The sequence below is a fragment of the Pelobates fuscus genome, chromosome 1, assembly GCF_036172605.1.
Source record: "Pelobates fuscus isolate aPelFus1 chromosome 1, aPelFus1.pri, whole genome shotgun sequence".
Lineage (NCBI taxonomy): Eukaryota > Metazoa > Chordata > Amphibia > Anura > Pelobatidae > Pelobates > Pelobates fuscus.
Window position 1 is genome coordinate 476,759,202 of NC_086317.1, and position 72,089 is coordinate 476,831,290.

Genomic DNA, 72,089 nt, shown 5'->3' on the forward strand with positions numbered 1-72,089 from the left:
ATGCAGAGATGGGATCTGTTATCACTATTGTGTTTTCATGAATGAGAGTACTAAGCAGAGATGGGATCTGTTATCACTATTGTGTTTCCATGAATGAGAGTACCATGCAGAGATGGGATCTGTTATCACTATTGTGTTTTTATGAATGAGAGTACTAAGCAGAGATGGGATCTGTTATCACTCTTGTGTTTTCATGAATGAGAGTACTAAGCAGAGATGGGATCTGTTATCACTATTATATTTCCATGAATGAGAGTACTAAGCAGAGATGGGATCTGTTATCACTATTGTGTTTTCATGAATGAGAGTACCATGCAGAGATGGGATCTGTTATCACTATTGTGTTTTCATGAATGAGAGTACCATGCAGAGATGGGATCTGTTATCACTATTGTGTTTTCATGAATGAGAGTACTAAGCAGAGATGGGATCTGTTATCACTATTGTGTTTTCATGAATGAGAGTACTAAGCAGAGATGGGACCTGTTATCACTATTGTGTTTCCATGAATGAGAGTACTAAGCAGAGATGGGACCTGTTATCACTATTGTGTTTCCATGAATGAGAGTACCATGCAGAGTCTATTTAGGATCCTGCAAGACTGTTCATCTATTGTGCATCCCCTGAGATGATACCTGTTTCCATCAGCTGTCTGGCCTGAGGCCAATTCCTAACTGATGGCAAATGACTAAAGTTTGGCAAAGATTAGAAAAATATATTTTTGATTGTGTTTCAAAGAAATTCCATCACAGTCAAAGAGAGTGTTTCATGAAGATTCTTTCTCCCATCAATCCTGGGTTCATGCTGGGTTTGGGTTCCTTTCATGTTCTCCCAGATTTGCTCTCCAATGTCTGACATCTGGTATTCTTCTCAGCAAGAGCAGTACAGAGCACATTATCAGCCGCACTGCACAGACTCTGCTCAGGGGATTCAGCCCATTGTCAGAGTGCTTTAACATGATCCATCACTGGTTCACCCACCCCAATCCGGATTTCACATCTCCCAATGGTGTGAGATATGGTTCTATCACAGTATCACAGATGGTGCTCAGTATTTAGGTTGCAAGTAAAATGTTTGTGATTTCCATTTAGTGACACTTGGATTTTGCTGGTTCATGCTCTGTGCACCTTTCTGATGTTTACACGCAATGTGTGTGTGTAGTAGCAGGGGGTGGTAGGGGCTGACCACCCAGAGGGGGACAGTTAGTAGGGGGGCACACAGCACTTCACTCTCACCTTGCACATTTTGTAGAGTGGCGTCACTGAATTGTCTCATTTATAATCTCAACAACTAGTGCCTCGTCTGCATTCAACATTTGCAGTGCTGGGATAAGTAGTCTAACATATGGGTGTCCAACCTTTCGACTTCCTTGGGCCACATTGAGCAAAGAGGAATTGTCTTGGGCCACACATAGAATATATAATATAATTAATGCATTTAATAAAACTTCAGAAGGCCTTTTCTCAATTTTGATATTGCATTTGTTTAGTAGATAACTCCCTTATTTGTTATCCTTATGTCAGATTTCCATGTTTAAGGATAGGAAATTAGGGGAGCTATTTACTAAACACATACACACATATATTTACAGACCTATTCACACACACAATCACAGACATACACACACAGAGCCGTACACATAATCATAGACATACACACAATCACAGAAATGCACACACATACACATAATCACAAGCACACACATAATCATAATCATAGACATACACAAAAACAATTACAGACCCACACAGGTGCTCATACAATCACAGACACGCACACATACAATCACAGACCTATACACACACAATCCCAGACCTATACACATGAACACAGACAGACACAAACACAATCACAGACACACACATATACAATCACAGACCTATGCACACAATCCCAGACCTATACACACGAACACAGACAGACACAAACACAATCACAGACACACACATATACAATCACAGACCTATGCACACAATCCCAGACCTATACACATGAACACAGACATACACAATCACAGACACAGACACATACAATCACAGATACACAATCACATACATACATAATTACTGGCATACACACACAGAAATCACATTCATACACACACATTTAATACTTAGATCCACCCAATTTTGGTAATTCCCTTCACTTTTCAGAGTACATATGTAAAGCAATGGCTAATTTTGTTAATGTAGCCATTGTCAACATCACCATAGCAGCCACGGAAAAATGCTTTCTGCTATCTGACGATGGTAAGTGTACATGATTCATATCACTAGGCATTCTGTAATCAGAAAGAGAATAATGTTACAGGCAAGTAATTATTCTTATCAGCATCTGTACAGTAATTGAAAAGAAAGGAGATAAGTCATAATCTGTGTTCATGCCCCAGGGTTCCGGTGCATTCAAATCTTTTATCCAAAACAATTCTATGCATATTGGTACCAATGACACATGCAGAGGAAAATGGAAGGTCCTAAAGAATGAGTTCAGGGAATTAGGAAAAAAACTGAAGAAAAGGACCTGCAAGGTGGTATTTTTAGAGATATTATCTGTACCACGTGCTACAGTAGAAAGGCAGCAGGAGATTAGAGAGGCTAAAGTCATGGTCTAGGATGGAGAGCTCTGGCTTTGTAGAGCACTGGGCTGATTTTGAGCTTGGGGCAATCTTAATAGCCGTGATGGATTGCACCTAAACGTGAGAGGGCCTGCTGTGCTGGGGGACAGGATGGCTAGAAGGCTGGAGGAAATTTTAAATTAAAGTTGTCGTGGGGGCACAGAGATCTACAAAATGGAGATAGGACAGAAAGGAGATAAGATTTAGATTAGCACATGGTGGATGTAGACTTACACACAGGGCCGGATTTAGATGAAAAGAGGCCCTAGGCTATTCCACTTATGAGGCCCTTTCACCTCCCATTTTTAAGATTGTAAATTACACGAGAGACAATAAAATACATCATTACTGTGATATATATCAATATGTTAAATGAAACATGTTGTGATTGGTACTAACCTTTATAAAAAATGTGGCATGGATAATAAATTAAAAAAAAGTCGAGATGAGGAGAGGGGGGTGATTGTGAGAGGGAGGGGGGTGATGAGGAGAGGGGGGTGATTGTGAGAGGGAGGGGGGTGATGAGGAGAGGGGGGTGATTGTGAGAGGGAGGGGGGTGATGAGGAGAGGGGGGGTGATTGTGAGAGGGAGGGGGTGATGAGGAGAGGGGGGTGATTGTGAGAGGGAGGGGGGTGATGAGGAGAGGGGGGTGATTGTGAGAGGGAGGGGGGTGATGAGGAGAGGGGGGGTGATTGTGAGAGGGAGGGGGTGATGAGGAGAGGGGGGTGATTGTGAGAGGGGGGTGATTGTAAGAGGGAGGGGGTGATGAGGAGAGGGGGGTGATTGTGAGAGGGAGGGGGGTGATGAGGAGAGGGGGGTGATTGTGAGAGGGAGGGGGTGATGAGGAGAGGGGGGTGATTGTGAGAGGGAGGGGGGTGATGAGGAGAGGGGGGTGATTGTGAGAGGGAGGGGGTGATGATGAGAGGGGGGTGATTGTGAGAGGGAGGGGGGTGATGAGGAGAGGGGGTGATTGTGAGAGGGAGGGGGGTGATGAGGAGAGGGGGGGGTGACTAAAAAAATTACCTTAAATCCCTGGTGGTCCGGTGGGGGCTGCCTGGTGGTCCGGTGGGGTCCCCGGTAGTCCGGTGGCCCTCATTTCTGGTCTGCAGCTCCGCAGAGCTGCAGACCATGGATCTCGCAAGACCCAATCAGAGCGTTGCCGTGGTAACCCGCGGCAAAGCTCTGATTGGGCAGTGCACGCGAGATCCATGGTCTGCAGCTCTGCACATTGCGGAGCTGCAGACCGCCGGTCTCGGCGATCGCGGCAGGAGGGGCATTACAGTCTACCCCGGGCACCCCTCAGGAGGGGCATTGCAGTCTGCCCGGGGCAGACCTGCCCCCCCACCCCCCCTCCGCATCCCCCTTAGTACGCCACTGGTCATATCATATGCGTAGAATTTCTCCTTATTTTCGGTTCAGTGTTTTAGTGTTCACTGTTTTTAGAATAGTGTAATTTTAATTTTGCTAACAATTTGAATGTAGGCCCCTCTTGATCTTGAGGCCCTAGGCTGAAGCCTAGTTAGCCTATAGGAAAATCCGGCCCTGCTTACATATAGTACAAGTGGCTCAAACTAATCTTAAATATATGCTTACTAATGCAAGGAGCCTCTAACTCCTTTTAAATCCTGAAAATACAGACATTCAACCAAAACATTTAAACCTTACTCCCACCTTCTCTTACTTTCCACACTTCTACTCCTGGCAGCTGGCGATGTCTCTGCAAACACTGGTCCTGCCTCTACCCACCTACCTTGTGTCCACACTAGAAACCTATCCAATCTTATATCCATCCCAACTCTCCCTTTAAGCCCTTCTTCCATTCTGCCCTCTGGAATGCACGCTCTGTGTGCAACATAACTAAATCTACTTCCATCCATGACCTATTCATCTCATGCTCCCTTAACTTACTTGCTTTAACTGAAACTTGTCTCTCTCCTTCTGACACAGCTACCCCTGCCTCATTATCCTATGGTGGTCTACAGTTTACACACAACCCAAGACAGTCTGACAGTAAAGGTGGCGGTGTAGGGTTTCTCCTTTCACCTCACTGCTCCTTCAAAACTCTACCCACCCACCCTTCCCTCTCTATCCTCCTTCGAAATTCACTTGATTTGCTTATTCAAACCCTTCTTTGTTGTTATTTATTGTCCTCCTGCTTCCCATCTCCTCTTCCTTGACCACTGCACTGCCTGGCTACCCTACGTCCTCTCCTCTAACATACCATCCCTAATTCTCGGGAACTTCAATATTCCCATTAACCCACCCCTGACCTCAGCAGCCTCCAAACTACTTTCAATTACTTCATCCCCTGGGCTATCACAGTGGGTTAATTCTCCCACCAATGTAGCTGGCAATACCCTCAACCTCCATTTCCTCTCTCTGACCACCACCTCTTATCATTTGCTCTCGAGTACCCCCTCACCCAACAACGTAAGCCTAACCCCCCTCAACTCAGGAGGAACCTTAATTATATTGACCTCCAGCAACTGTCAGCTGATATTGATTCGCAACTCCTATTCATCCCCTCCCTCTCCTGTCCCTCACTGGCCATCTCCCCATATAACACTACCCTCGCCTCTGCCTTGAACGCTGCAGCCCAGCTCCAAACATGCTCCTCAAGGAGGACACGCCCCCAACCGTACTAAATCAACACGCAACCGTACTAAATCAACACGCATACTAAATCAACACGCTACCTGCAAAGATGCTTCCGTTGTGCTGAACATTCCTGGAGGAAGTCTCGCACCCACTCAGACTTTCTCCATTATAGATTCATATTGTGTTCATACAGCGCAGCCCCTGCCCTCGCCAAACAGTCATACTTTTCCTCTCTCATTAGTTCATGCTCCCGCAATCCCAGGCGTCTCTTTGACACCTTTAACTCTCTTCTTCGCCCTGCTGTGTCCAACCCCCAAATTAACCTTACAGCTGAGAGCTTTGCATGCTACTTTACCGACAAGATTGAACAGCTGAGGAAAGAATTCTCCCCACCCTGCCTTTCTCTTTCTCATCTACATGTAGAACATGCCTTCCCTACCCTTCAGACTTTCTTCCTGGCTACTGAACAAGAGGTGGCTGCGCTTCTCCTTTCCTCTCGCCCCACCACTTGTCCTTGCTAACCTTAACCATGCTACTGTAGTACCTATCCTGAAAAAACATGACTCGACCCATCAACCCCCTCTAACTATCGTTCCATATCCCTGCTCCCTTTTTCCTCAAAGCTTCTGGAAAGGCTTGTCTTTACCCATATGTCTCACTTCCTCAATTCCAACTCTCTCCTTTACTGTCTTCAATCTGGCTTCCACCCCCTCCATCCCCTCCGCTCTACTGAGACCACTGGCGTTCATATAGGGGTCACAGCTGCGACCGGGCACGTCACTCCAGGGGGCCGCCGTTCAAGGGGTCCATCGGGTGGCCGATGCTGTTAGGCCACCCGATAGAGATGGATTTTCAGTGGGTGCGGTCTGCACTGGATGCATTAACAACACGACTGGGCCCCCAGTGATTAGATCACTGCTGGGAGGAAGTGACTGCACCGGTCACTCCTCCCAGCAATCACACAAAGCCCGCGCGGGAGGAAGGAGTCAGAGTGGGAACTCTGATTCCCTGTCAGGGTACCTGTAGTCTCTACCTCTGAGAGGGGTAGAGACTTAGACGTTTCTCCTTCCAGAAGGTCTGTTTCTCCCGTTCTTCGCGGTTCCCTCGGTCGTTTACACGCCGGCCGCGAGGGAGCTACTTCCTTTTATGACGCGACGCTCAATAGCCGACGTCATGACGCTAATCCAGTCCGACCTGCCACTCAAGTCCGGAACACGAATCAGGACTCGTCGGAGGCGTGATTACTCTCTAGAGCCAGGGTATTTAATGGAGCTTTCCGCATTTGCTCATTGCCCTGTCGTGGTTCTAGCCAGTCTAGTCACACAGTGCTCTTGTATCCTGATTGTCTTTTGGTTCTGACCCGGCTTTGTTATTACTCTCCTGCTTCTCTGTTATCCTTTGACCTCGGCTTGTCTCTCGCTTACCTGTCTTCTCGTTCCCTCGACCTCGGCTTGTCTCTGACCATTCTATACGTAGTTCTTACGTTAAGTCCGGCCATTCTAAGGTCCGGTATACGTATCTCTCTACTCTTTGTACTCTGCGTGTTGGATCCTTGTCCCAATCCTGACATTACGACAGGGCCAATGGATCCTGCAGGTACAAACAGTCAGCTTGGTTCTTCTGATCCTAGGTTTGACGCCATGGAACACAGAATGGATCAGATGGCACTAGCGCTACATGCGTTGTTATCTCGTCCTAATAATCCACCAGAGGAGATGCGTAATACTTCTATTTCTCCTGTGGGTTCAGGTCTAGAGGTAGCTACTGTAGGGGCTTCTTCCCGAATTACCCCACCTGTACGTTATGCTGGATCTCCTGAGAGGTGTCGTGGTTTTTTAAACCAAATAAGTATCCACTTCAAATTACAACCCCGCTCCTATCCTACAGATAGAGCGAAAGTGGGATTTATTATCACCTTACTCGTTGAGAGAGCTCTGAGATGGGCTAATCCGTTGTGGGAGAATGATAATCCATTAGTATACAATTATAATGCCTTTGTAGCTGCTTTTAAAAGAACTTTTGACCCTCCTGGCAGAAAGGTCAATGCAGCCAGATTACTGTTGCGCCTTAGACAGGATAACCGAACACTTGTGGATTACGCACTAGAGTTCAGGTCTTTGGCGGCAGAGGTTAAGTGGAATGAACAGGCTTATATAGACGTGTTTCTAAACGGACTATCTGATGTAATACTTGACGAGGTAGCTACTAGAGAGCTTCCTGAGAATTTGGAGGATTTAATTTCGTTTATCTCTCGCATTGATGAACGTCTAAGAGAAAGGCAGAACACTCGAGATAGAACCTGTAGATCTTCTTTTAGACTAGCTCCATCTTTTCAAAGTCCTGAGGCCAAAACACCACTTTTTCCAGAACCTATGCAGATAGGCCATACTCGTCTCTCAGAGGAGGAGAGCTAGTACAGGAGAAGGGAGGGATTGTGTATGTACTGTGGAGTCAGAGGTCACTTACGTTTGAATTGTCCCAATCGCCCGGGAAACGCTCGCACCTAAGTTTCTCTAGAGGACAGGCCTTGGGTGTTTCTATTTTGTCCTCTACTCATAATTACAAAGATCACAGGCTTCTATTACCCGTTTCCTTAACTTGGGAGAAGGGAACTCTAGAGACTATGGCATTGATAGACTCTGGAGCTGCTGAAAGCTTTATCGACCAAGTTTTTGTCACCAAACACACTATCCCATCCCAGTTAAGGGACACACCCTTGGCCGTTGAGGCCATAGATGGTAGACCTTTAGTTGAGCCTGTGATTTTTCGTGAAACCATACCTCTTAATTTAACTACTGGTATCCTACACGAGGAGGAGACATCTCTATTACTCATTTCATCTCCTTCTGTTCCCATAGTCCTGGGATACTCCTGGCTTAAGAGACATAATCCTATTATTGATTGGGAATTAGGAGAGATAGTCTCATGGGGCCAGAATTGTCAGGAGAAGTGTTTAAAGAGAGTGTCACCGCTTTGCACAGTTAACACACCTACTAATTCTACCGACTCTACAGAAGTACAAATACCGTCCTTGTACCTGGACTTAAGGGCGGTATTTGACAAAAGAAAAGCCGATACTTTACCTCCACATAGGTCCTTTGACTGTAAGATTAATTTACTTCCTGGTACTATGCCTCCTAGGGGTCATGTATACCCTTTGTCTACGAAAGAGAATTTAGTTCTAGAGGAGTATATTCGTGAAAACCTAGACAAGGGATTCATTAGGAGGTCCTCCTCCCCTGCTGGGGCTGGATTTTTTTTTGTTAAAAAGAAGGATGGTGCTTTGAGACCTTGCATTGACTACCGAGGTTTGAATAAAATTACCATTAGAAACGCCTATCCGATTCCCTTGATCACTGAGCTCTTTGATCGATTAAAGGGTTCCAAGATCTTCACTAAGTTAGATCTTAGAGGGGCATATACCGTATATACTCGAGTATAAGCCGACCCGAATATAAGCCGAGGCCCCTAATTTTATCCCAAAAAACTGGGAAAACTTATTGACTCGAGTATAAGACTAGGGTGGGAAATGCAGCAGCTACTGGTAAATTTCTAAATAAAATTAGATCCTAAAAAAAATATATTAATTGAATATTTATTTACAGTGTGTGTATAATGAATGCAGTGTGTGCGTATGTGTGTGTGTATGAGTGCAGCGTGTGTGTATGAGTGCAGTGTGTGTGTGCATGAATGCAGTGTGTGTGTGTATGAATGCAGTGTGTAAATGCAGTGTGTGCAGGGCCGGTGCAAGGATATTTGTCGCCGTAGGCAAAAAAATCTTTGCCGCCCCCTCCCCCCCATATGTCCTGACTTCCCCTCCTCCTCCCTCAGTGGTCCTTACCTCCCCACCCCCCTGTTCCTTCACCCCCCCCCCCAGTGGTCCTGACTCACCCCTCCCCTAGTGGTCCTTACCCTCCCCTCCCCTAGTGGTCCTTACTTCCCCCTCCCCTCCCATAATGGTCCTTATCCCACCCCCTCCCTCTCATAGTGGTCCTTATCCCCCTTCTCCCTCCCATAGTGTTCCTTATCCCCCCCCCATGCCTCCCATAGTGGTCCATATACCCCCCCCTCCCTCCCATAGTGGTCCTTATACCCCCCCCTCCCATAGTGGTCCTTATACCCCCCTCCCTTCCATAGTGGTCCTTATCCCCCCCCTCCCTCCCATAGTGGTCCTTATACCCCCCTCCCTCCCATAGTGGTCCTTATCCCCCCCTCCCTCCCATAGTGGTCCTTATACCCCCCTCCCTCCAATAGTGGTCCTTATCCCCCCTCCCTTCCATAGTGGTCCTTATCCCCCCCCCCTCCCTCCCATAGTGGTCCTTATACCCCCCTCCCTCCCATAGTGGTCCTTATCCCCCCCCTCCCTCCCATAGTGGTCCTTATACCCCCCTCCCTGCAATAGTGGTCCTTATCCCCCCCTCCCTTCCATAGTGGTCCTTATCCCCCCCTCCCTCCCATAGTGGTCCTTATACCCCCCTCCCTCCCATAGTGGTCCTTATCCCCCCCTCCCTCCCATAGTGGTCCTTATACCCCCCTCCCTCCCATAGTGGTCCTTATCCCCCCCCTCCCTCCCATAGTGGTCCTTATACCCCCCCTCCCTCCCATAGCGGTCCTTATACCCCCCCTCCCATAGTGGTCCTTATACCCCCCTCCCTCCCATAGTGGTCCTTAACCCACCCCCTCCCTCCCATAGTGGTCCTTATACCCCCCCCCCATAGTGGTCCTTATACCCCTTTTTTTGTTATTATTAATTTTTTTTATTATTATTATTTTTTTATTATTATTTCTTATTTTATTTATATATTTTTTTTTCGTCCCCCCTCCCTGCTTGATATATGGCAGGGAGGGGGGCTCTCCTTCCCTGGTGGTCCAGTGGCAGTTCAGTGGGGGGGAGAGGGGGGCTGGCAGAGCTGTAACTTACCTGCAGCTCCTGTCAGCTCTCTCCTCCTCTGCGCTTTGTTATTACTCTCCTGCTTCTCTGTTATCCTTTGACCTCGGCTTGTCTCTCGCTTACCTGTCTTCTCGTTCCCTCGACCTCGGCTTGTCTCTGACCATTCTATACGTAGTTCTTACGTTAAGTCCGGCCATTTTAAGGTCCGGTATACGTATCTCTCTACTCTTTGTACTCTGCGTGTTGGATCCCTGTCCCGATCCTGACATTCCCACTTGCCTGAGCCACCACTGGACACCAGGGAAAGTCACTCTCCTGCACCTAAAAGGTAGGAAACAGGAGGGTGACTACAATATTTTGTATATATGTGTGTGTTTGTTTGTATGTATGTGTGTCTGTCTGTATGTATGTATGTGTCTCTGTGTGTGTGTGTGTTACATAGTTACATAGTTAGATAGCTGAAAAGAGACTTGCGTCCATCAAGTTCAGCCTTCCTCACATTTGTTTTTTGCTGTTGATCTGTCTGTCTGTGTGTATGTGTGTGTGTCTGTCTGTATGTGTGCCTGTCTGTCTGTATGTATGTGTCTTTCTATGTATGTGTGTCTTGTGTGTGTGTGTGTGTTTGTGTGTATGTATCTGTGTGTATATCTGTCTGTATGTATGTGCCTGTGTGTATGTATGTGTCTTTGTATGCGTGTGTGTGTGCCTGTGTGTACGTGTCTACGTGTATGTGTGTGTCTGTCTGTATGTGTCTGTGTTTGTGTGTCTGTCTGTATGTATGTGTCTGTGTGTCTGCCTGTATGTGTCTGTGTGTGTGTCTGTCTGTCTGTATGTGTGCCTGTCTGTTTGTATGTATGTATGTCTTGTGTGTGTGTGTGTGTGTGTGTGTGTGAGTGTGAGTGTGCCTGTGTGTATGTATGTGCCTGTGTGTATGTATGTGTGTGTCTTTGTATGTGTGTGTGTGTGTCAGTCTGTGTGTATGTGTGTCTGTGTATGTGTGTGTCTGTATGTCTGTATGTGTCTGTGTGTGTGTCTGTATGTATGTATGCATGTGTCTTGTGTGTATGTCGGTCTGTGTGTATGTATGCGTGTATGTGTCCGTCTGTATGTGTCTATGTGTGTGTGTCTCTATGTATGTATGTGTCTGTATGTATGTATGTGTGTGTGTGTATGTATGTGTCTCTGTATGTATGTGTCTGTATGTATGTGTGCCTGTATGAATGTGTGTCTGTATGAATGTGTGTGCGTCTGTTGGGGGAGATCAAAGGGGGGGAGGGGGCCATAGATCAGTTTCCCCACGGATTGTGTGTACGCCACTGACTGAGACTGCTCTTATCAAAGTTACTATTAAAGCGGCACTGTCATGCCGAATTCCGTTTTTTTTTTAACCCCCCTCCCGCCTCAACTACATCCAATCGACCCCCTAGTCATCCCCAAATGCCCCTATGCCCCCCACATTACCTATTTTTTATTCTTTATTTTCTGCCCCGATCTATATTCAGGGCGCCGCCATCTTTGTGTGGGTAGGTGAAGTCCCTGTGGGACACGTCATCTACCCACACTACACAGACTGTGAGATTCCCGCACATGCCCAGTGAAACATCTGGACATGCGAACGGGAATTTCACCTATTCATTCATTCATCAGACAGACGAATGAATGAATAGAAAAAATCAGACGAACAAACTAACACTGTGAATCAGTGTTCGTTTGTTTGTTCGGTTTATTACAAGGAGGGAGCTACCGGCGTGCAGCTCCCACCTTGCATTATGTAAAGACAGAAGCGGCAGGGAGCAGTGCTCCCCACCACTTCATTAGCCCCCCAGGTCCTCCCCTCACTCTATGGGGGTCAATATGACCCCCATAATAGCATAAGGGAGATTCAAATCTCCCCAATGCCCCTACTCGCTATACCGCGAGTAGGGGCATGTCCACTAAACAGTGAGCAGCCTGTGGCTGCTCACTGTAAAAAAAAAAAAAAAAAAAAGGGTAATAAGGGGGGGACGGGGTCCTACTGTCCTCCCCCGCCGGCCCCCACCCCTGGACGGCGGGTGGGGGCCATAATAGTAATAAGAGGGGGGGGGACACCTACTGTCCTCCACCCCCCGGCCCCCACCCCTGGGCGGCGGGTGGGGGCCATAATAGTAATAAGGGGGGGGGGACACCTACTGTCCTCCACCCCCCGGCCCCCACCCCTGGGCGGCGGGTGGGGGCCATAATAGTAATAAGGGGGGGGGGGGGACCTACTGTCCTCCACCCCCCGGCCCCCACCCCTGGGCGGCGGGTGGGGGCCATAATAGTAGTAGGGGGGGGGACCTACTGTCCTCCCCCGCCGGCCCCCACCCCTGGACGGCGGGTGGGGGCCATAATAGTAATAAGGGGGGGGGACACCTACTGTCCTCCACCCCCCGGCCCCCACCCCTGGGCGGCGGGTGGGGGCCATAATAGTAATAGGGGGGGGGACCTACTGTCCTCCCCCCCGGCCCCCACCCCTGGGCGGCGGGTGGGGGCCATAATAGTAATAAGGGGGGGGGGATCTACTGTCCTCCCCCCCCCGGCCCCCACCCCTGGGCGGCGGGTGGGGGCCATAACGATAATGGGGGGGGACCTACTGTCCTCCCCCCGCCCCCACCCCTGGGCGGCGGGTGGGGGCACTAAGTAAATCCCCCCCCCCCCCATCAAGGTGACTAGGGGTGCCCAAGCCCCTAGTCACCCACCCCCCACCCAAATAAAAAATGCCCCTACCTACCCCCCTCACCCTAAAAAATAGTGAGGGGGGAATAAAATTGCTAACCTGTAAAGTAAAATTAAACTTACCATTCGACGTCTTCTTTTTTCTAAAATCTTCATTTTTCAGCCCCAAAAAAGGCCAAATAAAAAACCATCATAGCCGTCGAACTAAAAATAAAATAAAAAACCCGAGCGCAAAAAAAAAAACCCTGACGAAAAAGAAAAAACCCGAGCGCACAAAAAAAATAATCCATCTTCACCCATGGAGGGCTCCGCGCAGACTGAGCTCCGCAGGGCGGGGCAAGGCTTATAAAGCCTTGCCCCGCCCTGCAATTAGCCTAAGAACACTCTGATTGGTGGGTTTAAGCCAATCAGAGTGCTCTTTGTCATTTTACAAGCGTGGGAAAGTTCTTTGGAATTTTCCCACGCTTGTAAAATGACACAGAGCACTGTGATTGGATGGCTTGAAATCCATCCAATCACAGTGCTCTGTGTCATTTTACAAGCGTGGGAAAGTAAGAACTTTCCCACGCTTGTAAAATGACACAGAGCACTGTGATTGGATGGCTTGAAATCCATCCAATCACAGTGCTCTGTGTCATTTTACAAGCGTGGGAAAATTCCAAAGAACTTTCCCACGCTTGTAAAATGACACAGAGCACTGTGATTGGATGGATTTCAAGCCATCCAATCACAGTGCTCTGTGTCATTTTACAAGCGTGGGAAAATTCTTTGGAACTTTCCCACGCTTGTAAAATGACACAGAGCACTGTGATTGGATGGATTTCAAGCCATCCAATCACAGTGCTCTGTGTCATTTTACAAGCGTGGGAAAATTCTTTGGAACTTTCCCACGCTTGTAAAATGACACAGAGCACTGTGATTGGATGGATTTCAAGCCATCCAATCACAGTGCTCTGTGTCATTTTACAAGCGTGGGAAAGTTCCAAAGAATTTTCCCACGCTTGTAAAATGACACAGAGCACTGTGATTGGATGGATTTCAAGCCATCCAATCACAGTGCTCTGTGTCATTTTACAAGCGTGGGAAAATTCCAAAGAACTTTCCCACGCTTGTAAAATGACACAGAGCACTGTGATTGGATGGATTTCAAGCCATCCAATCACAGTGCTCTGTGTCATTTTACAAGCGTGGGAAAGTTCCAAAGAATTTTCCCACGCTTGTAAAATGACACAGAGCACTGTGATTGGATGGATTTCAAGCCATCCAATCACAGTGCTCTGTGTCATTTTACAAGCGTGGGAAAATTCCAAAGAACTTTCCCACGCTTGTAAAATGACAAAGAGCACTCTGATTGGCTTAAACCCACCAATCAGAGTGTTCTTAGGCTAATTGCAGGGCGGGGCAAGGCTTTATAAGCCTTGCCCCGCCCTGCGGAGCTCAGTCTGCGCGGAGCCCTCCATGGGTGAAGATGGATTATTTTTTTGTGCGCTCGGGTTTTTTCTTTCCAAAGAACTTTCCCACGCTTGTAAAATGACACAGAGCACTGTGATTGGATGGATTTCAAGCCATCCAATCACAGTGCTCTGTGTCATTTTACAAGCGTGGGAAAGTTCCAAGAATTTGCCCTGCAATTAGCCTAAGAACACTCTGATTGGTGGGTTTAAGCCAATCAGAGTGCTCTTTGTCATTTTACAAGCGTGGGAAAGTTCTTTGGAATTTTCCCACGCTTGTAAAATGACACAGAGCACTGTGATTGGATGGCTTGAAATCCATCCAATCACAGTGCTCTGTGTCATTTTACCAGCGTGGGAAAGTAAGAACTTTCCCACGCTTGTAAAATGACACAGAGCACTGTGATTGGATGGCTTGAAATCCATCCAATCACAGTGCTCTGTGTCATTTTACAAGCGTGGGAAAATTCTTTGGAACTTTCCCACGCTTGTAAAATGACACAGAGCACTGTGATTGGATGGATTTCAAGCCATCCAATCACAGTGCTCTGTGTCATTTTACAAGCGTGGGAAAATTCTTTGGAACTTTCCCACGCTTGTAAAATGACACAGAGCACTGTGATTGGTCCCCCCCCCCCCCCTACTACTATTATGGCCCCCACCCGCCGCCCAGGGGTGGGGGCCTGGGGGGGGAGGACAGTAGGTCCCCCCCCCCCTATTACTATTATGGCCCCCATCCGCCGGCCAGGGGTGGGGGCCGGGGGGGAGGACAGTAGGTCCCCCCCCCCTACTACTATTATGGCCCCCATCCGCCGCCCAGGGGTGGGGGCCGGGGGGGGAGGACAGTAGGTCCCCCCCCCTCTTATTACCATTATGGCCCCCACCCGCCGGCCAGGGGTGGGGGCCGGGGGGGAGGACAGTAGGTCCCCCCCCCCCCTACTACTATTATGGCCCCCACCCGCCGCCCAGGGGTGGGGGCCGGGGGGGAGGACAGTAGGTCCCCCCCCCCTTTATTAACATTATGGCCCCCACCCGCCGCCCAGGGGTGGGGGCCGGGGGGGGAGGACAGTAGGTCCCCCCCCCTCATTATCTTTATGGCCCCCACCCACCGCTCAGGGGTGGGGGCCGGGGGGGGGGGGACAATAGGTCTCCCTCCATTATTTTACTTAACGGCCCCCACCCGTCATTTAGGGGTGGGGGGCAATTATTTTTTTTTTTTTTTCTACAGTGAGCAGCACTCACTGCTTACTAGACATGCCCCTACTCGCGGTATAGCGAGTAGGGGCATATTATTTACTAATACTAAGTAATCTTTACTTAGTATTAGTAAATTTGGCTGAAAGACCAATTTAGGTCTTTCAGCCTTTTAGTAGATAGCTCCCTGATACCGTGGGAATTAGGGAGTTATCTACTAAGCGGCTGCAAGATGCAGCCACAGCAATGAATAGGATCGGAGTTTCATTCATTTGAATGAAATTCCGATCCGAACAAAGTACCGAATTGCATCCTAACACCAATGGAGAAACTCTTCTCATTCTGTTAGGATGCAATTCGGCAGTTTTGACGGCGTTCTGTCTAAGTGACAGGACTTTCGGCAATACTGACAGGAAGCATTGTGGGAACTGGGAGGAAAGCTAGGGATCATGGGAAAATTGCTCTGACCAGCGGAAATGAAGCACACTTTGCTCCTCCGCTGGTCAGAGCTGGTCAAGCGGAGGAATCCTCCATAAGACAGAGTCCCTACTTTGTCTTATGATTTTAAAGAAAACTAAAGAAGAATGGAAGAAATGAATAACAGATCCCGAGAGAGGGGGAGAAGAGGAAGAGATTGAGGAAAGGTAAGTTCGGCATGACAGTGCCGCTTTAACCTAATCGCAGCTAAATCCAAAGGGCACTACTCCATACTAATTCTTCTTGACCTCTCTGCTGCCTTGTTCACCATGTTCTCCTTCTCCAAACTCTTCAATCACTCAGTCTCTGTGACACTGTCCTCTCTTGGTTTTCCTCCTATCTCTCCCAATTCTCATTCAGTATCTCCTTTTCTAATGATACCTCCTCCATTCATCCTGTCTCTGTTGGAGTCCACTTCTATTTTCTCTTTATACTGCCTCTCTTTACAAACTTATTGTCTCATTTGGATTCCACTACCACCTGTATGCTGATGACACCCAGCTATATATCTCCTCCCCCGACCTCTCCCCTGCTGTCCTGCAACGTGTCACTGCTTGCCTTTTTCCCCATGTCTGACTGGATGTCCTCCCGCTTTCTAAAACTAGATCTCTCTAAAACTCCTTGTCTTTCCTCCTCCGAATACTGATCCTCTACTTTTGCTCTCCCTTCAAGTCAGTGGTATCCACATCAGTCCATCCTTGCAAGCGCTGTCATGGTGTCATATTTGATTCTAGCCTCACCTTTGAGCCACACATCCAAATCCTGTAGATTCCATCTTGAAAACATAGCCTGCATCCGCCCCTTTCTGATGCAAGATGCTACCAAAGAGCTTGTCCATGCTCTAGTAATTTCCTGCATGGATTATTGTAATCCTCTCCTAATTGATCTTCCTAAAGACCATATTGCCCCGCTACAGTCTGTAATGAATGCTGCCGCCAGACTGATTTTCCTCTCTAGTCGGTCCTCTCACACCTCACCCCTCTGTCAGTCCTTACATTAACTTCCTGTATCCTATCCTCTCCGCTCTGCTCGTGACCTTCTCCTGTCCGCTGCTCGCACCCGTACGGCCAACTCACGCTTGCAGGACTTCTCGCGGGTGGCTCCCTTCCTATGGAATCACCGGCCTACCGCCATCAGACTCTCCGCTAGTCTCCAATCGTTTAAGAAGTGCCTTAAAACCCATCTCTTTAGGAAAGCTTATGGCCTCCTATAGTAACCTCTACCTTACTGTTTCTTGCTCTCTCCTAAAGGGCTGCACTCTACTCTCTCCTCCAGCTCTGCTCACTCCCACCTAATTTGATTGATATTTCCTGTCTTATTGTGTTTTACACCCCACCGCCTATAGACTGTAAGCTTGTTTGAGCAGGGTCCTCTTCAACCTAACCTTTAACCTATAAGTTGTTTTGTAATTGTCCAATTTATAGCTAAATCCCCCCTCTTATAATATTGTAAAGCGCTACAGAATCTGTTGGCGCTATATAAATGGCAATAATAATAATAATAAATAACAAAATGTGGGAACTAGAGGCAATCGCATACACTAAGCCAGGCATATTCAACCTTCGGCACTCCAGATGTTTTGGACTACACCTCCCATGATGCTTTGCCAGCATAATGGGTGTAAGAGCATGATGGGGGATGTAGTCCACAACATCTGAAGTGCTGAAGTTTGCCTATCCCTGCACTAAGCAATATGACATAATATGTATACTGGAAACATGAATACCGGTGGGACAGTGCTTAATAATTAATCTAAAATGGCAAGGCAGCATCCCTCTAAAAAACAGAGGATAAAACAGAGTGATAAATAAATACATTTATTTATTAATTCATTTTCCCTATCTCATATTCTTATTTATTTATTCCTTCCCATTTAAATTGGCTGAAATTTACCCACTTTTACCCACTTTTAAAATGGCCGCCATATGTGGTTCCACGCTGGATCCACAAAAGTAAAATCAGGAACAAGTAAAACACCCACCAAAGAAATATCCCTCCTCCTCCCCAGCAACTGGACGACACACAGTTCTGGGAGTACAACTGAAGTTTATTGTCACACACACAGCTTTTATGTCCAGTCCCATGCAAAGGCTTTTCAACACTACAATACAGAAGTTTAAATCCCAGGATCCTCTGTGTCTGAAAGATAATTGTGTGATAAAAATAACTATAACACAATTATCTCTCAGGTACAGAAAAATCTACAATAGTTTAAAACCCCTAACAGCCTCATTTACATACAATGGTACATATAGCACTATAGTACAAGGAAGGGTGGGGTCAGACAAAAGCAAGGACTGATGGGAGATTGAGGAGGGACAAAGCAGCTGGTTTAAACTGGTCTGGCAGTGTCCATGGGACAACGCCCTGCTGGGGAAACAATAGGACAGGAAAAAGGGAGAGGGGAAGAGGCACAGACAAGCAATACATTTAACATACCCTGCACCAATAATGGGCACAGGGTGAGCAAAATACAAAAGGAATCTGGGGACCCACACAAAGTTGGTTCGGTAAACGACGGGGGGGTGTACGGACAGCCTAATAAAAGAGAACAAAAGTGTAGCTAGAGCATCCATTCCGCTACAGCATCCTCTCAATATCACCCATTATATTACCTAAATATATATTGTTCCTTGCTAAACAGATGCTCTTGGGCGGATTACATTTCCTATATTCTCTGCATGCAATTATGGCCGCCATGCTATTGCAGCCTATTACTACAACTCCCATGATTCATTCATATCACCCGGTCACACTGCATTTCCCAAGATTCCTCCTGGAGCGCAACCCCGGCGATATGTTTGAGTTGCCATCTTGTGCCTGGACGCACTATATCTGTGTGCGCTCGGCCGCACTACATTTCCCACGATTCCCTCGCATAGCACCTTCCTGACCACCATGTATTATCTGAAATAACTACATTTCCCATAATTCTAGGGAGTTTTTCTACGCAATTTTTTTGCTGAGTCTCTTTTTTACATTTTTTTTATTTCTTATTGATGTATTTAAGCTTTTATTGTAATATGTCACTTTGGAATATAAGATTTATGTAATCTATATGTAAGCTGTAATCTTCCAGCCAATCATGACCATGACGTAATTTTCCTGCCAAAATTCAAATTTGATTCTGTTTGTATGCCTATAAAAACGGCTATGTACCAAGTGAATGTTTTTTCCCCTTGAAAGACGTTCTGGATTTTAATTATTACATTTTACTAATACAAGTATTATTTGGCCACCTTTCTAGTGGTTTGTGCCACATACTTTTTTTTGCATTTTATATTTAGATATTCATTTTACACTTGGATTATGGTGGGGTATGTTTGTATGTCAGCCAGGAAGTAAATCCAAATCTTAAGCAAGTGGAATGTGAAGAGGAAAAATTGGAAGCTTTATGGACTCAGGGTCTGATGGTATTCACCCATGAGTACTTTATGAGCTAAGAGTGGAAATATAAAAGCCTCTGGTTTTAACCTTTTTGATTTCATCTTTTCTTTGAGGAATTGCACTGGAGGATTGCAAAAAGGCAGATGTGCTTCCTATATTCAAAAAGGGTTTAAAATCTTTACCTTGAAATTATCTCTGAGTTTAACTTCTGTTTCTTGCAAAGTGGTTGAAGGATTAAGTGCTAATATTCAGGAATCTATTGTTATTAGCAATAATCAGCATGGTTTGAAACACAGGTCATGTCTAATTAAATTCATTGCATTCTACAAAGAAGTAAGAGTATAGATCAGGTTGTTGCAGTGAATGTGATCTACTTGGATTTTGCCAAGGCATTTGATACGGTTCCACACAAAAGAAATTGGTTTTAAATAAAAATTCTTGGTCTTGGGTAGAACATTGGCTCAAAGATAGAGTACAGAGAGTTGTCATTACTGGTACATTTTGCAACAGTTCTCGGACCACTTCCATTTAACATATTTATTAATGATCTTGAAATAAGCATTGAAAGTCATGTCTCAGTATTTATAGAAGACACACAACTCTGTAAAGTAATACACTGTGAGCAGGATATTACTTGGCTGCAGAGCAGTTTAGTTTAGTGGAATGAGTGCTCAAATGGAAGATTACATTTATGTAGAAATATGCAAATTTATGAACTTCGGGGTAAAGAATGCACAAGCAGATATATGGGAAGGGATTGCAACACATGAGAAAGATTTGGGAATGGCTATAGACAAAACTATGCAACAATGTGCAATGTCAATCAGCAGTGGCCAAGGCCAGTAAGGTTTTGTCATGTATAAAAAAAAGGCATAAATTCTCAGGATGAGAATATCATTTTGCCTCTTTATAAATCGCTGGTAAGACCACATATTGAATATGCTGTGCAATTTTGGGAACCGGTTTTGAAGAAGGATATTAGTTATGAAGAACGCATTTTAGTTATGAAGAAAGATTAAGGGATTTAAATCTGTTTAGTTTAGAAAAATGGCACCTGAGAGGGGATATGATAACATTATACAAATATATTCAGGGCCAACACAAACCATCGTTTGGAAATCTATTCATAAACAGGACCATACATATCACAAGAGGTCACACAGTTACAATGGAAAGGGAGATTTAATCTAAGGAAACGGTTATTTACAATAAAAACAATAAGGATGTGGAATTTTCTGCCTAAAGATGTTTTTTCAGAGTCCTTACAGATGTTTACTTGCAAAAACAGAATATTCCGAGATGTAATTTCTAATTAGTGGGGTAATCGTTTCTCGATACAAGGAGAGATCTAACTGCCATTCTGGGGTTGAGAAAGATTTTTTTTGTTTTGTTTGGTGCAAAATTGGAAAGTTCTTCAAAATGCAAAAGAACAAATATGAACACAAACCTTGGCCGGAGTTTGGGACTAAGCGGCTTGTAAAAAAGACTGGACATACCCCATTTTGAATACCCAGGGTTGTCTACTTTTGCAAATGGAATGTCATGATGGGGGTAATTCTCATTCCTGAGTTGCCATACCGTCTCGAAGGCAAGATAGCCCCAGCAAACCAATTTGGCAACTTCCAATGTGTAAACATTGAAATGGGCAAGCCCTATACTTGATCCTGTAATTTTCCAAAACACCATAAAACCTGTACATGGGGGCATCGCTGAACTTGGGGAAAATCACAGCAAAAGCCAACAGTATTATAACACTCACAGTTAAAATGCCATGCAGAACTTGGAAAATAACAAAATGTCTTTTTTTCTCAAACGTTTTTAGATTTTATACATTTTAAATATTAATATTTGATGTGAAATGAAAGCTCTATTTCTCCGGAACAATATATACATATTAAGTGTGGCTACACTTAATATGAAAGAGGTGAATTATGGTTTAATAAACATATAGCTCAATCCTAGGTTTTGTTTTGGTCAGTACTTGTACAATTGCCTCCATCCTTAAGGGGTTAAGCTGTATTATTTCTGGTGACTATGGTGTCCATTTAAAAGAGGGACATTAGGACAAAAAACAGGGACTGTCCCTCCGAAATAGGGACATTTGGATGGTATGCCAGCAGATACATCAATGACCCAAAACCCCAAAGAAGTGTTGTAATTAGGTGTTCAGCATCATGAAACAGACCATGGGTATGCCGTGTAATAGAGTGATTAGTGTAATAGTGTAATAATGTGATAAAGTATGGTGTGGTTCATGTTTTTCTTCCAATATTTAAACATTATTTTTATCTGAATTAGTTATAAATGATTGAAACATTTTTTCTTGTAATTAATCTCGTTATCAATCTATAAAACGAAACCCCCAGTGGTTCTAGCCAGGGTGACACAATAGCTCTTAGTGCGTTCCTGTAGTCAACCAAATCAGCAAAATCCTTTATGTTACAAATGCCTGGAATATATTTCCTGCAAAAATGATTTTAAAAATGTAACACTTAAGATAAACTTAAAATAAATAAATTTAAAATAAGATTATTGTGTCTCGGGTTCTCTCTTATATGGAAAATCTCACTTGATGCTAAGAGGCACCATGAGATAGCCATGGGATAGCCACGAGATCGCACATGTCAGCCACCAGAATGGCCTTTATGGACATTTATTCTGAAAGGCCATATGGCAAACACCTTTTGGACACCTACCAAGATGACATAATCTCCTTTTTTTTGCTTGGTTTCCCATTTCATCTTACTCCTCAAGAGTTGGAAAATTGATCCAATATCCATAACCGGGATATGGAGAAAAGTGACACCAAACCCGTAAGGAAGGAGAGAGACATAGGAAGACAAACAGTGAAGATTCAGTTGAGTTAGTGACAGTAGAGTTTCCCAAGCAAACAACAAGAGAAAAATTAGAATGACATGAGACTTATTGATTCACGTATCTGGTTAAAGAAGGAAGTGGAAAGGAGCTACTTAATTATTTAGAAATACGAGAGAGAAGGTCTGTCCCTGGGGGGAAATTAAAAAATTCAAATCTTTATTGTAAGTATTTTAAAACAAAGAATAATAATAATAATAAGAAGAATGAACCTAGGTCAAGAACTGGTGGAGGGGGAGAGGGAGAAATATATATGATAGTGGACTTGATAGCATATACATATATGTGGGGTATAAACTTGGTCCAGAGGTAAGAGGAAAGCTCTGGAGAAATACCACTAATGCAAAGGGCACAGATATAGTGGAAAAGACAAGGAGAGTAAATAGAGATGAAGCACTATCCTCATGCAAGGGATACAGTTAATCTGTTATGATCACAACATAGTATATCATGAAAAGAGGCAAGGATAGTTTAGTTTATGTATATATTGCTAAGACATTGTATAACATATTGGCAACTCACCAGATATGTTCTTTTGCAACTAGACAACCTACGTTTCACTATCCTTGCCTCTTTTCATGAGATACTATACAATAGGGGCGTGGCCTGACAAGCGATAGCTCGACACAGCATAATACAAGCAGTACTGGCTTCCAAAATTACCGATCCAAGCCCTCCTGACATGGCATCGCAAAAAGCTAAAAAGCAAGCGGAAAAAAATTAACGCATCGGCTTCATCGCGACCCGGGCGTCGATGCCAAAATCTTTGGGCCTAGCAGACCTGGAAGAAGATGGTGATGGAGGTAATGACACGCTGCCACTACAAACCTCCCCAGGGGCGCAAAACTTACCGGTGACCCAGGACTTCTTGCAGAAGTGCCTAGACAACATGTCCAGCACGATCCTGGAAACCCTGTAAGGTACACTGAGAGAGATGCAAAGGGAGGTGCAGGAGCTGGGGGACAGGACGGCACACATGGAAAATCGCATGGAGGAACAAGCAGCCACAGCACACAATGAAATGGCAGACCACGTGAAAGATCTGCAGCAGCAACTTGACCTCACACAGAGGAAAGTCATGGATCTAGAGGACCGCTCGCAACGCCAAAACCTCCGCATCAGAGGCATCCCAGAGGAGGTGAGGCAACAAGACCTACATGAGTACCTAATAGGGTACTTTAAGGCACTGGCACCAGACATACCAGCTGATATTCTGCTGCTGGATAGACATCACAGTGTGCAAAAACCGGCGTTCCTACCACAAGATACCCCCAGAGATGTACTAACACACCTACACTACTTCCATGCTAAGGAAGCACTACTTCAAGCAACAAGAGCAGGCGGAGAGCTCACACAGAAGTACAAAAACATTAAAATGTTCACAGAACTCTCTGCAGCCACACTGCAGAAACGAAAGGAATTTAGGGAAATGACGGAAAACCTCCGCTATAACAACATACAGTACAGATGGGGATTCCCAATCCGCCTCCTAATCAGAAGAAATGATATGGTGACTACAGTGAACACACCAGCTTGAACGTTATGCCAAATCCGGAGAGGAAAGACGTGACCACAGCGCTGAGAATGCCTTCTGAATGGAAAAAGTCCAAAAAAATGAACTGGCACAGAGACATTTTTCCTTTTGCCGATCCCATTATGGCAGCAACCGACGCCTAGCAGACATCGAGGCGCAAGTATTCCACGCAATATATGTCTCAATATGTACACCCAGAACCACAAGCATAACACATGCAAATGAGCCACGAAGGCTTGACGAGCACATAGAACACAAACACTCCCAGACACAAATTTGCACATTCGCATACACACTACTCAAAAAACCCCACAAATTCATGTCATTTACCTCCCTGATCGCTTCTCTTATTCCCTTTGTTCATACAAACTCGCTGCTGTACCCCCTGGGTGGCCGCCATTTCGGCAGCCGAACACGTGGCGACGGCCATCTTAAACCCACGAACAGCGGTGTTTGGGCGTTGAGTGTCTGGAACTCAAAACGGACACTCGACTAGCCGAACACCGCTAAGACCTCCAGGACGTCAGAAACTACCGAAAGAAACTCACAAACTGCCCGTTGTAACGGATCCTTCCGTTAATGGACGCTTCCTAGCACTTACAGAGGACTCCAAGCGCTCCACAGACACCACAACCACCGTAGACCCCACGAACCGCCGCAGCTTGGTTGGGGTCTCGCCGTCTCCTACCCACCCTGGACCTACGACAAGGCTCCAGGTTCCAGTGGGTGAACCTCTCCTCCAAGAGAGTGAAGCAGGAACAGGCTCTTAAAAGAGCCTAGAAGTGATTATCCAAGGGAGCATGCAGAGCATAGCAATCCCTTGTAGTGATATAGCAATTCCCCCAATAAGAGACAGGACTCTAGATTGAGGGTGAAGAAGAACTGACTGTGCTGGCACACCCAGCCTGGTTTTTTTTTTTATTTATTTTTTTTTTTTTAAATTCTTTTTTTTTTCTGTGCTCAGTTGTACAATCAAGTTACATTCAGCATTTCTTGAGATCGTCAGTTTACATTTAGTCATCAGTAGTGAGTATACTCTCAGTGTTTGGGGTTAGTGTCTAGCTATGTCTGTGAAATGCGTTTGACTAGCACTTTTTTATTATGATCATGGTTGGAGACAAACCTGGAGCTGGTTAGATTTCTACAAGCTAGTGGTTGGTTGTGTTGCGCTCCCGGTGTACTACAGGCGTAGGGTGTGAGGTAAACTCCTTTGTGTTACATCAAAGTGGTATGCTGTGCAGGAGCTTACGCATGTGCGTGATCTCAGGATGGTTCCATGTGTGTATCAGGCGCCAGGCTATGTGTACCTTCAGGGTACTATGTGTGTTGTGTTATGCATGCTTGTGTGGACATCGGTCCGTTGGGTAGCTTCTTGCAATCTGGCACTCTCAGTGTGGCCCCTGACCTAAGGGGGTGGCGGGGGTATGTAATACGCCTCTCTTTGCTATGTTGCCTGCGTTTTGGAGGACGGTGTACAGCTCCCATTGTGTTTGGGTGGTGTAGTGCCTGTCTATGGTATTGTGGTGAGATATCTGCATGTACGTGCATGGAGATAAGAGTAAATGGTAGTAATAGTAATAAGAGAAAATGGTAAGAAAAGGAAAAGAACAAAAAATAATGGTTAAGCATGGAGATCTATCGTTCTAGATTCTGAATCGGTTTGGGTAACCGTTCAGGCTGGTCGTTAGTCCGTGATGGTTTCTAAGCCTTGGTACAGGCTGGCGGCTCAGAGGTCAGGCCGATACAGTCCCAGGTTTAAGTCCGGTATGCGGGCGCTGTGGGTAGTCCGTCGCTTGTTCAGTTGAGGTGCCGGCCGTAGGGTCCCAGGTTGCGTTGTCGTCCGTATTAGGAGGTCGATTCAGTTGTAGTCCCACAGCAGATAGGAAGGCAGGGGCTCCTGCCAGGGAGGTAAGGCTGTGAGTGATCCCAGCGTGATGGACAAGTAAAGAGCCGGTGTTACCCCATCTGTACGGTTTGTTTGCGTTACGTAGGGCAGCGGTTACTGGGCCGAAGGATTTTCGTCTAAGCAAGGTGGCTCTGGTGAGGTCTTGGAAAAATAATAGCTGAGCTCCTTCAAATGCTAGTGGCGTTTTGCCTTTCAGGGCTACCATTATTTGGATCTTGTCATGTATGGTGACGCACCGTAGGATGACATCCCTGGGGGTGTCTGGTGCGGTGCGGGCCGTGCCGGTCACACGGTATATCCCGTCCAGTATGATCTTTTTAGCTGCTGGCTGCGACAGGATCGTAGTTAGGAGACGTCATATGTAGTGCGGCAGTTCTTCAGTGGTGATGGTGTTGGGTATGCCGCGGATCTTTATATGTGTGCGGCGTTGCCTGTCTTCAAGGGACATTATTTGGGTTGCTAGTACGTGTTGTTCCACGGATGGTCATGGTGTTTTGGACTCCCTCTATGTCCCTTTCTGTATTTGTGACCCGGTCTGTGACTTGTTGTATATCCCTTTTAATCAGGGCTACATCTGCAGCTAGCAGTTTCTGGATGTCTGCTAGGAGGGCTTTTAGGTCCCCTTTAGTGGTGGGGGCTGAGTCCTCTGGCGAGGCTGGGGGTTTTGTGGGTTCCCCCTGAGAGTTTAATCTGTGTGGGGTCCCCTCTCCCTCTGTCACCTGGGCTGGGGTCATATTTGGCGGGGGATCCGCATGTACCGGCGTGGTCTGCGCCGGCCGCAGCAGCATTTGCCCAATGTCCCTGTTTTGGGGGTGATCACTGGCCGTGGGTTTGGGGGTGCGTCTGCCCATGTTTGGTGCTGCCTGTAGGGGGTAGGCTGGGTACTCACTGCCTGCTCTCTGTCCGCCGAGGAGTGACTCGAGGCCGAGGAGTGGCGAGGTGTGGTAGGCCGCAGTTTTACGCCGCTGCCTGGGTTGCTTGGCGGCTTGAAAAAAAGGCATCGAACTGTTCGTCTCGATGTTGTGGTGCCGGTCCCGTGCTCCGTTTGAGTGGATGGCCCCAACGGAGGGAGATATCTGCCGGATTGCAATCGGCACTCGAGGAGCTAGGGAAGATGGCGTCTTTTCAGGTTGGTCGTCAGGCTCCAACCCCCCCCAGCCTGGTTTTTATTACGGTCTGGTACATACAGTTACCGCCCACAGGGAGGTATAAAATAACCAAATCCCTCCAGTGGATCAAAAGTTACACGGAAGTCCTTTATGACCGACCGAAAGCACATTTTCCTGCCCAAAACAGTTCCATAGATTTGGGCTGTGCAGTAGGTCAATTTCATGCAGAAAAACAACTGTCCCATTCGAACGAGCGTTCGAATCTTCGAACGGGACTTAGTCTCTGCAGCTGAAAGTTCAGTATGGGAGAAGGTAAGGGTCAGCGGTGTTCGTGTATTTGCGCATCCGATTTTAGTTCCACAGAATCTTTAGCATACACCGCTGACCGCGTTCGAATGAACAAAGATGGCCGCCGCCACGTGTTCGACTGTCGAATGGCGGCCACCCAGCAGTCTGCAATTAACCTGTAGTAACCTCCCAGCCTGGGAGGTAAATTGCCTGCACACTTTAACTTCTGGGTGGTCCAGCTGTTTGGTACTTGGTTCACTAAGCCCCATTTACTGAACCAAGTGGGAGAAAACCAGGAACAAGTTATTTTACAGGTCTGGGGACATAGTCTTAAAGGGGCATTGTTCACCAAAGTCACAAGATGTCCCCAGACGGTTCTTAAAGGGCCATACACACCCAATAAAAGTTAATAAGTTTTCAGGGGCACAATCTTTCAGGGATCATAGTCAATAGGTAATAGGCTAGCAATCAGTCCTCTCCAATGCCCAGTGATAAATGGCAGTTTGTCACATATCTCCCCTTTGGGGGGGAGACTAACCAGGCACCTGACCTCCTGTCCGTCAGTGCCTATGTTAGTCTATCCACCAACCCACAATAAACAAATGCCAGAGTAGCCCACCCACAACAAACAGGTACAAGAGTGACCCACCCACAAGAAGCATTTACTGCACCTGGATATTCCTCTGGTGTGCTGGGGCAACATGCTGTGGGGACTTGAGAGAGGGCAGAGGCCGACTGCACTCTGCCCAGCTGCCAGCTCTTCTGCTGGGGTGAGGGAGTTGCAGGACTGTCCTATAACAAGGGGGTCGGTAGGGCAGAGGCCAGCGGCGCTCTGCCCTGATGCCAGCTCTTCTACTGGTATAACCTGCAGGACCTCAGGCTCTGGACAGGAGACAAAGGGAGGGCAGAGGCCGACTGCACTCTGCCCAGCTGCTAGCTCTTCTGCTGGGGGGCTGGGAACATAGTCCCGCTCAGTAGCCAGGGGAACATGGGGGTCAGTGGGGGTTAACATCGCCTCTGTTAACCCTGGGGCCAAGTTAGGTGTTAGCTGGGGAGGGGAATTTGTACTCACCCCCTCCTCCTGTTGTCCCGGTGCGGGTAGTTGGGGATCTGGACAGGCTGTCCAGCATCCCTGTAGGTCAGGCACAGAGACCACGGTCCCATCTGCGCCGTCTGGGAGATTGGTGTCTCCCCTTGTTAAGGTAAGCTGTCGCTGGGGAGAGAGGGTGCTGTGCTCCTCTCCCTGAAACACAGGCTGCCGCTGGAGAGGGAGACCGCCTGTCTCCACTCCCGTAACCTTGTCCTGCTGCTGGAGAGAGAGACCAAATGTCTCTGCTCCCTGTAGGACACACTGCTGCTGGGGGGGGAAGGACGACACCTTCGGCCCCCTGGACTTCACACTGCTGCTGGGGGGGGGGGGGGGGACGGCTCCTTTGGCCCCCTGTAACTCACACTGCTGCTGGGGGGGGAAGGACGACACCTTTGGCCCCCTGTAACTCACACTGCCGCTGGGGGGGAAGGACGACACCTTCGGCCCCCTGTAACTCACACTGCCGCAGGGGGGGAAGGACGACACCTTCGGCCCCCTGTAACTCACACTGCCGCAGGGGGGGAAGGACGACACCTTCGGCCCCCTGTAACTCACACTGCCGCTGGGGGGGGGAAGGACGACACCTTCGGCCCCCTGTAACTCACACTGCCGCTGGGGGGGGAAGGACGGCACCTTCAGCTCCCTGGGGTACACACTGCCGCTGGGGGGGGAAGGACGGCACCTTCATCTCCCTGGGGCGCCAACTGCCACTGGAGATGCCACTGCTCAAAGGCCCTTGCCGCACTGTTCTCAGCACTCAACTGGCACATTACTTGGGAGCAGGGGTCAAGTCCTGGGGAATAAAGTGATTCCCTCTCCCCCCCCAAAAAATAATAAAATACACTTGTGTATTTGTGTATATACACACACGCGTGCACACACAGAGACACACATATACATATACGCCTGCACACACACACTCAGACACACGTACATACACACACGCATACATTCACAGAGACACACACACACATACATTCACAGACACACACACTCACAGACACACACTCACAGACACACACACTCACAGACACACACACACATACATTCACAGACACACACACTCACAGACACACACTCACAGACACACACACTCACACATTCACAGACACACACACTCACAGACACACACACTCACAGAACACATACACACTCACGCTCAGACACACACACACACACACTCAGACACACACATATTCACAGATACACACATATTCACAGACACACACACACATTCACAGACACACACACACACATTCACAGACACACACACACATTCACAGACACACACATACATTCACAGTCACACACACACAGAAATTGTTTGTTTGTTTTTTTAACTAAAAAATGTCCACCCAACCTCCCTACCTGGAGAGCTGGCGTGGACGTGTTCCTGGGGTCCAGTGGGGCAGGCGTCTGTCTCCATATCACACGCGGCGAGGGAGCTGTGTCCTCTCTGCTCCTTCGCGCCGCGCAGGCTGTCTGCTGATGCTGGGAGCCGGAATATGACGTCATATTCCGGCTCCCAGCATCAGCAAACGGCGCTCGGCGAGAGGGAGCAGAGAGGACACAGCTCCCTCGCCGTGTGTGACAGAGAGAGAGCCACCCGCCGGGGGGGGGGGGGGGGGGGCAGGGGAGGGCTGGCAGCCTTAGCCCTGGGGGGCAAAACCAGTCAAGTGGCCCATTGCGCCACCAAATCAGTTCACCATCCATGCCCACCTTTTCCTGATTTTATAACGGATATTGATGTTATGCTAATCAGTAGCTCCTTCACGGCTCTGACTTTCAATGTTGTCAGAGCACAGGCTGAGAATCTCTGAGCCTGTGCTCTGACTCACTAACTGAGCGCCGGAAACACGAGGGAGAGGATATGATCTGACTGCACCTACTGCTGGTGCGCACCAGTGGACCACCAGCGAATCGTTTAAATTAAATATGCTGGTGTACCCAACTTGTGAGCTGTGTTGGCCGCCAGGTGCCTCTGTTGTCATGGCACCCTGCGTGACCACACAGCTTGACCACCCCAACAGCTGGCCCTGCTGACACACACTGATGTTACTGTTAAGACCTGCAGGGGTGATGGTGCTGCGGTCCCTTGTTCCTTTTCCAGCGGCTGAGTATAAGTGATCATAGCTCCAGCAGGGGGGTAGAGATGAATACAGCTTCCCGACAATCCTTCCCAGTAGTTAGAGTATCCTTTCCCCAAACATGAGCCAAGACTTCATGAAGGGTGTAACAGAACTAAAGCTTTATTGAAACAGGCTGGCTTTTATGGGGATCCTCATGCAAGAGGACCTCCCAAAACAAATAAACATATCACCAATCACTGTACAGTATTTTCTTAATACACGCCCTTCCTCTGCCTGGAAGATAGTGAGATAAGTTAAAGGTTAAATCAATTATCTCCAGGCAGAGGGCACACATTTTACCCAAACATTGGAACACCCCTTTCCCCACAAGGTATCCCCACAAAATACATATCCCCTGATAGCCCCGATCTGGGAGGCAAACATATCCAAATTTCACCCAGATCGGTTCAGGGGTTCTTAAAAAGTGTGGAAGTCTTAGTTTACCGACCACACACGAGGCTCCTGCCCAAAACAGTTCCACGAATTCAGTGTGTGGGGTCGGTCAATTGGGGAAAAAGGCGAAAGCGGTCAAAAGTACCGAAAATACCCTCCTGGCTCATAGGAGCGATTGTTCCCCTGGTTCATACGAATATAACTACCGAATGCCGCTCTTCTGGGTGTTCGGCAAGTGGGAGAACCGGCCGTTCGGTAGTTTTCAGCGGTACTTCGCACGGTCGAGTGTCCGATTTCAGTTCCAGACACTCGACGACCAAGTCCCGCTGACTCGCCTCGTGCGAACAAGATGGCCGCCGTTTTCTTTTCCTCATGGCGCTCGGCTATACGAACAACGGCCACCCAGGGAACACTTAATTGTCGGTGCTTCAGATCACAACAAGCAAGGAGGGAGGTCGTGGTTCGGTAGTTGCAAACTGCCGAACGGATAAACTACTATAGGCAGAAAAGGGAAATTAAATACACAAAACATAGAAGAAAAGGTTAGCTGAGGTCTCTTTTCTTCACAGTTACTACTTAGACATCCCTCAATATTAATACAGAGATGAGAGTAAACACCAATAAACTGTGGAAACAGAGCTGATCCCCCCAAATTTATAAAGGTTTGCTTAGAGGATTTATTCAAGATTAAATCATGCCTCCTCCTCTCTCCCCCATGCGCTGCTCTGTAGGCTGGGAGGAAGTGAAGAGTAATCACAGTCTCCCAGCACAACGCCACCTGTGGCTGCATGGGGAACAGCTGTTTAATGTAATGCTTGCAGGACGGCCAGCTGCCGCAGAACCTCTTTGTTTCCGTCTCTGCAAAGGGCTCCAGGCACTGCTTGTTGTGAGTGTGAGCCACTGTAAATTAGGGGCAGAGGGCACTTGCACTGCGGTCAAGACGGGTCTGGGCAGGAGGAGAGTGCAGTGCAATCAGTGCACTCCCCTCCTGTGGGTCACCAGACTGGTGCACCTGCCCAGGATCAGAGCCGGTGCAAGGATTTTTGCCGCCCTAGACAAAATATAAATTTGCCGCCCCCCCCATGTGACATCACAATGCCCCACCCATATGATCTGCCATATGAACTAACGCCAGTGCTGCACACAGTGTGTGTTTACATTAAAAAGCCTGCAGGGACCAGCTATAGACACCACAACCACTTCATTAAGCTATAGTGTCCCTTTAATGTGAGGTAAATTATAGATTAGTGTCACTAATAATATACTAGATTGCCTACTTACAATTAGATGAGGATGATGATGGGCTGCAGTTTGGCTCCACTGGTCTGGTGTAGAACAGGACCTCTGGAGGCTGTTTGCAACTGTGGTCACAAAATTCAACGTTCTGGGAGAATTGGAAGCAGCTCCATTTTTTGGGGGCCTCTTACACAGCTCAAGGTCTGGGCCCCAGTGCCTGACGGTGAGTATGCCCATAAGGCCCACTCATAAGTCCACTTATATGTTCCACCCACCCATGAGCTCGCTCACAGGGAGTGGAGTGTGTAGGGGATGTGTTATGTGTTATCTAATATGTGTGCTTATGGTATGTAGTGCATAGGGATACCAGGTTGTGCAGGTGATGCAGTGTGTTTGTGTGTAGTGGAAGCAGTGTGTATTTGTGTATAAGGGATGTATTATGTGTTTCTGGTTGTGTGTGAGGGATGCATTGTGTGAATCTGTGTTTGTATGCATAAGGGATGCAAGGTGTGTGTCTGTATGTGTGTCCATTGAGTGTAAGAGATGCATTGTGTTTCTGTGTGTATGTAAGAAAAACAGTGTGTGTGTTTGCATGTGTGTGTAAGGGTTTGCATTTTATGTTTCTGTGTATGTGTGCAAATGATGCATTGTCTTTGTGTGTAAGGGTTTCATTGTGTGTGTGTGTAATGGATGCATTGTGTGTTTCTCTGTGTGTAAGGGAAGCATGTTCTGTTTCTGTGTATGTATAGGGATGCATTGTGTGTTTCTGTGTATGTATAGGGTGCATTGTGTGTTTCTGTGTATGTATAGGGATGCATTGTGTGTGTGTGTGTGCATAGTGTTAAAGAGCTCCCTGTCTTGCCCCCTGTCCTATAGAGCTGTCCCTTCTGTCCCTTAGAGCTCTCCCCTGCCCCTTAGTGGTCTCTCCTCTCCCCCACCCTCCCCTAGCGGTCTCCTCTCACACTCACCCACCCTCCCTGTGTTCTTCTCACTCCTCCCTCTGTGTGTTCTCACCCCCCCCTGTGTTCTTCTTATCCCCCTCCTCCCTGTGTTCTTCTTACCCCCCCCTTGTTCTTCTTACCCCCTTCTTCTTATTACTCCCCCTTTCTCCTTAACCCTCCTATTTCTTCTTACCCCCTCTTCTTCTTCTTACCCCCTCCTTCTTCTTCTTACCCCCTCCTTCTTCTTCTTACCCCTTCCTTCTTCTTCTTACCCCTTTTTTCTTCTTCTTACCCCATTCTTCTTCTTACCCCCCTTCTTCTTCTTACTCCCCCTCTTCTTCTTACTCCCTCTTCTTCTTCTTACCCCCCCTTCTTCTTCTTACCCCCCTCTTCTTCTTACTTCCCCCTTCTTCTTACTCCCCCTCTTATTATCCCCCTCCCCTCTTATTATCCCCCTCCCCTCTTCTTACTCCCCCCTCCCCTCTTCTTACTCCCCCCTCCCCTCTTCTTACTCCCCCCTCCCCTCTTCTTACTCCCCCCTTCTTCTTACTCTCCCCCCCTCTCCTCTTCTTACTCTCCCCCCTCCCCTCTTTTTACTCCCCCCTCCCCTCTTCTTACTCCCCCCTCCCCTCTTCTTACTCCCCCCTCCCCTCTTCTTACTCCCCCCTTCTTCTTACTCTCCCCCCCCTCTCCTCTTCTTACTCTCCCCCCTCCCCTCTTTTTACTCCCCCCCCTCTTTTAACTCTCCCCCCCTCTTTTTACTCTCCCCCCTCCCCTCTTTTTACTCTCCCCCCTCTCTTTTTACTCTCCCCCCTCCCCTCTTTTTACTCTCCCCCTCCCCTCTTTTTACTCCCCCCCCTCTTTTTACTCTCCCCCCCCCTCTTTTTACTCTCCCCCCTCCCCTCTTTTTACTCTCCCCCCTCTTTTTACTCTCCCCCCTCTTTTTACTATCCCCCCTCTCTTTTTACTCTCCCCCTCTCTTTTTACTCTCCCCCCTCTTTTTACTCTCCCCCCTCTTTTTACTCTCCCCCCTCTCTTTTTACTCTCCCCCCTCTTTTTACTCTCCCCCCCTCTTTTTACTCTCCCCCCTCTCTTTTTACTCTCCTCCCTCTCTTTTTACTCTCCCCCCCTCTTTTTACTCTCTCCCCCTCCCCTCTTTTTACTCTCCCCCTCCCCTCTTTTTACTCTCCCCCCCTCACCTCTGGGCCATAGCAGACCAACCGCCTCTTTACCTCCTCAATGTAAGCGTCGTCCTCGTAGCGCCGTATCAGGTTGAGGTGCTCTTCACATGGTTCTATCCACACTCGCTCCATGCTGCCGTAGGTAGGGATGCTGCACGGTATCTAGCTCTATCCCTTTATTTGTAACTCCACACGTTACCGGTGTATCTGAGCTGCTTCTCCTCACACTAGGACGCCATCCCACCGCTGCCACCACTGTAACGGATCCTTCCGTTAATGGACGCTTCCTAGCACTTACAGAGGACTCCAAGCACAGACACCATAACCACCGTAGACCCCACGAACCGCCGCAGCTTGGGTGGGGTCTCGCCGTCTCCTACCCACCCTGGACCTACGACAAGGCTCCAGGTTCCAGTGGGTGAACCTCTCCTCCAAGAGAGTGAAGCAGGAACAGGCTCTTAAAAGAGCCTAGAAGTGATTATCCAAGGGAGCATGCAGAGCATAGCAATCCCTTGTAGTGATATAGCAATTCCCCCAATAAGAGACAGGACTCTAGATTGAGGGTGAAGAAGAACTGACTGTGCTGGCACACCCAGCCTGGTTTTTATTATGGTCTGGTACATACAGTGACCACCCACAGGGAGGTATAAAATAACCAATCAGACAACGGTTACATCCCACAGATTCCCTCCCCTCAGATAAACAGTTAACATAATTAACACACACACATTTTTATGCATTTTTATAACTTTAAAACTATACATTCAATCTTCATAAAAAACACATATTTAAACTCAGCATACTTCAAACATAAAAACTTCCAAAAATCATACAAATCCCTCCAGTGGATCAAAAGTACTGCAATTAACCTGCAGTAACCTCCCAGCCTGGGAGGTAAATTGCCTGCACACTTTAACTTCTGGGTGGTCCGCCTGTGTGGTACTTGGTTCAGTAAGCCCCATTTACTGAACCAAGTGGGAGAAAGCCAGGAACAAGTTATTTTACAGGTCTGGGGACATAGTCTTAAAGGGGCATTGTTCACCAAAGTCACAAGATGTCCCCAGACGGTTCTTAAAGGGCCATACACACCCAATAAAAGTTAATAAGTTTTCAGGGGCACAATCTTCCAGGGACCATAGTCAATAGGTAATAGGCTAGCAATCAGTCCTCTCCAATGCCCAGTGATAAATGGCAGTTTGTCACACCCGTCATTCGGTAGGATGAATCCCACGAATCCAGTATGTGTGGCATAGCCTTTCGGGAGTTTTTGGGCATGAATAGAGATCGACCGCAGGGCCAGATTTCATGGAACTAATTTCAGCATCTTTACCCATGCGGTCGGTCAAAACTTTACCTTCCTATAACTCCCGAACCCCTGGTCTGATCTGGGTGATTTTTGGATATGTTTCTCACCCAGATCAGGGCTACCAGGGGGTACCATATTTAAAGGTATATCACACATATTTGGGGTACATCTGGAAAGTGGGGAAATGTATGTACAGTATAATCGTATTATCTGTTAAGCTAAGGGGAGGAGATGTGTGGGAGGTAACGTCGATATGATTGGTGAATCTCATAAAAGAATGTTGCCATTAAACTTCAGTTCTACTCCTGATACTGTGTGTCGTACAGTGATTGGGAAAGGTGATGGGATATTATTGTATTGTATTGCTGACTGTGCTGGATATTCTCTGGGATTTATTACTTGTTCCTGCATCCTCTGTATATACTGGTGGAGTTAAGCTGTGAGAAATCAGCTCTCCGCTACAATCACAGTAGTGCAACAACCTTCAGTGGGAAATGTATACTCAAATGTTTGTTATTGTATACACTGTTTTGTTATATTCGAATGTTATGTATAATGTTTGTACAGCTACCACCTTAGTCCTACCCCCTACCCTCTCATCCCATACCCAAGGCACAGCAGCGCCCTGCAGTGGGGACCAAGGGGGAAGCATAAACATGGACCCCTTGGGGAGATTGCATACTACCATGATTACACACATTAGGACGGTAATACCCAGTACTCGTATAAACTATTCATTAGAATATGAAAATATACAGCCACAATGTTAAGGGGTTGAACACCCCAGTAAAGAGATACTGCCTAACCAGAGATTTACGCAAAACATGCCCGGAAATAGTATGTTTACAGGAAACGCACTTTAAACAAGCGTCCAACCTAGCGCAAGCACAGTACCCAGTCCAGTACCATAGCACAGCCACATCTAAAACTAAAGGGGTATCTATACCGATCAGCAAAGATGTATCCTTTAAGCTCCTGTACGAAGCAATAGACACACAGGGGAGGTACATCATTTTGATTTGTGAGATCAACAACTTAGAACACACGATTGTCAACATTTACGCACCAAATGTCAATCAGAGAAACTTTCTACACAAAATCATAACACGCCTCACGCAAGTTCAGATGCAGGGACTTGAACCACATACTAGACCCCAAACGAGACTCGACAGTAAAACCAAACACGCCCAGAAACGCAACCCTCACACGAGAATGCAAACCCTTAGTCCGCCTACTTAGTGAACATGACCTATATGATGCATGGAGGGTACTACACCTGGAGGAAAGGGACTCTACATTTTTCTCCCAGGTCCACAACACTTACTCTCGGATAGACAGGTTCTATATCAAGGGTACATTTCTCAACCAACTAAGAGCATGCTTGATAGGTACCATCACATGGACTGACCATGCCCCAATCACTCTTGAACTGCAAGATGCATATGACTATAAACACAGAAGTCCGTGGAGACTGAACGAGACTCTCTTGCATGACTCTCAATTCTGTGACAAACTCACCACTGACATGGACCGTTACTTTGCTAACAATCAGACACCGGGAATAACACCGGAGACCTTATGGCAGGTACACAAGCCGGTTATTAGGGGATTCCTCATAGGCAAAGCAAGCGCACTAAAAAGAGAGTCCCAAACAAAAACAAAACACTGGCTAAAAACACTGTATACTCTCAACAAGCAAAACCAAATAGCCCCAACTCCAGAGCTAAAAAGACAAATTCAGGAGATGTTAGGAGAAATTAAAGATCACGACCTGGCGAAAACAGGGTATCACCTTAGAAAACTTAGAGCCACACACTACGTACAGGGGAACAGGGCAAATTATTAGCTAGGAGACTGTCACACAGGAACGCGAACACCAAGATCCCATTCATCCAAAACGAAGCAGGGGAAAAAAGGTAACGCCCAAGGACATAGGGGATGTATTTGCGGATTACTATTCATCCTTATACAATCTTGAGAACGACGCACACACATGCCAACCAACTAAGGCCAGTATAGAGAAATACCTAGAAGGGGTCCCCCTACCGTCACTGACTGAGGAACAAATAGATACACTGCAAGCCAATATCACAGTAGAAGAGGTGCTCCAAGCCTTATTCCGCCTCCCGAGCGGGAAAGCCCCAGGTCCAGACGGGTTCCCCAACAATTATTTCAAAAAAATCGCAAACACTCTAGCCCTGCACCTGGTTAACTACAGGCCAACAGAATAACCACCATACTCCCAACACTAATCCACGATGACCAGGTGGGCTTTACAAAAGGCAGACAAGGGTCAGACAACACCCGGAAGGTACTTGACCTGCTGTATAGCCTGATCAGAAGTGGGGAGGGGGGGTACTTCTCTCATTGGATGCCGAAAAGGCTTTTGACATGCTCAACTGGCCTTTTCTGCAGGCAGTGCTTAGTAAATATAGGTTCCCCCCAACCTTCATGAATGCCGTCCAAGCACTTTACTCGCATCCCACAGCCAGAGTCCTAAACAAATATACATCACCAACGGCTCGCGTCAGGGGTGTCCCCTGTCACCGTTACTCTATATCCTGGCACTGGAACCCCTAGCAGCAGTCATCAGGGCTGATCCAGACATACAAGGCATACCCCTGGATGATAGCGAATACAAGCTTAACTTGTTCGCAGATGATATTCTAGTAACATTGACACACCCCATAATCTCTTTACCAAAGCTGATGGCAAGAATCCAAGAGTACGGAGCAGTGTCCTATTACAAATTGAACGTCACGAAAACCCAAGCTTTGGGAATAAAATTAGGCGAAAATCTCGCCAACAGATTGGAGAGGGCATTGCCCCTAGACTGGAGACATGACCACCTGACATTCCTGGGCATCAAACTAACCAAAAACCCAGCAAACTTTTTTCGACACAACTACGCCCGAATGCTAAAAGAATTCTCAGATACCCTGCGATCATGGAGGGGTAGGTACCTGTCGTGGCTGGGCCACATAGCAGCAGTCAAAATGTCACTCATACCTAAGATACAATATCTTTTACGTACGCTCCAAATATCCGGACCAAAACAATTCCTGAAAAACATGCAACACACTATCAACTCCTTCATATGGGAGGGGAAAAAAGCGAGAGTAGCAGCAAGGACGCTGCATCAACCAGTAAAAAATGGGGGCTTAGGCCTACCCAACCTAACAGCATACTACAGGGCTGCCTACCTACACAACATCACCCAAATTAACCGGTTTACGAACACCCCACAGTGGGTGACGATTGAGGCCAGCAAAGCCGCACAAATGGAACTCCGATCACTAATGTGGAAACAGTCAGACAATAACCGGGTGCTAAACGCTCTCCTACCCACTACCCAAATCACTACAAATATGGAGTAAAATGAAACACGAGTTAGTATCAACTCCGAAACTACCCCTGGCCACTCCAATGCGTACTATCGGATGAGATACACATATACCACATATACCACATATTATATATACCAAGTTATAGACAGAGGTCGAATACTACCATTCCCTGACATACAGGACAAATACAACCTACCCACTAGAGCTGTATTCTCCTACCTCCAGCTTAAACCTTACGTGATCGACAAATTGGGGAAACAAACGGACGCTACTGTAGCGACACACATGACGGTCTTTGAAAATCAATGTACAGGAATCGCACCACTCCAAAAAATAATGTCCTGGGGATACCAGACACTACTAGCGCACCAAACGCACACATTAGGAGAGATAAAATTGTCATGGCAGCGAGATATAGGCAGAACAATAACAGATAAGGACTGGGAGAGAGCTTACATGGCCCACAAGGGGCTCACTGCATGTGCCACACACCTGGAATTACAGCGCAAAATCCTATACCGCTGGTATCTAGTACCGGACATGTTGCACAAAATATGGCCAACGACCAGCAATGTATGCTGGAGGTGTAGGGCGGAGGTGGGTACAATGATACACGTCTGGTGGACATGCACCACACTCAGACCATTTTGGGACGCTGTAGCAAATCTAATACGGAAGATACTGCCCACCCCAAGAGTAGACGACCCATGGGTGTGTCTCCTGTTCATCTTACCAGAAAAAATACAAAACATGTCAAGCTGATAGTATACCACACGTTAATTTCAGCTAATCTAGTGATATCTAGACATTGGAAGAAAGCGGTGACCCCGCCTATAGAGGATCTCATACAGCAGGTAGACCAAAACTGGGCATACGAAAGAATGGCTAACACACAATTTTGAGCGCGAAAAGGGGTACTGGAGGCACTTGACCTGTGGGTAACATGCATCACAAGTCTACGCAACCCTACACCCAACCACAACCACTCAAGCGTGACCTAAACGGCCCACGAATAATATGTCAAGTGGTACCACGATGAGTACCAACAGGCAAATCACAGCACTCAAGCAATGTATATCTAACCCGGGTACGCCACTCAGATGTAGCCATACTACAACTTAATCACCCGACTCTAAATAAGTTCAGCAGCGGGCAGGAACCGCAATGCTTGGCAATGGTAGCCCACAGAGCCAGACACATGTATAAGTGCCCATATCCTTTGAGCGCAGAAAAGGGGAACTGCACACTGGGAGAGGACAAAGGGAGAGGGATAAGCAGACCCAAGGCTCCCAAACGGCCAACAATATGAACCCGCACACAAAGAAACCTCACGGGGACAACTAGGCGTAAACAGGAAACAGTACACAATCTAGCAGCCTATCCACGTTCAGTTATATGTATACATATAACTTTTATCTGTGAATTCAGCCTGCAATTTACCCCCCCCCTTTTTTTCTTTGTTCTGTACCCTCATTTTTTGATTATGACAAAATAAAAAACTGTCAATTGGAAAAAAAATACTTACAATAAAGATTAGAATTTTAAAATGTTCACCTAGGGACAGACCTTATCTCTTGTATTTCTATATTGCACTAAGGGTTACCCCCTGTCCTGTCCTGTGATGATCAATTGATGATCATTGGCTTCACCCTCTCTACTTAATTATTTATGATTACAGCATGCTGTTCCTTGTTGCAGGAAGATCACTAACCCAGCACTACTTACCACATGGAGCCATGTATCCATGGTACATACTGCAGGCTGCAACAAACAAGCCGATGAATTCATTTTTCTTCATTACGGTGATTCTTACTCCTTGGGAAAAAGAGTAAAAATAAATGAATAAAAATATTACCGCTTATAAATATGATTTACTGCAACTACATTACATTACATGCCTTAACAAGACTTTATCCAATTTAATGATCAAGTAATTCATTTTGTGAGTCATCATATCCTGTCTGTTTCTCCTGCTGTGCGAGTCCTGGTCTTGTCTTCATTGCGTGTCTGAATTTCGGGAATACGTGTTTGTTCTAATATGAATTTAGCAGTAAACCAGCTGTTTTTATTGAGTGTAACCATTTGAGAACTGGAAATAGAAAAAAGAGAGGACGTGTACTGTTCTGGTAGCACCACTATAATAATATGTAATATCGAGGATATCATAGAGCAGGGGTAGGCAACCTTTTAGCAGCACTGTGCCGATATAGGATTGTGATGTCCCGTAGCGTGCCAGTCCTATTTTTTTTTTTAAATGAGGTGTGTATGCTGCCGTATCCTGCTTGTGTTATTTTTACTGTAATTGCTTTGTATCGTTGTATTTGTGCATATATGCAGGGCCGTCTTTAATATTGACTGTACCCTGGGCAAAGCATTTGTTTGGGGCCCCCTGGAAACTGCCCCCCCCCTCCCCAGGCGTGCAATCACGTCCTCCACCTCAACGCAGTGGCGGACCTAAAGTAGAGAGGTGCAAGAATTTTTTTGGGCCTCCCTGTTGCACGAGTGATTAAAAGGTAGATCCCCATCTGTCGTGCAACTCCAGTAATGCATTGACAGCTGGGGCTCTACCATTTACCCATGTTTCCAGGTCTTAGCACTAAGCGGTTTTTGTGTGTTTGAATGTAAACAGGTTTTTGTATGGAATATGTTTGTATGTGGTGTTGACGTGACTGCAAGCATGTATTTGTGTAGTGTTGGTTTTTGAATGCAGGGGTGTATTTACATATAATTTTGGTGTGTAACACAGACATGTGTTTGTACGTAGTGTTGAAATTTGAATGTAGGGGTGTATTTGTGTGTAGTGTTAGTGTGTGAATGCTGAGATGTAGGCACATATACACGCACACAGAGATATATACACACTGAGACACACACACAGACATACTGACATACTGACACACACACACACAGATATACTGACACAGATTTACTGACACACACACACAGACATGCTGACACACACAGATATACTGACACACAAACATACTGACACACAAACAGACCGACATACTGACACAGACATGCTGACACACACAGATATACCGACACACACAGACATACTAACACACACACTGACAGACATACTGACACAGACATACACACATACAGATATACTGACACACACAAAAATTACACTTTTAAACCCACCCTCCAGTTTCCTACCTTTCCTGCTGGTGGCTGAAGGTGTTGGGAGTTGGGGTCTGGCTCTCTCGGCCAGCCCCCCTCCACTCTGCCTACTCTTCTTTCCCGCACGCTCCTCTCTTTGTGGGAGGAAGTGATGCACGGCCGTCACTTCCTCCCAGCCTGTTGCCAAAAAGCAAGGGGCCCGCTCGCGCTGTTAAAGCGCCTCAGTGCGCCACCGGGACCCTGCTGACAGAAGCCCACCGGGTGGCCCTTTGTGCACGGGCCACCCGGTGGGCCTCCTTTGTGTGCGGATTACCGGCCGGGGGTTAGAAATAGTTGAGGCCAGCGGGGCTCACGGTGCAGCTGCCCAGTTTGCCCCACGTTAAAGACGGCCCTGCGTATATTAGCTATTATATTGTATATGTTCATGAGTAGTTTATGGTATTGTGTATGATACATATGAATGTGAGCAGGGCCGTCTTTAATATGAATAGGACCCTGGGCAAAGAATTTTGTTGGGCCCCCTCGGGCCTGCGACCCTCTCACCACCAACCCCCCAATTACGCCCAACCCCCAATCACACTGACATATTGACACATACACACACACAGACAGACATATTAAAAGATTCACAGATACATACTGACACACACATACACTGACACACAAATATATACTGGCAGACATATTGACACACATTCAGACATACTGACACACACACACACACAGACGCACATACATACACACAGACACATACACTGACAGACGTATTGACACACACACAGACATGCTGATACACACACGCATACTGACATACACACAGACACAGTGACACACACAGGCATACTGACATACACACAGACATACTGACACACATAGACAGACATACTAACACACACACATACACAGACACATACACTGACAGAAATACTGACACACACACGCAGACATACTGACACACACAGACATACTGACACACACACACACACACACACAGACATACTGACACACACACACACAGACATGCTGACACACACTGACAGAAGTATTGACACACACACACACAGGCATACTGACACACACACAGACAGACATACTGACACACACACACAGACAGACATACTGACACACACACAGACAGAAATACTGACACACACACACACACACAGACACAGACATACTGACACACACACACACAGACATACTGACACACACACACAGACATATTGACACACACACTGACAGAAGTATTCACACACACACACAGACACACACACACACACACTGACAGAAGTATTGACACACACACAGACATAATGACACACACAGACATAATGACACACACAGGCATACTGATATACACACACAGATACACTGAAACACAGACAGACATACACACACAAACATACTGACATACATTTAGCCACCCTCCAACCACCCTTACCTTTTCTGGAGGGTGGTTTCCCTGGGGAACAGTGGCAGGCTGAGGCAGTTGGGAGTTCTCCTCTTAAACTCCCCTCCTCCCTGCCTTTCTCCTCCTGTGCGGCTCTGATCTCCGGTGGGAGGAAGTGACGCGCGGCACTCACTTCCTCCCAGCCGGCTGACGAACAGGAAGGGGCCCGGTCGCGCTGTAAGCGTAACAGCGCCCGACCGGGCCCCTGCTGACACATGTCCACCGGGTGGCCCTTAGTGCATGGGCCACCCGGGGGCCCTCTTTAGCATGCGGGATGGTGCGGCTCTGTGCAGCCGCAGCACCGGGTCCAAGGGGGGCTGCCCAAATCGCGGGGCCCACGGAGCAGCTGCTCTGGGCCCCCCAGGAGCAACTGGGCCCGGGGCAGCTGCCCCGTTTGCCCCGCGCTAAAGACGGCCCTGAATGTGAGTTGTGTATGGGGGCTGCTTGTGGAATTGTGTGAATGGATATGTCACATTGTGTGTTTGGTAGTATGTGTGGGCAGTGGTGTATCCTGGTTTTGTGCTGCCCTAGGCAGGACAAAACTCAGGCGCCCCCCTCCCGCCCACGCCACCCCCACCCAACCCTCCCCCCCGCCCGCGCCACCCCCACCCAACCCTTCCCCCGTCCCGCCTTCTAAATACACACACACACATTCACTGACAAATACGCATACACTAGGTAACAGAAACACACACACACACTAACACACACACTCACTAGCAGATACACACACACACTCACACTAACAGACACACACACAGTCTAACAGACACACACAGTCTAACAGACAAACACACTAACATACACACACACACACACACACACTTACAGACACACACACACTAACACACACACTGACACACACACACACACACACACAGACCCACACACTAACAGACACACACAGACACACTAACAGACACACACACACTTACAGACATACACACACACTAACAGACATACACACACACTTACAGACATACACACACACACACACACTAACAGACACACACACACACACACACACACACACTAACAGACACACACACACAGACATACACACACACTAACAGACACACTTACAGACATACACACACACAGACACACTAACAGACATACACAGACATACAAACACACTCACTCACTCACATATTTAATATTTTTTTTTTTATTTAACCCCCCCCAGCCTCCTTACCTTTGGGAATGCTGGGGGGGGTATCTGTCTCCCTGGTGGTCCAGCGGCTGCTGGGCAGTGCGGGTGGGTGGGCGGGCGGCGAGGGAGCACTTCCTCTGAGCGGTCTGCTCAGCTCCCTCGCGCGCCGCACAGTGAGGCTGGGAGGCGGAGCCGGAATATGACGTCATATTCCGGCTCCCAGCCTCACTGTGCGGCGCGCGAGGGAGCTGAGCAGACCGCTCAGAGGAAGTGCTCCCTCGCCGCCCGCCCACCCACCCGCACTGCCCAGCAGCCCGCCGGCCGCCCAGCATGCCTTGTTAGCCGCAAGGCTAACAAGACATTTGCCTTGGGCATTTGGGGGCGGCTTTTTTTGCCGCCCCTTGAAAAATGCCGCCCAAGGCAAATGCCTTGTTTGCCTCGCGGCTAATACGCCCCTGTGTGTGGGGGCTGTTTGAGGTATTGCATGTGAGAGACTGCATGTGGGGTTGTGTGCATGTATGTGGATTGTTAGTGGTGTTGCGTTTGTGCAGATTATGTGTATGTTTGTGTGTGGGCTGTCCGTACTATTTGTATGAGGGATTACACAGGAATGCAGGATTCTGCATTCCTGTGTATATCTAGCAGTCTGGGTGGCTTCCCTGGGTTCCAGTGGGGACCAGACCGGCCAGGTACATGTCAAGGACAGGAGCTGCAACAGCAACTGCGAGCTGCTCTACTACAGTGTGGATTCCTATTCACAAGTGCTGTGAGGGATCTGAGATCACTTCCTCTATGTGCTGCAATGCATAAATTGAGGATTGTCCTTCACCACCTTTTCGTATTAGCAGATATCTGAAGTTTTACTGGGACTCCTGATAGGCCAGAGCCTATTTGTCTCTAGCAGCCTTGAGTGCCGTGCAAAGACACCTCGAGTGCCGCGCATGGCACTAGTGCCGTAGGTTGCCTACCTCTGTCATAGAGCATGAAAACACAATTTCAATAGGTCTCGTTTAAAAATTGGGAAAACCAAAACACAGGAAAAAGGGGGAAAGAGAGAATACAGAAAAATGTTATACAATAAGAGTAACAATCATCAGGCAAACACCATAAAGAATTTCAATGTAGAGATGCTGGTGTCCAAATTACCAGACTCGTGATATGATGTAATGTTGTAACAACAATATAGGAAGTGCAACAGAATTATTATTATTATTATTATTGGCATTTATATAGCGCCAATTAATTCCGCAGCGCTTTACAATATGATGAAAGGGGGGGATTTACAATACAAGAGACAATTACACAGGGATACCGTAACAATAGGTAGATGAGGACCCTGCTCAAACGAGCTTACAGTCTAGAGGAGGTGGGGTACAAATACACAACAGGGCAGCAAGGGTGACAGCCACCAAACAAGGTGGAAAAGCGGCAGAGCTGGAGGTGAGAGTGGAGTGTGACTCTTTAGGAGAGCAAGAGACAGACTTTGGTAAGTATTGATAAGTTACTCTGGGAGTCCATAAGCATTTATGAACAGATGTGTTTTGAGGGACGTCTTAAACATTTGAATATCTGATGGGGGTAGGCAGGCTGTTCAAAAAAGAAGGGAGCCACCCGTGAGACATCCTGCAAATGCGAGTTACCAGTAAGGGTGAGAGCAGCAGACAGGAGAGGGTCACCAGTAGAGCAGAGAGGGGGCATATTTATGAATCAGGGAAGAAATGTCAGAGGGGCTAGAATTGGTTAGAGCTTTATAGGTAATGGCTAGTATTTGGAATTGACACCTGTATGATACAGGAAGCCAGTGTAATGATCGACAGAGGGGCGAGGTTTTGGAGGAACGACGGTTGAGAAAGATCAGCCTGGCGGCAGCATTTCTACTAATTGAAGCCGGGCAGTTCGTCTTTTGGGGAGACCAACTAGGAGAGAATTACTGTAATCCATGCCAGAGAGATTACCAGAGCATGAACAAGCTCCTTGGCAGCATCTTGCGTGAGAAAGGGGCAGATGCGGGCGATATTTTTAAGGTGGAATCGACAGGTTTTTGCAACATACTGGATGTGTGGGGCAAAGGTGAGGCCAGGATCAAAGATAACACCAAGACAATGAGCTTGCAAGGATGGACTGATGCAGGTACCATCAACTTGCAGGGAGAACGAAGGAGGAGGATCAGCATTATGAGGGGGAAAATAAGAAGCTCAGTTTTAGAGAGATTGAGTTTCAGAAAGCGGGAGGACATCCAGTCAGAAATAGAAGAAAGGCAAGCCGTAACACGTTGTAGGACTGCGGGGGAAAGATCAGGGGAGGAGAGATATATCTGAGTGTTGTCGGCATACAGATGGTAGCGGCAGGCCCGGCCTTAAGCCTTTAGGCGCCCTGTGCGAAAAATCTTCACAGCGCCTTCCTCCCCCCCCGTCATCCATGTATAGTGTGTGTGTGTATAGGAGTGAAGTGATTGTATAGGTCATTTATTAAATTAATAATGATTTAAAAATAAATGTTCATTCCTCCTTTCCTGTTGTTACCCAGTTGGGAGAGGGGCATACTGATCTGAATCTGGTCTGCCCCTCCACTGGGTGCAGACCATGCGTAACTGTCTCGCAAACTCAGGGACTTGCAGTGTCCTCTGGTAATCTGCGGCAGCGCTCTGATTATCCCGAGCTAGGAATAAGTGCCAGACTGCCTCCCCCACATTACAGAGGAGCAGAGGAACAGACTAAGTATGTCACATAATACTGTGAGTGGTTTCACTTTGGAGCTCTGGATTATACTTATTTACCTTGATATTTTGTATTAATGCGCTACTTCTCCATTTATCACAGAGCTCCACAACAATATAACTCCCAGTAATGTGGAGCTCTGTGACAAGATCATACACTATACCACAATACAACGCTAAGTAATGTGCCAATTAATGTATCAGTCAAACATAGAGACACACAGGCAGACAGTCACATAGACACACACAGGCAGACAGTCACACACATACACAGACACACACACACACACACAGTCAGACAGTCACACACACAGACACACACACAGGCAGAGAGTCAAACACACAAACACACACTCAGGCAGCAAGTCACACACACACAGACAGCCAGTCATACACACACAGGCAAACAGTCAGACACACACACAGACAGTCACACTCACACTGACAATCACACATAGTTACCTCTGTTCATTGTGGAGGCAGTGCAGCTCCTTGAGACTGGTTGTTGGGGAAGCAGGGACTCCTTTCTGCTTCCCCTGCAGCAGTTACTCGGCACTTTTAGCTCAACCCCCGCCGCAGCTAAGCTCCGCCCCGTCGCACGGTAAGCCCCGCCGCAATATATATATATTTTTTAGTCACTCACTATCCCTGGTAAGAAATAGCCATTTCTTGCAGATCTATGATGCATTTAATATAAATTATAAGTCAAATAGTGGATCTGATGAGTACCTGACTTTGTGTATGTACAGTATGGTACTAGGGTTACTTAACCCTCTAAACCTTTCACACATTCCATTCTCTATCTCATTTCCCTCTCCATGTATATTGACTATATACGTACAATTCATTTTCTCACCTCTCCAGGTGGCATTTTGTGTATTCCTCATTCTCAGCTCCTCTACCAGAGTTCTGGGTTCTGCACAGTATAGTAGCTGTTCCTAGAACTAAACTCTTCAGAACAGAGATCTCAGAAGACCCACCTAGAATCTGCTGAAGCCCCTCATCTGGCTTGGGGGATTACAGCCTGAGTGCTCCTATCACTACTGGGACTACTAATATATATGTTTTGAGTACACTGTATTAAATTATTTGAGGAAGACCAGAATACTGGTGGAAACATTGTCACGTATTTGATACCCTCTTTGATAAAATGTTTATCAAGATAGAGGTATTTTGAATCATTATTCTATTTATCAGATTATTTTGGACTATGCATATCGATCCTCAGTTCTCCCTCCTACCTACATCTGAAATGAGCACTGAATATATTTATTTTGTTTTAATATAAATGATGCCTTGAGTAGCTCATATTGCTCGAAAACTTAATGAAGGCCATGACAGAAAGTTCCCAGAACACACAGGGCATCACAGTTTGCTGCCTTTGGGACTGCGTAGCTGCAGACAGGTCAGAGTGCCCATGATGAGGCTACCTGGTCTGATGAATCACGATTTCCTTTAGATCAGTTGGATGGCCAGGTGCATGTTCGTCATTTATCTGGGGAAGAGATGGCAGCAGGATGCACTTTGGGAAGAATACTGGCCAGGGAAGGCAGGATTATGTTCTGCTGGGATTCCTTGCATCCTGGAATTCATGGAGATGTTACTTTGACATGTACCAGCTACCTGGAGATTGTTGCACACCATGCCTTGATTCACAAACCCAACCTCTCAATCAAAAACTCAAACTCTTCATTTTCTCTAAGCACTACCCAGGCACCTATCCAGGTTTTTTTTTCTAGATTTATAACATGCTTCTTGAGATCTTACTCAATCACCCCCAATTCCCTTTCCATATTACCAGTAGCTGCAATTGTCCTTTCCAAATTCCCCCAGCTACCTCTTGTCTCAAATCCCCACTATCCTTAGATTGTAAACTCATGGGCTATGTATCTACGCATTTTTTATAAAAGAGCTTCAGTGGCTACATCTTGGCTCACAGGCCGCGCGCTCTTTCACTTTTGTTTTGGTCTAGACTGGTACTGTTTTTTCCACCATTGGACAGCACTACGGAATATATTGGCGCTTTAAATTTGTGGTCAGGGCAATATTATCCGTGATGGTGAGATTACACATGATACTTATCAACAAGGCAGTAGGCCTGTGATAAAAAGGGCAAAGCGGAAGTGTACCATACAAGATTTTATTCATACTATACAACCGCAATTATTTCGTCAAGTAATGAAAAGCCTGTCGTAACTCATGAACTGGGTTTGGAATGTATAAGGTGTAGGCAGAAGATTTCCAGCGTCCCATTGTTTTGATTATGTGAGTTGGAATATGGTTGGAGGGAGCGGATGCTGCTGCCCCTATGTGGAAGGAATGGTCTGAGTAATGAATAGCGTTTAGGCCCAGTCTGGTCAAGAGAAAAATGGACATAGTGCATGCGTTTGGCAGTGGTACTGTGTAGTTCTAACAGTGGTTTTTGTGGCTGTTTTTGAAAGGTATTGAAGTATGCATCCAACACCTTAACATGACACCATTTGTTGGAGATAGAGAAAATGGGTATGTCAACAGTGTGGCTGTGTGGCCTCTGGCTGGTTTTGGAATGGAGAAGAGACAGAATGTAATGGTCACTGGATTGGTGAATATCTGCCATTTTAAGGCAGTAGGTGTTGGTGATACTGCTGGAAGTAAATTCCCCTGGATGAAGGAACCCGTGAAACCCAAGATAGATGTTTTAATTACCATGTTGGTTGTATGTTCGAATGGGGTTGTTACTAATAGGTCGGATAGACTGGAAGAGTTTGTTGTGGATGGGTAATCTTTTGTGGGGTAGGTATGTTTGTGTCTGTCGGATTCCCTTTAGCAGTGTTTTTATCTGGTAGGATGAAAGAAAACCGGTTTTGTTGGGATGTTGTAATAGCATGTAGTGTTGTATGCCCGTTAAATATAATTCGAGGGTGTTAAATGATAACTTTGACTTAAAGTGGCAAAAGGAAGTGAACCCCAACAAGGTCTGCAAAGCAAGTGTTCTGAACCCAAAACTCTGCCACGGACCTGTCAAAAACGTGAAAAGCCCTGTCATAGGATTTCCTGGAGCTGACAGAAAGTACCATATGGGAAAGAGTGCGTGCTCAGGCCAGCAGCAAAGTCAATCCAGGAGCATGATCTGGAAAGGAGGGATAGGGGCAGCCATACTGGAAGCGGTGGGAAGAGCCTGGAGGAAAGCCTGGAAATGAAAACAAGACAAGTGGTCAGCAGCAATGTTCGTGATCATCGGGACGAGAACACAAGTAAGGAAAAAGTGTCTGGTGGCTACCACTCAAGTGAGTCTCCACAAAAGCCTCATGATTACTAAGGAGGAGGAGTGGCCAGTATTGATGTGGCAAGGTTGTCGGAAAAGCACCTGATGGAGTGACCCACCCAATCAGTCCCCCAGGCAATAGCAGCGTCCATAATGGAGTACAGTTCGAACAAGGCCGAAGTAGTAGAGAAAAAAAGGCAGGGAACTAGCCTCACTAGGCCATGGGCCCCAGAGCCATCTGTCTCCCCATATGGCAGCGAATCCAGTGTTGGCCGCCGCATCAGTACAGAGAGTGGGGGAGGAGTTGGAGATAGGGGGGAGGAACATGGTGTGCCCATTCCAAGAAGTGAGGAAAGAGTGCTACATGCGTAAATCGTCCGTCACGCGTGTGTGTCTATCGTGGTGCGTGAGTCATCAGTGTGGAGGTGGGGAAATAAGACAAGTAACCGTGAAATGAAATAACTATCCTGGGGAATGATCCTCATGGCAAAATTGAGCGACCCCAGCAGGAACTGAAGTAACCTTTGGTTACAAGAGCCCAGTTGCAAGCATAAGTTAATGCTCGCTATGGTGCGCTCAAGCTTGTCCCGGGGAAGACTTGCCAGCATACGGACAGCAGGATTGGGAACCTTCAGGCTCAACCATACCCCAGAAACCCAGACCATAGTATGTGTGCATACACACAAATGCATTGCAGAAATAATAAAAAAAATAAAAAATAATAATAATGAAAAAGGCAGTGTGCAAACAAACCTGCATACCTACTACACAGAGCATTGAGGCGACTTGTACCATAAAGTCACTCTGAACAGACAGGGTAGGCACCACGGGAAAACCCAGACAAGCCAGACAGGATAGGCAGCAGGGGAAAAAACGTGAGAACGCCCCCAATCAGGATGTGGCAAGTCGCTAGTAACGAGACGAACAGGTGGACGGCCCTCGCAGCGCATATGTGCAAGTGACCGCACGAACAGGGGACCCGGGACAGAAACAAGCGAAAGGCAGGAAATCACACAGGCCCACACTGTGATGACGCCATCAGAGTGCGAGAGAGGCGTCTCGGCGTGGGCTCCACTTACGATAACGAAGAGGAGCTGTCCCGGGACCAGCAAGTCTATCCAGAAGGAGGAGGCCTCGGACCAGGAAAGGCAGACAAGCAGTGAGAGATGATTGTATGCAGAGGAACACCGGAGCCAAGAACCAGGATTCAGGTAAGAGGCAGCGAGAAGCGAGTGGACCGTAATAAACAAGTCACTCACCAGACCAACAATGGTAGAGTGGGAGAAGATTGGTAGCCCTTATATAGGGGACCCAAGCCCCTCCCACAACTACATGCCCAGCCTTAAATATGCCATTATCCAGTAATAAATAAATAATACATAAAATGTAGACCACTTTCATGGCAATGGTGTTTCCTGATGGCAGTGACCTCTTTCAAAAGGATAATGCATTCTACCAAACTGAAACAAGTGTTCATGGATGGTTTGAGGAACATGACAAAGAGTTTAAGGTGTTGCCTTGGCCCCCAAATTCCCCAGATCTAAAACTGATTGACCCTCAATACAGAGCCTTGTCTCGTACTTGGGGGATTTATTTGTGCATTTTCCTGTTCGGCTGTTTGGAGTGTTCGGTAGCTGACCTCGTATTCGGTAAGGGAATATCTTTGACGGCTTTAACCCCTTCTGTACCAGGGGTGCCGTTACAAGTCTGTCCATTCATTCATGAAATCTGTCCATTCATAGAGTCTGTCCATTCAATTATGGCATTTGTCCATTCATTGATAGTCTGTGGAACTCCCTTCCCGTCTCCGTTAAACTTTCACCCAGTCTCCATTCCTTCAAAAAATCTCTGAAAACCCACTTCCTCAGGAAAGCATATCATTTAAATTTTTAGCGGGTTTTCATTCATCCACCTCCCCCCCCCCCTTGACTCCTCTCCTGCAACTGTCAAAAATAACCTAAGTTCTCAGTGATTACTTTTCTAGCAACCTGTTTCATTCCCCTACTTATACACTTTGTGTCACTATACCCTCTCCCGGTAGTGCTTAGTAGAAATTAAGTGGCTTTGTTTCAGTTGGTTTGTGGAATTGGACCTTACAGGATCACTCCACATCCATAAAGCATCGGAGCTTGCTGCAGCGCTCTATGGGTGTGGAGTATCCCATAATAGTGACAGTAAAGTGATAATATCTATTAGAAATCACCACTTTTATAAATAATTAACTAAAAAAAAAAACTGTCTGTCAGTCAAACAGTCTTCCTGCTTCTGTTAGCTTCCCTGAGCATGCCTACTTGAGAGCACCTGCTTCCCCCTGCATGCCTCAGACCAGCATCCAGTATGCTGGTCGTTGCCAGGGCCGCCATCAGAAATTTTGGGGCCCCTAACATAAGGTCTGGGCCCCCCTTAAAGCCCGCCCACAGACACACACACATACTCTGGCATACATACACACTCTGGCATACATACACACTCTGGCATACATACACTGGCATGCATACATACATACATACATACACTGGCATACATACACACATACATATACTGGCATACACACATACACTGGCATACATACACTGGCATGCATACATACATACATACACTGGCATACATACACACTCTGGCATACATACACTGGCATACATACACACATACATATACTGGCATACACACATACACTGGCATACATACATACACTGGCATACATACATACATACACTGGCATACACACATACACACACACACACACACTGGCATGCATACATACATACATACACTGGCATACATACACACATACATATACTGGCATACACACATACACTGGCATACATACATACATACACACATTGGCATACACACACTGACATACACACACTGACATACATAGGCATACACTGGCATACACACACTGGCATACACACATACATACACTGGCATACATACACACATTGGCATACACACACTGACATACACACACTGACATACATAGGCATACACTGGCATACACACACTGGCATACACACATACATACACTGGCATACATACACACACTGGCATACACACACTGGCATACACACATACATACACTGGCATACATACACACACTGGCATACACACACATACACTGGCATACACACACTGGCATAGACACATACACTGGCATACATACACTGGCATACATACACACACACACCTCATTTTCAGCCACCCACCTCTCTTCCTTACCATTTCGTTGCAGGAGGGTGGCTGGGGATGATGTGAGTGGGTGCCTCTCCCTGCGGCCTTCATGCTGTCTCTCCTCCTTCCCGCGCGGAGTAAGCTGGGAGGGTGTCCGGCCGTCACTTCCTCCCAGCAGCACTTGCTTTCCAGATGTATTATATTTTTTTAAAGGGGCCCGGTTGCGCTATTACAGCGCTGACCGGGCCCCTGAAGATAATAGGGCCCATTGGGTGGCCCTAAATGCTTGGGCCACCTGATGGGCCCCATCAGCGTGTGGGCCCAGGTGCAGATGCACCGGCGGCAGTTCCGCTGATACAACCGCCGGGCCAGTGACAATTGTCACGGTTGTTATGCCCTGATGGCGGCCCTGGTCGTTGCACACGCCGACGCACACCGCAAACATGTGCGACAGTATAAAAATATATAAAATATAATGTTGCACATCACATACCCTGAGGCAAATTTTCTAGAAAGACTGTGTAAAATCGCCTTTCTGCAGTTGTCACAGAATGCTGTGCTGAATATACAAATAGCTTATTACAGCCCATTCCTTGTTTATGCAGGTTCTTTTAACACAGGGGTTCCCAACAAGTGGTGCGCATACACCCAGGAGTACAATCCAGTTCCTCTGGGGGTATACAAAAAAATATCAGCAATGGTTGGTTTTGTCGCTTGTACAAAAGCACTGTGCGGAATTGGAATCACAGTAACTATCGGTGACCCATGCATTCCGGGCTACCCGATAGATATGTGCCATGAGGGGGCCAGTTGTGCGGTGTGGTGCTTTAACAGCGCGAATCCGCAGGGAGAGCTGGAAGGAAGATAGAGCTTGTCACTTCCTCCCAGCTCACTCAAACTCAGACCCAGCTGCGAGGGAGGGGACGCGAGATGTGAGGGGAGCTGGACTGGGAGACGAGCAAGCCCCTAACTCCAACCAGCCACAGCCAGCAGAAGGCGCCCTCCTGCGCCTAAAAGATTGGAAACTAGAACTTGTGTTTCTGTATCTCTATGTGTGGCAGTGTGTGTACCTGCATGTGTCAGTGTTTGTATCTGTGCCAGTGTTTGTATCTGTGTGTGTCTTTGTGTGATTTTGTCTGTCTGTATCTGTATGTATACATATTGGAGAAAACAAGGGGTTGGCTGCACTCACCTGAACATGCTTAAAGGGAGTGCTGCTGGGGGCCAATAAGTACAGTAAAAATGAAAATGTGTTTTTCTGTGATTTTGTGTGTGTCTGCATGTTTGTCAGTGTTTGTATGTGTGTGTCTGCATGTTTGTCAGTGTTTGTATCTGTGTGTCTATGTGTGTCTATGCAGGTGTGTATCTGTATGTCTGTATCTGTGTGTCATTGTTTGTATCTCTATGTCTGTGCATCCGCATGTGTGTCAGTGTTTATATCTGTGCAACTATATTAATTACAAACAATTCGCTAATATGAGGGGTACTATTTGTGGAAATGTGCTGGCAAGGGGTACCCAAGTGAAAAAAAAGTTGTGAGTCACTGCTTTAACACTAACACAGCAAGATTCTTATTCCAGTGTTGGTGTCATGATCCCATGGTTGGTCTTAGGTTACTAAAATTTTGTGTAGTGCATAGCATGACAAACAAATGTATATTTATGTGTGCGCTGCAACTTAATCTGTAACACATATGAGAAGGCAGACTTACTAGACATGGTTAAAATATCACATTTATTTATTCATAATAGATTTTACCAGGAAGGATACAGTCAGGTCCATAAATATTGGGACATCAACACAATTCTAATCTTTTTGGCTCTATACACCAACACAATGGGTTTGAAATGAAACAAACAAGATGTGCTTTAACTGCAGACTTTCAGCTTTAATTTGAGGGTATTTACATCCAAATCAGGTGAACAGTGTAGGAATTACAACAGTTTGTATATGTGCCTCCCACTTTTTAAGGGACCAAAAGTAATGGGACAGATTAACAGTCATAAACCAAACTTTCTCTCTTTTTTATTTTTTTTTGCATATCCCTTTCTTTACTGTCCACAATAGCAGCAAAGAACATTAACAGAATTGAAAAGAAAAGGTAGTGCATGTCTCACACACAGGCCACGCCCCCTTATGTCCAGTATAATACCCTAGTCCGCCTTCCCATATCCCTCTTTCTGAAGGTGCTACACGAAAAATTTAACAAATGTAAGAATATAACATGTAGGTAACTGTCAACAAGACTTCGGGCTTTCTGTAACCCGCATAACTGTGAGTCCCATGGAAGCAAGTTCATAAACAGGTGATGATGAGCCGTTTCCACTGGATGAGAAGGGTCGTTTCATCCGGGCGTGGCAGCGTGTTTCCGGCTGACTCGTGCAGGTCCAGTTCAGGCTGTGAACTGGGTGGTCGGGAAAGTCTGGAGCCCCTTAGGAGTCTGCACACTAGTGGGTGTTGACCGGCTGGGTTTCCGTCCAAGCCTTGATGTGTCGAGGAAATAGCCGATCTGTATAAATTGATAGTTCGGTATGCCTTCCCTTCCTCGAAGAGGGATGTGAGGAAATCCAGAATGAGTCTCACAGGGGCTGAAACGGGATCCACGTTCCTAGCCATGCAAGCAAAGAAGTCTTCCCATCTAGTCCACGAATAGCGGAAATGACGTGACGGGCGATCCCGTTCGTCAAAAATGCCCTCTGCATGAGTGAGCTTAAATAAAAAGTATAAAGTATTAAAAGTACTGAGTGTACTATTTGGAAAAAAAAGAATGTAGATACTAGTGAAAAAGAATATGGTACGAAGCATAGATAATAAAGGAGGACGGGGGCGGAGCTTAACCACGGAACGGAGCGGTCGCATGTTTAGCGAGCTCCGGCAAAAACACGACTAATCACCGACAAATATACCTCTCACAGCCCTTATAATCCAACCAACCGACGGCCAGGGCAGGGGAGCAAAGCACTCATCTGATCGATGCCCTTTCTATGCCGCCAGACGGGACGGAAAGCACGCTGCACATCCAAGGCCTACCCAGACTACAGGGCCTTCGAAACAGCGCTCCACAACGCGGTTTTCTCCACTGCCATACCGCCCACGGAGCACACAGCCACCGACCCGGCAAACATGGGACGAAAATCCCAGCGAATAGCAACAGGTGCATGCAAAGACACACAGGACATTAGCACCATGCTCCAGCGCACTGCGGCCCCGAAAATGGCGGCCACACCCGACCCAGACACAAGCTCCACGTGCTCGGAGCTCGCCATGAGGGACACCCTAGAACATCACCCATCCCAAGCTGACCCTGATGCACTGACACCAGCCACAAAATTAGACATTAAAAACCTCCTAATGGAGCTAAAACAAATGTCCGCGGCAGACATGGCTTTAATGAAAACGGAGGTCCAGGCGGTCACAGACCGAGTGAAGACCACTGAAGAAGACATCATAGATATCCAAAACGAAATGAGGCGCCTAAAAGAAACAGTGCACCACTTAAAAACCTCACACACAACCCTGACCAACAAGCTGGAAGCAGCGGAAGAGAGAAGCCGTAAGAGAAACTTGAAAATCATGGGTGTCCCTGAAGAAATAAGTCAGGCGGAGCTGCCACACTACTTTAGACGCCTGGCCGCTAACATATTGCCACACGCACAGGCCAAAAAATTAACTATAGCAGGGATATTTCGTATCCGAAAATCGCCACAGGCAACCCCCCAAGCAACCAGAGACGTGATCGTACGGTGCCATACCCAAACAGACAGAAATGCCATCTCCGCTGCCCTAAAAGGCAAAACACCATTGGACTTTGAAACCGCAAGTCTTACCTTTTATCAGGACCTGACACGATCCACACTCCAATGGAGAAGAACCATGCGCCCTATGACCCGCCGCCTCCAAGACGCCAAGTTGATATACCGCTGGACTGCACCAAAAACACTATCGGTGGACCACAACGGCACCACTCTACACCTCAACTCCACTCAGGAGGTGGACTCTTTCCTTAGGGCACTGGGACTCCCACAAGGGTCTGACCACACAGAAGAGCCCACCAGCTCCCAGGACCCACCAGGACTGTCCCTTTTATACCGAGGGGCAGAAAAGCCCCTGAGGCAACCACCTGACACCACTGACTGCATTTTAACTCATAAGCGCACTCCACCAATGCAGCCTCTGCCGTTGTAATTTGTTTTTCGTTATAACTTGTTTCTCACTGGGTTTCGAATTATTATTCCCTTTTTTAAGTGTTTATTGCATTGCACCTAGGCACCACTGTAAGGCACACTATTCCCAGGATTAAAGGCCTAAGTTATGGCAAAAATCCTGCACACCGCTGTAGCCACAACGAGTAGCACACTACACAGTAAAACACTCTCAGGTTAAGGCCAACATCAGGCCGCAGGTATATTCCGCCCCCCCGCGGCCTCCCTGGTTAGGGGCCACTAACCACTTGACACCGCACAAGTATCAATTAAACACATGGGGTAACCCAGGGATAAAGTTAACTACGCCCACACCAAACGAGCCAGAACCTGAGACCCTAACCAGAGCCACACTAACAAGGAGTGGGGCAAAATTCTTTATCGCCATAGCTAATATTTTGAATCAGTAACACGGGACGAGGAATAGTTATCTAGAACCCTACACACACACCGGAAGTACAGCATTTACTACACTCATACAACTCCTTCCTCCAAACAGGAGACTATGGCGATCTAGCGATAATTCGTACTAGAATGTTGTAACGTAAGAACTTACTTTCCTAATTTAAAATTGTGCAAAGTATTTCAATGCCAAATGTTTATCCATGTTTTATGTCTTGAAGCCTGAGACAGCTTTGCTGTGCAAATGCACAACAAAAAGAAAGAATTAAAAAAAAAGGAGGAGGTGTGCATGCTACTAATGGGTGGCCGTAATGACATCACAGTTAGATGTGATATGTTACATTCTTCTCTAATGTTTTTTTATTAGTAACTTTTTCATATTCATATTTTCATATTCAATATGAAAAAGTTACTAGTAAAAAAACACATTAGAAAAGAATGTAACGTAAAACCGATTGATACAAGGGACGGTTTCTTTGGGTGCGGGATGTGCCTGGCATGTAGGAACACTGGAAGCAAAAAAAGACACATAGAAAAATTCAGGAACACTAAAAATGATGAAGAGTTTGACATAAAAAGCCTTATTACTTGCCATTCAACCAACGTAATCTATTTGTTGGAATGTCCATGCGGCCTAAAATATGTGGGCCGCACAAAACGAAACTTACACACAAGGATAGAAGAACACATACGAAACATTAGGAAGGGACATGAAGGACACAGTGTATCCAACCATTTTAAGATCACACGCAATAGTAACCCCAAAGGACTTCTTTTTATGGGTATACAGAAAGTGTTAGGTAATTGGAGAGGAGGTGATTTTAATAACATTTTAGGACAAAGTGAAATGAGGTGGATTTTTAACCTTGGGATTTTGCAACCTAATGGCCTAAACATTGACTTTGAATTATGCCATTTCCTTTAAATCCACACTCAACAGGCACCTCTACGCAATTTTAACCATCAATTACTATTATACATTTAATATATATCTTAAATGGCATTCCTATATATTCAATATATTTTATTATTTATTTTTCATTATTTACTTTATTTTTCCAAATTAAATAATACCTTATACATTATAATTTATTATTATTAATTACCTTCTGCCCTTTGGAATCCTTCGATGTATTATCTGTTTAAACGTATACCTTGTTCCCTTTTTTCCTTCATTTATTTATTTATTTGTGTACGGGATTATGGAAGGGGCGCACATTAAACTGTGTGTAATTTTAATATATGAAAGTCGGTTGAGGTGTGCCGAAACCGACGTGAGGTTAGGCCTGCAAAAGAGGGCCCACCCAGGTATAATCATATATGAAGAGGGTGTGGTGGGAGGGAATTTCCGAAATCGTCGCAGACAGGTGAGTAAGGGGATTTGCTGGGTTTAAATAGCCATAAAATCCCTCCCACAATTTCAGGCATACGCCTTCTATTTGTGTACGGGATTATGGAAGGGGCGCACATTAAACTGTGTGTAATTTTAATATATGAAAGTCGGTTGAGGTGTGCCGAAACCGACGTGAGGTTAGGCCTGCAAAAGAGGGCCAAAAAGTGTGTGACATTTATTAAACATAACAAAACATTTAGACATATTATAGAAAGCGAGCCTGATTTCTTTCTGGATTTGGAATGAACCGGTTGTATGCCGAGGACTACCAGCGACCCATCTACTCTACGAGATGAGTTGGAACTGGATGACTTGAGGCTGCTGTGGCGGCCCTAACACGGAATGAATGTACCGAGAAGGAACTTTGGATTGAGGCCAAGACTAACAAACAAGGAGCGAATGTATAGCATGAACTGTTTGAGAGATGTGGCAAAAATTGTACGAGCAACCATTATAATCGGAACGCATTTAGCATCTTGAACCACATACAATACTTACACATATCGAAAGCCGTAGAGTACGTTTGCTTAGTATTAGTGGACAAATCTTACCTGCATAGACTCTAACTACAGGCATGATTGATACCTTTTTTGACCTGCAGAGGAAAACTGGACTGCGTGTTCTTTTATCTCAACCGTTACGTTTAAGCAAGGTCCGACTTCAGGACTTCGGAAGTGGCTAAAGCGGAGGAAACTGCAGGGGAACTTGAGACGTCAGGGTTAGCGTTTATTAAAGATAATACGATACCTGGAGCTATTTCTTGTAGCGTGCTGTGAGGAGGAAGGAAACGTAATAGGTTTAAATTATGCAAAACTCAGAAGCTCATTGAGCTTTCTCGTGTAGTAGAGCTGCTAGCTAATGGGAACCAATAGGTGAAGATAAGGACTATCCCGTAAGAGTTGAGACCGTGCCAGTAGCCCTGTGTTTGAGAGAAGCCCTACCTACGATTTAGGCCATGTGGACTTGTACCATCTAAGCGCGGCAGGGTATAACCTCTTGTGGAAAAGTGTTAACCTGACCGAACACGTGCGATTACCTGCATTAAACCATAGCGAAAAAGGACTGTAACAGGCGCCTGAAGAAACTGCCGTGACGTGAAACGAAGAATAGAATGCAAAACCGTGACCCACCGTAGGGAAATGTTTGCACGAGAGAGGAACCTGAAGAGGAGCTTTGACAAAATTTGAAGACGATATGTGTTCGTATAGCAAGTACCCTATAGCAGTTACTTGGTAGGCATGAGATCGTGAAAGATTGTACAACAGGATGCATAAGGTGTTACGCCTTAAATTAAAACATCCAGCATGACCGAAAGTAACTCCCGATGGACTACTTAAGCTTACATAAAGAGAAGCGTGAACAACGACAAATGCGTGACAAATGAATTGACTGCGCATGGAGGACCCTGTGAATGTCAGGCGTGCAGACAAGTCCCTAATTAGTAGATTGAGGATTCGAATGGTATTTGTTTGGCCAAAAATGGAGGCGGAGTGATGCCTCGATGTTCGATATGAAACAAGTGGGAATACTGTTCACCCGGTCCTATCAGATCGTTAAAGCTTATCCTGCATTGCTTGTATAAGCGACGCCGACGTGAGAATTGAGTGATAGTATAAGTCGACGAATGGTTATTGAGAACTCAATGTACCAAAGTGTCCCCAAAACGTTGCGAAGAAATAAACGGTATATCCGTGATACATGAGTCCGGAAGCAGTCACTGTACGTCACGACAGCGCCCGGAGGGCAACGTGAGACCCAACATACCAATTCGACTGAACATAAGCAAGAAATGCCTGAAACAAGTTGTTGGAGGAACCGCTGGTCTCGGAGTCACCAAGCTCGGTCTGAGCACGTAGTGTACGTGGAACCTAAGGATCGCCAGTGAGCGACAGGTTGGGGTAACATATAAATGTATATATAAATATACATGTATACCGTATATACTCGAGTATAAGCCGACCCGAATATAAGCCGAGGCCCCTAATTTTACCCCAAAAAACTGGGAAAACTTATTGACTCGAGTATAAGACTAGGGTGGGAAATGCAGCAGCTACTGGTACATTTCTAAATAAAATTAGATCCTAAAAAAAATATATTAATTGAATATTTATTTACAGTGTGTGTATAATGAATGCAGTGTGTGCGTATGTGTGTGTGTATGAGTGCAGCGTGTGTGTATGAGTGCAGCGTGTGTGTGCATGAATGCAGCGTGTGTGTGCATGAATGCAGTGTGTGCATGAATGCAGTGTGTGCAGGGCCGGTGCAAGGATATTTGCCGCCGTAGGCAAAAAAATTTTTTGCCGCCCCCTCCCCCCCCATATGTCCTGACTTCCCCTCCTCCTCCCTCAGTGGTCCTTACCTCCCCCCCCCAGTGGTCCTGACTCACCCCTCCCCCAGTGGTCCTGACTCACCCCTCCCCTAGTGGTCCTTACCCTCCCCTCCCCTAGTGGTCTTTACTTCCCCCTCCCCTCCCATAGTGGTCCTTATCCCACCCCCTCCCTCTCATAGTGGTCCTTCTCCCCCTTCTCCCTCCCATAGTGTTCCTTATCCCCCCCCATCCCTCCCATAGTGGTCCATATACCCCCCCCTCCCTCCCATAATGGACCTTATACCCCCCCTCCCTCCCATAGTGGTCCTTATACCCCCCTCCCTCCAATAGTGGTCCTTATCCCCCCCCCCTCCCTCCCATAGTGGTCCTTATACCCCCTCCCTCCCTCCCATAGTGGTCCTTACCCCCCCCCCCTCCCTCCCATAGTGGTCCTTACCCCCCCCCCCTCCCATAGTGGTCCTTACCCCCCCCCCCTCCCTCCCATAGTGGTCCTTATACCCCCCCCCCCTCCCTCCCATAGTGGTCCTTATACCCCTCCCATAGTGGTCCTTATACCCCTTTTTTTTATTATTATTAATTTTTTTTTAATTATTTTATTTCTTATTATATTTATATTTTTTTTTTTTTCGTCCCCCCTCCCTGCTTGATACATGGCAGGGAGGGGGGCTCTCCTTCCCTGGTGGTTCAGTGGCAGTTCAGTGGGGGGGAGAGGGGGGCTGGCAGAGCTGTAACTTACCTGTTCTGCAGCTCCTGTCAGCTCTCTCCTCCTCTGCGCCGTCCGTGCAGCTCCTTCTATCAGCTCACACTGTAAGTCTCGCGAGAGCCGCGGCTCTCGCGAGACTTACACTGGGAGCTGACCGAGGTGCTGAACGGACGGCGCGGAGGAGGAGAGAGCTGACAGGAGCTGCAGAACAGGTAAGTTACAGCTCTGCCAGCCCCCCTCTCCCCCGGTCTGTATTATGGCAATGCAAATTGCCATAATACAGACTCTGACTCGAGTATAAGCCGAGTTGGGGTTTTTCAGCCCAAAAAATGGGCTGAAAAACTCGGCTTATACTCGAGTATATACGGTATATATATATATATATAGGTATCCTCGAACAGCTAGCACTAAGCGTCCAGCAGACCCATTGCCCGTAAGAGATAACGTATTGAAAGCACCGGAGTAGCCGAGAACGATAGTTCTGAAATACCGTTATACATCAATGTAGGAGTATGTAACGCACGATCGAAACTAAGGCGGGAAATAAAGCGCTAGGATACCTGAAGCGGTTAAGGGATCTAAAACATAGTGACTATGCTTGACGGGCCTGGGGTGTGCCGCCCCCCCCCCCAGCTTACTAGGAGCGCGAGCGTGAGTGCGTGTGGGCTGGCCGACTAGCTAGTGCCGCAATGCGGCGAAACAATTACACTAGGTTGGTGACGGGTGAGGCCCTGCTAGTTGCCAAGCGGCTTGAGAGGCTCTATCTATGCGTTGGCGTGAGGGGGTAGCGTGGCCACTGAATGAGGTGGCGGGGTGTCGGCCTCTCGGTGACAGTTAAACATAAGATAGAATGGGAGTGACGGATGAGGCCCTTTCTATGCCACAATGCGAGGCGACTAACTATGATTTGGCCCGAGGGGCATGGTACCTCCGAGTATGAGGATGGGTGTTGGCCTCGCGGGACCACTAACCTATGGCGAAGAAGCCGGGGAGAATAACAACTAGTGGACACCTAGGAACCTAACAGCCAGCAGTTGCTAACTAAGAAGGAAGGGTAGTTAGTGAGAGAGGACATACTACAGAACGAAACGTGGGTAGCAAAGAGTTATGATCGTATGGTTTGACTGAAACTGGAGTGCCCAGAGAGCATGTGGGGTCCGGATGGTCGGGACGTATGAACAAGGATGCGTGTATGATCGTATGTATGGCCCTCGGGGCTCGTGGTGCCAGACCGTGGCCTCGATTCGAAATGCAAAATGAATAGACGTGTATATCTTTTGATATTATATGTATATATATGCAGATCTAGTTGTAGTATTGTTAAACGCGTACTTGTCGTAGCCGAGGCTCGCTCACCGGAACTGCAATGTGAAAAGTAGATGTAGTTGTCCAGTAACGTGTGTGCTAGTCTGCGTAGGAGTACGCCGGGTTTTACACGTAACGCAAATTGCCTCACTGACTGAGGATGAATTAGGGCTGGTACAGACCACGCTCCGTGTGCTGTGTACCTACATCGCTCAAAAGACCCTCACAATGATGAGCAGGTTAAAGAAAGTCAGAATAGCCAATTATCCAAAAATTCAGCCATAACCAAACGAGCAGGCAAATTTCCGTAACCGCCAATGCGTGTCTCTGTATATCAGTATATCAGTGTTTATATCTGCTCATGCGTGCGTACGTGAACATCAGGGATAATGTATTAATATAATAACAGAATCATTATATCATTATAAATTTTTTTTTTTTTTTTAACAGGTGCTATTCACTGTGAGTGAGCAGTGTAGAGAGCTTTAATTATGCAGTTTGTGTAATGCAGCCCTGAATAGTGGGAAATAAAATCAAAACTGTGGACGAAATTGAAAACTTGGGTAGAGGCAGAAGTGAGCTGTAGTGTAATGTTAATGGCTTTAGCGTCGACCTGGAATCACATCAGTAATGTGTTTAATGACATGTAAGTAGGGAGCCCATTAGTGGATTCACTTCAGCACAATAGCAGCACAAACCACGCCATGAAAATAAACAGATATTTGAACAGCTGAGTTTTACATCGTAGAAATAAAGAAAAACCAAAGACAGTGCCGGAATACCTGGGGCCGTTAGTGCATATGGGCACTAGGTGCTCCATGTGCCACAGGTGGCTGAGGAATGGCAAAGTATGAGGTTGGTCTCTGCACTGGGGTGTACTGAGACCTATGCACTGCGGTGTGCATAGGGGACAGTGGCAAAACACAGTGAGTGTGTATCAGTATGTGTGTGTCAGGGAAATGGCTTCACTCAATACCTGAGATTTCTAGTAATATGCATGTGTGTGTGTGTAAATAAATATATGTGTGTGTGTGTGTATATATTTGGGGTGAATTCGGCAGGAAAAAACACCATGGGCCAGCGGAACCGGTAAGTTAAACCATGCATTCCCTTTACACGCCCAGCCCGAGGACAGTAGGATCATTGATTGGCAGTTATAATTTATGCAATTAACTCTCTTGATCTAGGATATTGATTTCATGGAATCATCAAAATCCAATATTTATAGCTGCATTTTCTCTTAAAGTTAGTTACATGTGAACTACTATACTAATGCAAATTCTTTTGACGATCAAGATCTTCTCTTTAGCCACGTGGAACTGGAAGACTATTTTCTTTTATCCTCGCTGGCTTTCTATGTATGACTGATCTCCAAAAAATGTAAACAGAATATAACCTAGCACGAAGGGGTTGCAGTTTTAACAGCCGGCTAGAGAGAATGAAACGTGTGCGGGAAGCTATGCGGAGCATTTCACGTCGTGGAATGATAAAGCGAAACGGAGCGTACGTGTAAAAGGAGGATAAATTCGAATGGACTCACGGTTTGGGCGAACCGCCGAACGGCCTCCATGTGAATGAAAGAGACTCACGAAAACCGGCGGGCTGCGTACGAGCGTCGCGGCAGATTGACGTCAGAGGTCTGTGAAAACGGAAATGAAAGCGAATTTCCGAAATTGTCGCAGACAGGTGAGTAAGAGGATTTGCTGGGTTTAAATAGCCATAAAATCCCTCCCACAATTTCAGGCATACGCCTTCTATTTATTTGTTTATTTATTTTCCCTTCTATCCCTTGTGGGCTCCAAATTGCTAATTTTATAATCTCAATTGGATAACTTGATATGGAGTGCTACTCAGGCAATGTCACTCATCATTTTCCTTTTCTCCTCTTCTTCTATGCCCATCTTCAAGATGGAGTTTTTTTGTAACTCATATGCAATTAGGAGGGGTTTTGGGCTGACACACAGTGTCTAACTGTGATGTCATTACGGCCACCTCCCCCTTAGTAGCATGCACACCTCCTCCTTTTTTATCTATGCTTCGTACCATATTCTTTTTCACTAGTATCTAATTTTTTTTTTCCAAATATTACACTCAGTACTTTTAATACTTTATACTTTTTATTTAAGCCCACTCATGCAGAGGGCATTTTTGACGAACGGGATCGCCCGTCATGTCATTTCCGCTATTCGCGGACCGGATGGGAAGACTTATGTAAGTTGAACCCATTAGGGTGATGTCAGTGTGTCTCAATAATATTCTCCCTCCTGTTTATTTTTTCCCTGAACAGGAGTTCCCTCCCCTTTCTTTTTCGCTGTTCGGGGGGGGATCGTTAATCCGACGCACAGTTTCCTGTCTGTAACGTCGGCGAATCCACTCCCCCGACCGACGTCCGGAACCTCCAATGTACGCATGGTAGCAATCCGGCAATTATACATAGGAGGCTGTGACGTGCGGCCCATTATGCCGCGTCAATTCCTTCATTAGGGAGTGACATGCCTGATTATCAACCATTACTCTAATATATATATATATAACTTTGTGATGGCGGTGGAGGGTGGAAGTGGCAGGCGGAACTGTCCGTGTCGTCACTTCCGCCAACCACTGACCCCATTGGATGTCTAGCATTATGACATCATCTAATCACCAATTATTTTCGTTCAATTAAAGTTTTTGTCTCTACCACACGTAATAAAGAGAAAGAACTTTACTTTATGATTGGTCAATTATACATCATGTGACCCTAAAAGGGAGGACCCATATGAACTTTGGAACATATGTAAAGCAGAAGATTCCTGAGGCTACTACACAGCTACTGAGGAAGCTCATGGAGTGAAACGCATTTAGCTGAATTTTGGACTTTTCATTTGGACTTTTTTATTCAGACTTTTTTTATTTTTATAGAAGAAGTACTATTTCTGTTTTAATTTATTACTAATAAATTATTTTCAATATTTTATACTTATTAGTCCTACAAGTCCTTTCTAGCCATCAGGAACCACATTTGGGGAGTGCTATCCCAACAAAAGTAGCACACTGTCAATCAACCTCAGAGCCGGGAATCCAGGGCTCTGTTAAAGGTGAGCATAACTATCACCACCAAGACTATATTTACGTCTTCATACAGTACTACTCTGTATTTGTACTACTATTTGTACTTGTACTACTACTACTCTGTACTACTCTGTGATTTGTCTCTTTCTTGTTTTATATCCCTGGAGGAATATCATTCGGGACAAGGGGTGTGTTGCTGCCCAAAGAGCAAAAAGGATGTATTTACGGAGCCAATACCATATGGGCTCCAGTCCATGTGAGTGGTTCAACAATTTTCTACTATCACTCATTTCCATTTGAAAACCATCTGCACTATATATTGTTTTTCCTTGTATTTCCCTTTTTATGCATACTCAAGTGTATACTCCCAGATTGTCACTGTACTGAATGGGGTGAGTGTACCCCTTTACTATCCATATTGTAATAGCGCTCCACTTGTTGGTATATAGCCTATACCATTTTCTTTTATATCTGTATTGTATTGTGGATAAAGGGTATTCCACTTTTTGTGTTGAGCTGCTTCTACCACTTAGGCACTTTAGAGTATCACTCACTATCCCTGGTAAGAGATAGCCGTTTCTTGCATTTTATTTTATATAACAGTTTGACTTTGTACCTGGGATCGCCAGTCTCTGCTCCCTGCATTTGCTTCAGCTCAGCGAGAGCCGGAATCTCCTGCTCCGCAATACAGGGCTCCGCAATGTTTGGCTGAAAATGTCAGCTGATCACAATCAGCCAATGAGCTAAGCACCATCAAGCTCAGCTCAGACAGACACTCTACGGCAGAGGTAGTGGAGGCGGGAAGCAGCACCAGCGAACACCAGGTAAGAACTCAAACCTTTCTAAAACAATTTGATTCCTTATAATGGGGGGAGCACCTCGTCACCCCTGGCACCATAACCCCTAAACTGTGCTATAGTGGTTTTGCGCCTTGAATTGTGCCTTTAATAGTTATTAACAGAGGTGAAAAGGGCATTGAACAAACAAGGTATATATTAATAGCTATTTTTGACTAGACAAGTAATTTATGTTCTACACTTCCTCTCTGTGCATTTGTCTCGATATTAGTACCATAAACCCACATAGTAACTGACATTCTGGGGAAGTGAGATGCCCGACTGATGACTGGCAGAGATTGTAAAGAATTATTACCACGGAGTCTGTAACAAACACACACTGTAAGACACAATGTAGACTTTCACAAACCACTGCGTTTTACGTTAACCCCAAACTCTACTCACACGCGTTTTGACTGCAGAAGCAGAGGTGAAGGAATGAGTCACATGAATTCACGTGGGTCAGGAGGTCAGGCCGTACCCGCCACAGTAATCCCAGATAACATACAGAACTGATCCACATATCAAAAGCTACTTTTTATCATAGTAGTATAAACAGCAACAACATGTAACGTATAATATCTAAAGCAAAACAAAGCAATACAAATGGACTTCTTCCTTTGTGCATTGCTGCTCTCAGTGCCAGTTCTGTTTTGGTTTTCTTATCAATAAAATGTGCTCACAATCATGCCAAGTGCCACCATGTTTATAAAATGGTTACTAGTCTTGCACAAAGTATAAAATGGTGGTAATATACTCAGGGCAGGGTAATAGGACAGTACACATTGATACCCATTCATTAGAACATGTCTCTCAATGGTCCCACTTTCGGCAGGACAATCACGATTTTGGGGTGCTGTCCCACCGGCCAGGTTGCCTTTCAAGTTGTTTTTTTTAGGCAGGTTCACCCCTTTATGGACAAGACCGCCTCTTTTAATAATAACAATAATTAAATCATTAAAAAGCTTATGGAGGTCAGTAAAACGCCTCATTTACTATAATCATGGTTTTAAGCCATGCTGCAGGTGGGGGCCTAGCTCCTAAACATTTAAAAACTGTTCCATCATTGATGCCCAGTTGCTAGGAAGGCTCCATCCCTGTGCATATAATATAGAGCTCCACAGTAATATGCAGTGTGTATGAGTGTATTACAGAGCTCCACAGTAATATGCGGTGTGTATGAGTGTATTATAGAGCTCCACAGCAATATGCAGTGGGTATGAGTGTATTATAGAGTTCCACAGTAATATGCAGTGTGTATGAGTGTATTACAGAGCTCCACAGTAATATGCGGTGTGTATGAGTGTATTACAGAGCTCCACAGTAATATGCGGTGTGTATGAGTGTATTATAGAGCTCCACAGCAATATGCAGTTGGTATGAGTGTATTATAGAGCTCCACAGTAATATGCGGTGTGTATGAGTGTATTATAGAGCTCCACAGTAATATGCGGTGTGTATGAGTGTATTACAGAGCTCCACAGTAATATGCAGTGTGTATGAGTGTATTATAGAGCTCCACAGTAATATGCGGTGTGTATGAGTGTATTATAGAGCTCCACAGTAATATGCGGTGTGTATGAGTGTATTATAGAGCTCCACAGTAATATGCGGTGTGTATGAGTGTATTACAGAGCTCCACAGTAATATGCGGTGTGTATGAGTGTATTATAGAGCTCCACAGTAATATGCGGTGTGTATGAGTGTATTATAGAGTTCCACAGTAATATGCAGTGTGTATGAGTGTATTATAAGGCCCGACCGTAATACGCAGTGTGTATGAGTGTATTTTAAGGCAGTGTGTATGAGTATATTATAGCGCCCAATATTAATACGCAGTATGTTTGTGTATTGATACTCCATGACAATGTAGGGTGTATTATTATATAAATGAGCAATATCACATAATCTATTCTGCTCTCCATAATATAATCTAACAAACCCCTTCGGAGACTCGGCGCTAGATCCGCCCCTGACGGCAATAAATGTCCATTTGTAACAGTAAAGTCACAAATGAGAAAGATATTTTATTGCAGTAATGCATGTATACACGGTACGTGTAGTATGTACATATTCACACGTAATATACCTAGTTTTTCAAGTTCTGTCCTGTCCTATTTACAATGTGTTTTACTTAAAGCATTGACTAATTACACAATATCTGCTAATTCTATGAATTCAGCAGCTGGGGCTAACATTCCCTAAAAATACGGCTCAATTCAAAGAGGAATTTAAAGCTGGTTTGACGCAGTCACGGTTTTGGGATGATGTGTCTCACAGATCATGGAACTGGTGGAATAGAATGGCTCAAACCTCCATCTTTGGTACCTTGGGATAAGCAGAATAGAGATGCATTGACACAGAAACCTCCCAAAGAAAAAAAAACAAACAAAAAATAATGTGTTAAAAGGTCCTCTTTGTTTGTAGCTTAAAATGTGTTATTTTATTGCAATTCCCACATACTATTCAATGCTGAGCCAACCCAGCACCCAAATACCCCAGGTATAAAATATAAGCTTCAGTAAAGTGGTATTCTAAACACCGTAACCACTACAGTGCACAATAGTGGTTATGGTGCCAGGAGTTCCAATGTGCTGTCCCACTGTAAATAGTCCAAACTATTTTAAACCATTCAACAAAATTAATTTAGTCCCTATTTCGACTTAATTCATTGGCTGATAGTATCAGTCTATCCTGACATAAACCCAGCACTGTCTGATCCTGTCCTGATATAAACCCAGCACTGTCTGATCCTGTCCTGATATAAACCCAGCACTGTCTGATCCTGTCCTGATATAAACCCAGCACTGTCTGATCCTGTCCTGATATAAACCCAGCACTGTCTGATCCTGTCCTGATATAAACCCAGCGCTGTCTGATCCTGTCCTGATATAAACCCAGCGCTGTCTGATCCTGTCCTGATATAAACCCAGCACTGTCTGATCCTGTCCTGATATAAACCCAGCACTGTCTGATCCTGTCCTGATATAAACCCAGCGCTGTCTAATCCTGTCCTGATATAAACCCAGCGCTGTCTGATCCTGTCCTGATATAAACCCAGCACTGTCTGATCCTGTCCTGATATAAACCCAGCACTGTCTGATCCTGTCCTGATATAAACCCAGCACTGTCTGATCCTGTCCTGATATAAACCCAGCGCTGTCTAATCCTGTCCTGATATAAACCCAGCGCTGTCTGATCCTGTCCTGATATAAACCCAGCGCTGTCTGATCCTGTCCTGATATAAACCCAGCGCTGTCTGATCCTGTCCTGATATTAACCCAGCGCTGTCTGATCCTGTCATGATATAAACCCAGCACTGTCTGATCCTGTCCTGATATAAACCCAGCAATGTCTAATCCTGTAGCCCCATGTAGCTAGAGCGCAGCTAAGCGGAAAAAGGCCTTGACAGGGGTTAGGAGGCGGGCTTAGGAGGAAGTAAGCAAGGGTTGGATTATGGGTAAGTAGGATTGGCTATTTAAATGAGCAGCCATTTTAGGTGAGTCATTCTAACTTTCTACCTGGTTGAGTTTGTGTTCACCTCGGTGTGCGCGGACTTTGCTTGGTTGGATTTTCTTTGTCTCCTCTGCAGGACCAATGGACGACGTGGAGCGATTGCTGGAGGGGATCAGGTCGGCAGCACGGCATCAGGGTGTGGACTGGCTACGGGCACAGCTCGGCCCTGCCCTGGCGGAGGCGGCGGATCGGGACGGCGATGGCGGGAGACCGGTCAGGGCCCGGAGGCCCCCGAGGAGGCTAAGCCCGGGCACGGGGCACGGTGAAGTTGTCCCCGGAAGCAGTGGGGTTTCGGTTGCGACCGGCAGCAGGCCCGGGAGCCGCGTGGTCGAGGCCTTGCCTCCCCGCGTGCGGACGGAGCCTCGGACGAGCACTCGGAGGCAGAAGGATGTCGTGGACGGGGGCGCTGCTGCTGTCGGGTCGGAAGTGGCCGGGCGGCCCCCTGGCGTTGCAAGACCCACGGAGGGGAGGTCTGGGCGGGCTTCCCCCCCATCGGAGAGTACCGAGGATGACGAGGCCGGATCCGGGAGACCGCATGGCCGGCCTGGGAGGCAGCAGGCAAGTGCAGGGGGCTCCGGCCGGGGCCCTCTTGGCGGGAAGGTTGTTAGGGGGAGTTCTGCCACGGAGAGAGGCGGGAGTAGGCCAGTGGGGGGTGCCCAGGCCATAGTCCTAAGGGGGGAGGGTCCCGGGGCCCCTAAGCGTAAACGTAGATCGAAAGGTGTGAGTTCCAGGGGCGGGGGGGGGGGTCTCGAGAGGTGGCCAGGTCAGAGAGCGGGTCCCCCGTAGGGGTGGTGGGTAGGTCCGGGCTGTCGGGGTCTAGTCAGAAGGGGGGTAAGGGTAAAGGGGCGG